The sequence below is a fragment of the Vidua chalybeata genome, chromosome 5 (genome assembly GCF_026979565.1).
Source record: "Vidua chalybeata isolate OUT-0048 chromosome 5, bVidCha1 merged haplotype, whole genome shotgun sequence".
In the NCBI taxonomy this organism is placed as follows: domain Eukaryota; kingdom Metazoa; phylum Chordata; class Aves; order Passeriformes; family Viduidae; genus Vidua; species Vidua chalybeata.
In genome coordinates, this window is record NC_071534.1 from 13044999 (window position 1) to 13117087 (window position 72089).

The 72089-nt window shown below is 37.9% G+C and overlaps 1 long non-coding RNA gene across 1 annotated transcript; it reads right to left on the reverse strand.

Moving 5' to 3' along the window:
• Positions 1-27720: 27720 nt before the first annotated feature.
• On the reverse strand, positions 27721-29569 carry LOC128788210 (uncharacterized). Its single transcript, XR_008430990.1, has 3 exons — positions 29400-29569; positions 29189-29287; positions 27721-27950 (listed from the first exon to the last, which is right to left on the reverse strand). It is a non-coding gene; the product is annotated as an uncharacterized LOC128788210 (long non-coding RNA).
• Between the last annotated feature and the right edge of the window lie 42520 nt (positions 29570-72089).

Genomic DNA, 72089 nt, shown 5'->3' on the forward strand with positions numbered 1-72089 from the left:
GGGGTCTAGGGTCTGTAGAATCTTAGGAACTCTTTCAACAGGCATCCATAAAAGGGGTAAGCAGCGTTATAGCTGGAACACATGACTTAATTCATTTTCTTTCAGAACACCTGGAATCAATATTATCAGCCAGAAACATTTTTTCCATTATCGCTAAATGGTGCTTTACGAACTCTGGGTAGTATAATGATGAATATTGTGACAGGAAAAAGGATTTTCTACATTGATGTGACACTACACAGTAATACAGACAACTCTTGTGTGAAGCTGGGATCTATTAATTATTCATTCATTTATGTCTTTTACTGAATCTATATGCACCGTAGTGATATTGCGTTAAACTTTCTCCCCAAGTGAACGCTATTTTGACAACCATTTCTAATCATTGAAAATAACTTGGACCAAAAGCCTCTGTACTAGAAACAGAAAGTTTCACAGCAAGGCTGGACTCTTCAGTCACAGAGAAAAAGAACAGAATCATTTATGAATTGCTGGATTAATGTACCAGCACATTGGTGGTTTGTTGAAGATGGTGCAAAGCTGGGCACAAATCACAGCTGCCTTCACATGAACTGTGGCTGGGTCAGCAGGTATCAGCCTCCAGTTTATGGCACTGGCCCAAAATGAAGAGGTGTTGTTGCTATATGTAGGACAGATCAGTATCCAAAGCCACGTGGTGGTTCCAAGCCTAGGAGAGGTATTTAAATGATTGAACTATTACACTAGTTGAATGAAATATGTTAAAATATTTGAAAAGAGACCAAATGTTTTATTTAATTTCCCATATCTTTCTACCACACAAATCAATTTCCTAAAAAAAAGTACGGGAAACTGGAAAGTGAGCAATTTCTTTCCCAATTCCTTTATAATGCTGTAATTTCAAATCTGTAAATGTGAGAACTTTCCAGGCTTTTAAAATACAAAGGCTTTCTGGACATCATCTCAACACAATAGTTTGTAGAAGAAAATCAAAACAAAAAACCTTATTTGAAATCAATTAACAGCAAGATCTGAAAACATTCAACATCATTTAAAAATGAATTACTAAGTCTACAGTAGAGTAATTAGTACTACAGAAACACTGCAATGGATTTAGTGCACTTGTCTGTCTCACTCAGCAGCCAATCTCCATTAAGCTCTTTGGATTCATTAGTTGTAGCAATGATAACTAATGCTGTAGAGAAACACAGGATTTGGAATGCTTTGGAAGGTATTTGATGAGAAAATACGTTTTTTTAAAAATTGTGGATGTTTACATTGAGCCCACCTATCTTTTAAAGAGCTGTAACAGCATTATTTTTTGAAATTAAAACTATTTGTTTTCTAAAGCTACAGGTTGATTTTTTAGTCCATAATGATGGCTATATTAAGCTTGTTTTTAATTAAGTTTTGAATGTGAAAACATCTTTACAGGCAAAAATCACACCAAGTCTTCAATCATATGTGTTTTTCCAGTGCTTTAATATGTCAAACATTCTTACCTGCATACTGAACATGAATCATATGAGAGGTAACATGTGCCTGTTCTGGAGTTAGCAAACATTTTAAACATACATGGATTTACTTCTAAATAGAGTTAAGTTACACTACCACACCCGAATTATTTTTAAAGCTGCCCTAGTTGTGGTTTTCAGAGGGAGAGGACCACCCCATCCATATTAGCACTGTACAGCCTCAGTGCTGCAGCCATCACAGGGCAGGGAGGACCACGTGAGTGCTCTCTGGTGCAAGCCCACTGACATCTCTGAGGGCTGCAATCTCATGTGGGTACTAGCTCCAATCACATGCCTGTCAGTTCTCAGAACCCTGATAAGAAGACTGAAGGCTCCTGGTGCTCATATCAGCCTTGTTGTGTCTTGCTGGTAGCCTAAGTTTGCCTGTTGGCCTCCATGTCAACAGTGGGCTGTTATTTTCCAGGTACAAGGTTCAGGAGTCTGTTCATTCAGCTTTCCTTCAGGGGTTGGTATGAGGTACAGAGCAGTAGTTCCTCCTTTTCTAAGCCCAGTCTGTGTCAGAAATCAGTATCACCCTGCAGGTATTTGGTGTGCCAGACCCATATGGGAATAAATGAACAGTTCAGTACTCAAGAACTCAAGTAAAGCACCTTCTGTTACTGAAATCTTGAAAACACTCCCCAGCTTGCCACTGCCCATGACATTCCAGTTACCATCACTGTGTTCTGGGAGAGTGAGGTGTCCAGCTGTACTGAAACTATTAATGGAGTTTTGCACAGTTCCTGTGATTATTGCAGCTGTAAAGGTGCTCTTCCACTTCAGGCACATGAGCCTCAGCTTCAGTGAATAGGCAATATACTGCCTCAGTGAATATATACATTATGCATACCTCACAGCTGGGATCTACCCAGTTCTCTTGTGGAAAGTGGAGCAGCCATTTCACCACTTCTTCTCCCACTGGTGATATATGCTAACATCTTGTGGGGATGGCCTGACAAGCACAGAGCCACTGTACTCATATGTCCTCCAAGCTGTCTGTGAGGGGCACTGCCCATCAGAGCAGTGGAGAACTGAATGTGGTGACCTTCACAGTCTGCATTACAGGGAAAGTCTCCCTGAAGGACCCCACGCACCCTCCCTCCCACACCTCAGGCAGCATTTTTGTGGTCATTTGTGTCCAAGACATTTACCACTTATCAGAGACACATTCTCAGTGGTGGTTTCCCAGCCCTAGCTCAGGTTCTGTACAATGGAAGCATTTTCACATGGTGCCCCATCAGCCAGCTGTGGTTCAGATATGCAGATCGAGCTAGCTGTGACTTTTCAAGTCTCCCTCTTCACTTCTGTGTCTGAAACTGTCTCTGACCATTCTACCAACCATAACCACATATTGTTGTCAACATAAGTCGGAGTTTAAATTTGCTTCCAACAAATATTTACAAAAGTCTTAAATATCTCCTGAGTCCCAAGTAGCTCCCCTATGGAGAAATTACACAATAGAGAAATCAGCCATTAAGTAAAGTATAATTACCTTCTCTTGCAGTTCCCAGAACAAAAATTTTCTGGGGAACCAGCCAAAGGACAGAAAAGGAGAATGGGCAACATGCTGTAATCTCTCAAGCCCAGACCATGGGACAGTCCCTAGACAGATTCACAGACCACTATAAAACCTTCGGGTGTATCTTCTCCCACTCCCATAGGAGGTGAAAAACTGAACCTGACTCCAGATATTGTTCCAATTCCTTCAAAGCAGTGCAACTGGTGACTCTGTATTCTGAAGCCTACATTCCCTGACAAGTATGCAAAATGAAGTTTAGAGGAGACTTTTGTCAGAAACAGGCTCATTCTGACCTTCCCATTTAGTTTCTGAATAGCCTAATAAAGAAAAAAAATCAGCAAAATGCCATAAGGTAATAGTGGAGAATAAAACTCTGACAAAATAACACGAATGACTCACAGACTGCAGTAGGAGTTTTGTATTTTTTTTCCTGGGCTGTTACATTCAGGCTCTGAATACTGCAGAACAGTCTAAAGGAGCAATGAAATAAAGTGGGTATTGAAGGTTTTGTAGTTCACTATTAAACAGCTCCTTCAAAAGTCTGCTTGCTGTTAAAAGCAGTGTTGGGGAATTGCTACATAAATGATATACTGTAGAAATAAGTCAGGGCCTAAGAAACCAGGTCAAAACTCTAGATTCCAGAAACAAAAGGATAGATCACTATGAGTAGCTAACATGCTCAAAGAAAAAAAAAAAAAAAAACCTTTATGTATTCTTGACCTACATTTAAGTAAAATGGTACTTTTAACTGCTCTTAAATCTTTTTTCAGCTTTATTCTAGAAAGGGTATTGCAATTTGTAAGAAGCTTGACTGCTGGAGCACATCTGCTACTTTAGTTTTAAAAGGGTTTGATTGTAGAATCCTAGATACGTGACAGAAATTTCTGTCTTAAATGGTAAAAATATTCTTAATCTAGAGAACCTAAATATTTGCTTCAGTCTAGAAAACCTGATAAATAGAGAAATTATTTACATTTAATATCAAGTATCTCTCTTGACTCTTTAATTACAGTACATTTTTTGCTTTTCCTTTCCTGATCAGTTGGGTACTGTTCCTTTTTTCTCTCCTGTTATCTTTTTTGGGACTTTTTCCCGCTTCAATATCTTTAGTCTAGGATTCTGGAAATAAAATGGCACATATTTACCTGTAAATTAAAAAATTCCAACTAGCAGAAATTACTTTTCTGGGTTTTTTAGGTTGAATCTGAATGAGTTATTTTCTCTGATGCTGAGATTTCTGGCTCATTCACTCTTTTTTTTTTTTTTGGATTTGCTTGATATGACTTTTCAGAGTCACTATGAATTTATCACCACTCCTGGATATTCCATATTTAATAATAAGTCTTCCATCCTTTGCTGGACAGAAAATTACTTATTCAGAATCACAAAGCAAGGTAATTATTCAGCTGTGGGGGAAACATGAGGATCCAAGGCTGCTAGCTCTCATAAGTGTACTGTGAATCTTGTGATAACAAGTAGCTCTTTAAAAGCCTCTGTACTTCAGGTCTTGTCAATGTGTGACAGCACAGATCGATGAGAGTGAACCCACCTAGGGAAACACAAGGGAAAGAGCCAGATGTCCAAATTTACTTTTGATTGCATTTATCAGTGCTGTTTGAAATGAAGTTAATTATTTTGGGGGCGGACCTGACGTGCAGCACTCAGGCACCGGGTGTGTGACAATTCTGGTGGTGCAGATTTCAGTTTCTCCTGCTGTTGAGACCTTCAGTGTCTGGGAGCCAATGGTTTTACCAGTTCTTCCACTCCTCATTAGTATGTGCATCTGTTACAGGAACTGTGGTGAAAATCAAGAAAAATTCTCAGTCTTTAATGTTTCCCATTTGAACTTAAAGCATTTTATTGCTTATTCATCATATGGGTGAGACTTTTTTAATGTTTGATGATAATTTATGAAGCTACAAAACCATTCAGCACAGCAAGCAATAACTGATGTAATTAGCACATTTGAGGCTGTGAAAACTGCAAAATAAGAAGGCATCAGTCACTAAAGCAATATATTGATTTTTCAGTATGTGTTCCAGTGCTTTTATCAATACCATGTGTTAGTGCTTTTGGACTATGTCATTCTCCATTCTGCTATTTCCTGGCTAAATGTCAATAGAAAGTACAATATCTGAACTTATTAGTGCTTTTAAACAACTATAATAACCTGCTGCTCTTGCCAGATTCTATTTGATGATCAAAAGATAAAGCGAGCATGGAGAAATGGAAAAGGTCATGGACACAGATGATATATGAAACAAATTATTTACCCTTTTCTGGGCCCTTTTTCCTTCTTCTAGAGGTGTCTTCCTATCACATACTGCCTTCTTTCCTTCCCTGAAGGGACAGGGAGATAGACTACCCACATACAGATAATTTCCTCAGCTTGTACTCAAACTTGTAAAATGTTTTCTTGGGGTTTTCCAATCTGGTCCACCAAGACATAATGAATATCTTCTGCTCTGAATATTTGAGTCATGTCCCCTATTGTCAGTCTGTGTCTAAGTTTAACCAAACCTAAAGAGGAATTGAGAAACCTAAAATAAAATTCTGCAACGCATGAAATTATTAATTTGAACATCCATCTGTGTTAAAGTTCAGGATGGTGAGTTTTTTCCAATGTCAAGACTAGAAGTGTTATCAAGGAGAAAAGCTTGATTCAAGATCTTCTGTAGTCTACAAACATACTTTGTTTTGCTTAAATGTGTCATCAGTGAAAACACATATGAATGTCCTTCATCCACAGTTTCTTTGATGCCTGTGGACTGCTGAGAAATTATCCCAGGTGAGGAACATGTAGCTCATTAGCCATAACTCTGCTCCATCTCAACGTGAAGAAAGCTGATCCAAAATTGTGATAGTACATGCTGGGATTTTTCATCAAGTGAAACTCACAACTTAGGATAAATAAAAGATGTAGGGAACAGACTGTTAAAAGTCTTTAAATCAAACTGAAGTAGAAATCTGTCTTCACAACACAGAGCTTTTAAATTGGTCTTAACTGCACTTAAGTTGATATGAGACTTTGATTTTCTTCTTGTAACTGTCCAAAAGCATGAAGAGACTTTTTTATATACCATGAAGTAGGCTTCAAAATAAATAATAGTGTTATATAAATCAGTTTTAAGTCTGTGAATTATAGGAGCATTTATTCCCTTTCCACAAAAAATGAATATAAACAAATAAAGCAAAACCTACAGATTTAATAAATTAAGATCTAGATAATAAATCTCACTTAAAATAGACCAGCAATTCTCAAAACACTTTACTTACTGACTGAGCCAAAGCGTTATTCTCAAGAGAATGACTTGCCCTTTTCATAGAATTAAAAAAGTAGTGGAAATAATATTTAGAAAAAACTTTTGCACAGCAGAGCCAGAAGATGATTTTTGCTTGGTAACTGTTTAACTAAATCCAGCTGCTGCCATCACTTGGGAACTGGGTTGCAGGAGGGTAGCAGCAGCTTCTCTTTGAACTAAGGCCAACCAACCTCGATGGGAACATCTGTGGTACTCAACAAGTGCTTTGGGGTGGCTTAAACTTTACCCTTATTATGCAAGACCTCAAATAGGAGCTGTTGGGGAGTTCTTGAAGTAGCTTCCATACAGATATTTAATCCACAAAGGTCAGGCAAGTTGCTTTCAATTACAAGGTTTCTTTTTTTTGTCTTTCAGACATGTTTTGATATATAGTTAAACTAAAATGCTGTGTTGCTTGGGTCACCTCACTGGTTTTTATACACAGGATAGGTCCTGCAGGGAAATTCTAGCCCCAGGTGAGGTCCTGCATGGTCAAGTCTTGCACAAGGTGTGCTGTTGTGCTGGGACAAAATTGTGAATCTATCAAAGATACTGTAACAGGCTCTGTGGTTCAGTATTAGGCAGGAAAGGATGAAAATACAGGGCAATAGAAAAGCTGAGGGCAATGGCCAGGTGACTTTGGCAGGAAGAAATATAATCTAGCCTGTGAGGGGAGGTGAGGGAGTTGATGAAGGACTGTAATACTTTACTAATTTACTTCAGGCTGACAAGGTAATATTGCTATTGTCTTTGTCTTTATGGAGGAAAAAATATGAATGACTTTTGACTACAAGAAAGGGGTTTGGCTCCTGAACTGCACCTCTCCAGGGTTTGTGCAGGGTGCATGTCGTGTGACTGTGTTGTCATCACAAGGATTTGTTGTAGCCCGTACCCCAGCTGTGAGTGGAAGTGAGCTACAGCCAGAGGAAAGTTTCGGTGAAAGCACTCAGTTCCTGATGGAAGACTCTAGGTGTCCATCTGGGGAAGGTGTGCTGCTGTCCCTGAACAGAGCTGTTTCATGAAGGCTGAACAGACTGAAAGAAAAGGAGCAGTTTCAGATGCATATCCCAGGTGTGTGCCTGAAGAGTTATTCTTACTTCCTAGCCCTAGGCAGAGCAGTATGTGGGTTTGATTGGATTGCCGTTCTGAGTCACCTAATTCTCCTTTTTTAATGATTGCAAGCATCTAATTCTGTATTCTCAGCTAGCAGCTGGTTGTTAAATGCAGGATAACTCAGAGACACCTCTGTCCCATGCTGCATGTGGCCAATGAAAGGAGCAGTCCTTGACTTCCAGTCCCTGTGGGAAAGGCCAATAGTTCAGCCATGCAATTCACTTCACAACCGTGTAAAGCTCACCCCTGCTGGGTTTATTGTAGACTAAAATCAGATATTAATCTTAAACTAGCTTAGCCAAATTTGACCATTTAAACAGAATAGGGTTTTTGTTGGTTTAGTATTTTACATCAATCACATATTTCTATAGTTATAAAGGCTTTTCTAAAAATCTTATCTTGACTACGATCTGTATTTTTACTATAAATTCTGCAAACCTGAAGAATAAAGATATTAAAAATATTGTGACTAGTCTATTTTTCTGATGAATTCTCTGCAATTCTGGCATTTCTCCTCGGGATTCTACCAAGAATTTTTCAAAATTGGCCCCAGTGAACTTTAGACCAGCACCATTGCATCTTCTGTGGTGGTGAGATTGAATCTTTGTTTTATTTATACTGACTGATACCAGAATGATATTTTCCATTGTTAGTTTCTCAATGCAGGAAGAAATTAATCTTACAGCCTATTTGCATCCACTAGCAATAAAGCCCCATTTTAATGAGAAAATGAATATTTGGACTTTGTATATTTTCTGACAGCTGTGCTTTTTATTCACTCTGACTGAAACAGCTTCAATGACAGCAGCCAGGATCCTCCCCTTCTGTTCAGCTTTTCCATAGAAGGCAAAATGAAATATGTCTCTAAAGATAGGACAGTACTATTTTGAGTACTTGCTTTTTCATGGGATTATGCCAATAAACAAAAGAAAAATACTCATTTGCACCTTTATCCTTTAAGAACCAAAGCACTCTTTCAGGAATATCAACTATTTCTTCCTACCTGTTTCTTCAAATTCACATTTCCTCTCTTTCCTTTTTACTTATCCTTCTTGGCTTATTTTATCATGCAATAGAACAAACGTTAGCTCTGTGTCAGATTAGGTTGTTTTCGGAAACAAAAGTGACATTTATTTGTTCTACAAGGTTTTAAAGCTAATGGCCCAACTCACAGGTAAAAAAAACCAACAGTTATTCATATCTTTCTTTGTAAGCAACATCACCCGAAGGGCATTATGCAACTCTGGCTTTGATAGGGTTTTTCTTTTTTCCCTCGGGCATAATGACTCCAGAGAGACCAAACATAATAGTGATCAATTGGGCATCTTTCTTTTCCATTCTAGTTTTACACAACAAAGGGATCCGTTGATTTTATTTGTCAGTTACTTATGCTGTAAGCAAGCATGGTTTGGAAAATATTGGCCTGTCCAGCAGGCACTTCTACTATTGGTGCTTCAGCATAAATGTGTTTTCCCCCTGTATGAGATTACAAGGCAAGGTCGTCCATGGAATTACAGCTTTGAAATAAGCAACAATACTGAGAGCTGCAACCTTTTCTAGTTAAAGCTAGTGAGAATTTTGTTGCTGGGAGCTGGCTATAACGGGATACAAATCAGGAGTTCACATGTTACTTGTTGACTTTGAGCCAAATCTAAAACGTGCACCAGTCCAGAACTGCAGTCTTGAAAAGGGTTTCCTTTTGTGTTAGCCTGAAGTGCTGGGATATTTCTTTTCCAGGTGGATGCAGCTGGATCACCTGCAAACATAAGCAACTATAATGTGGCTAGATTGGCCTAATCAATCCAGTGTGTGGGAGCTGGCAAGTCCACGTCCAACACCTCCACCCTGTAGATGATACTGGGGTGAGCTGAAGATTTGTGGGCTGGATTCCATGCCAAAAATGAAGCTCTGACTCCCTTGCCTTTAAGACAGAGCCAAAGAAGAGTGTGGTGATGATTGCTCTCTGTCTAGTAGGCATATTGCTAAATTAGCTTTTCAGCAAATGGATGTCCTAAGGCCTACACTCTTTTGTCTGCCCAGGAGATTTAAGCCCCTTTTCCAAATATTTCACATGAGTGTCCAGTCAGTGATCTGGCAAACCAAGAAAGAGGAGAGTTAGAGCATTATGCTTGAAAGGGGAGCACCTGCATCTGATACCTTCTTCCAGGATTGTAACATTAATAACATGGTTGAAGAGTATGACAGGATGGGTGAACCTTGCTTGGTTAACCAGAAGAGAGTTGGGAGGTATCTGTTCTTTGGAAACCCCTCCAGGATGGGTCTCTGGCCATCCTTGCCCCATGGTGGGTGGGCATGTTTGAGAATGCCCTTGTTACACAGGGTACAACCTCAGCAGTGGCTCCTGTGGAGCGGCTCAAGGCATCCTCCTGCTCTGAGGCTCAGGGTTTCTCCTCTGGGTCCCACTTCCACAGGGTCAGTGGTATGATTGACTCTACTGGGAGCCTTAGTATGATTCTCTGTTCTCCACAGATGCCTGAATAGTAAAAAACATGTGTCACAGTGACCAAAAATGTGATAGCAGGGCAGAAGGGTGCCTGTAGCTCCCTCACCCACCAGTGCCATCTACTCACATGTAGCTGCAGAGCCCCCTGCCCATGACAGCACTCCCATCCTGTCCTGAAAAATCCTAAAAGCCAAACCATCCTGAGTCATGCTGGCTCTTTGTCCTCTCACCCAAAACATACATGGATTTTTTTAATCCTTTTGCTTTGTTAAAATCTTCCGCCTTAGTAGCACAGGTCTCATTAGCACATATTGGTCACAATACCCTCTTTATAGCTACAACTATCTCTGGCGTAAGAAGCTTTTAATTGCCTTTATTCTCTGTGGTGAATATGTGAAGGCAGTGACACATACATAATTAGCTTGCAACTGGAAAAGAAGTTTGGGATGAATGTGCTGCTGATTTTTCCCCTTACTCCTTAAAAGGGGTCTTCTAGTTCACAGCAATCACAAGGTGCATATTATGTATCTAAAAGGGGGACAATTGTGAGTATTTTGCCAATTATTTAAAAAACCCTCTAACATACAACCTACTGTTCATTAGCTGAAAAACGAAGGTTTCTGTTTCAAGAATGGTACAGTTCATTTTAGATACTTCTGACCTAGATTTGTACTGTACTGAATTGCTTCAAGTGAGTAATGCACAATCTATTTATAGGATCATCATTAAATTAGCAGTTGCATGAGTTAAATCCCCTTCCAGTAGATTCACAAGGGAGACTTGGGCACTCTTGTCACCCAGAGGGTAGCAAGCTTGGGTTAATGTTCACAGGAGTGGTAGTCTGGACTAGTTTCCTGAAAAGAGTAACTGATTTTGAGATGCAGGTAGAATTAGCTGTAAAATGGAAATTCATCTCACCAATTTTGGACTTCTACATTTGGGTGAGATAAAGTATACCTTCAAGTGCCCCTTTTCCACCATTCATTTTTCATGCTGGCTTATTGAGCACTATAGGTTTTCAATATCTGTAATTATTTCATGTAAACCCTACCACAGGGTCCAAATATAACCTAAGAAGATCATCACTAAGTTTTGGGGTAGTGTTGCAGCATTGTGGCTCCAGTTTGATGAAGCTGGCAGTAGGTACTTTTGCCAGGGCATGTTCCAGAGATCATTTCAGCATATGAAATTTTCTACCTTCTTTTAAATCTGGGCAGCACCGCAAACACCGAGGTGATCGTCCTTCTGAAAGGTCTAGGAAGACTACCTCGCTTGGAAATGTTGGGAGCTGGGTGCTTCACTTCTCAAAAAAATTAAGACATTTAAAAGAAATACAGCTGAATGTTATTATCAGATATAAGCTAGGTGTCTTGAAATTTGCCAGTTTTGGCTTCCAAGTTAAAACCAAACAAAACCAAGGAGACAAATGACATATGTGGATTTGTCAAATCCTAGGACAGCAGCCATAAGAGTGGAATTAGCATGGAAGGTACTAGTCCTGCCTTGGTTTTGCTTCCTTTCTTTCTTCCACTCTACTTTTACCTGTTAGCTGTATGTGATGTTGTTTAAGGTGGGAGCTGTGTTTCATGTCCATGCTTTGTGGCATTTGGTGTCATGGGGTTCCAGCCTTGATTAAAGTCCTCCCACTGAATCATCACTTGTGAAACTAGTGGCCATACATAAAATACCACGTTCTGAACAAGATATTTGCTATTGTGGCTTTGCCTATTACTTCAAATCCCCTTTTCTTTTTGTTTTGCTTCTCAAGTTTTGAGTGCATTTTTCCTGCAGCTATGCAGCAATTTCAGTGCATTAACACATTTTTCATATGAAGCAACACAAAAAGCAGATTCACAATAAATCCCTTAAAGTAAAGTACTGTCTAGGTCAATATTATTTTGGAATCTTTTTCAAGGGTGCGTCTAAATCCTTAAGGGAATTAATTGGAATGTCCTATAACTCTAAGAGGACCCTAACTCTAGCAAGAAGAATAAGGTCAGCCTCAAGTATCTTGTGCTCCAGTTGTAATTTGAGTGTGCTGACTTGTACAGTGGAGTTAACAAAAAGATTTTTAAGTTTTCTTATTACTGATATTATTTTTCATGACAGTGTTAGAGTTGCCCTTTAAAGTAATCATGCTGCTAAACTGAGTAAGAGCAGACAGAAAGGTTTTTAGCATAACATACATATATGCTTAGAGGCATCCACTTCTTTGCCAAAATTAAATCCCTAGATACCTCTATAAGGATGCACAAAAAAAGTAGTAATAATATTAGTGTTAATAATAATTATTATACAATAGCTACATTTTTCAATCATAAAATCCATTTAATCAACATAGAATAATTTGGAGAAATATATACATTCAAGGACTTGTTCCTTTGAGAGCAAGGAAATTTTGAATTGAAACAAGGAAACAAATGCCCAGATGGATACCAAAGAACTCCCAACTTCTACTTCAGCTTCTTCATTATTGGTGAATATGTATTCAAAGGTGTCAGATAGTTCTTCCAGCACTGTCTTCTCTGAATGGCCACACTTTATTTAACATGTCCAGGAATAACTGACTTGGGTGAGAACCTTCTTCCTTGACCTATGAAGTCTTCAAGGTCTAAGATGGGATATCTGTGACCTCATCTAAAGGCAACCTGTGTATCTAATGCAGTTTACATTCAGCAGATGTCCAAGAGATAAAAAACGGGAAAATGTGATGCAATTTTTCACAGTAAAAATGCAATAACTAATATAAAATCACAACCCAGTGCATTCTGAAAATTCAGTTACTGGAATTCAGGTGTGATATGTCTTTATATTGCTGGGAATTCTACCCTTCTGTCCAACAGTAGTCTCAGAATTGGGTGCAGAGGCAAGTCCAGAGTCACATCCTTGCCCCTGAGTCCAGTAATGTTATTGCATGACAAGTATTTAAAAAAAACAGAGAAAGGGACCAAGTCAATACACCAAAGCAGCATCCATGGGTCAGGTGAGGCACTGGAATGGGTTGCCCAGAGAAGTTATGGATGCCACATCTCTGGAGGTGTTCAAGGCCAGGTGGGATGAGACTCTGAGCAACCTGGTCTAGAGAAAATTGTCTCTGCCCAGAGCAGGAGGGTTGAAAGTAGTTGATTTATAGGCTCCCTTCTAACACAGGCCATTTCATGATTCTATGATTTGGTGATAATGGACTCTCTGAAATCAAAACACTGTTTCTGTGAGTAGACTGGTAGGATGATTGTTTGATCTATGTATATACAAAGGGACTAACAAATTAAGCATACTTGGTCACCAAAATATTCTGCAGGGTTATCTTCTGCAAAAGGCCTTCCTTATTTTTTCTTGTTTTGTAATGAGTTCATACCAAGATATAAATAATACATAGAAAAAACATCCACGGGTACATTTATGATTCAGGAGTATGTTAAATGCAATGTGTTGTATTTATGAGAAGGGATGGTTTTTGTAGAGTGTATGTTAAAAAAGACATTTTTTAAAACACTGTGTCACAAGCAAAAAAAATGAGAACATACATGATAACTGTAGGTGAATAATTACATCTGTAGAATAAACTTACAAAAGCCAGAAAAGCCACAGATAAGACACACTTCTCACTACTGAATTTACTGACTTGTTGGTTTCTATTTCATACTTAATACTATCTAAATATTGTTTCAGCCTGTGAATTTAATTTTCTTTTAATTTGAGCAGATCATATATTCATTTGTTGACACACTATCTCCATCAATCAATGCATTATGCCTGGCAGCTTCATCTCATCCTTAAAGATAACCTTGGATTATGTCATAACTCAATTCTGTATTGCCCCGACAGAGATAATGAATTCACACATGTAAAAGGATCATTACCAATGGCTGTGGGATGCTATTTTGAACATACGATTTCCATCTGCCACAGAATGATTCCATTTGCAAAAACTGATGTCCTGGAGGAGGGTTTCTCAGCTAGGGTAAGAACATTGTAGGCACAGTGTAACAGAGTGTGTTGTCTGACAGGAGAGGGAAAGGTGATCATGTTGCTTCTGCTGTCCCCAGAAAGTCAAAGCTCAGGGTATGGGCTTGCATCTCTTCCCACTGAGGCTGGAGAAAGGAGCAAGGACAGGGTAAACAAGTCCTTCCTTCTTGTAGTAAGAGGTTGTAGCTCAGCAGGTCTGACAGGAGTAGCACATCCACATGTAGGGATGGTACAGTGCAAGCACAAAGTAAATCCACTTCTGAAAAGTTCAGCCTCAAGTGTGATAAATTCTGTTAGATGCTGAAGCAGGCACTGCTGTGAGGTGACCTCTTTTAAACAGCTTAAAGGCTCACAGAAAAGGATTGAGCTCATATTTAATTGCTGCGAATAAAACTATCCATTTAATCAGCTGTAAACAACAGTAATTAGATGTATCACAATGAAAAATTATGCACATCAAGCAGTTTTCCTTGTGTGGAATGGAATTTGACTAGAGAGAGTGCAGATGGATGCCTAAGTACTCTGCAGGGCACCAGAGTGGACCGGGATGGACCAGGAACTGACACAGAGCAGTGAGATCACTGCACACCTTAGTAACAAGGAAAAGCAGATCTTGCATATTACATCAGTTTTCATATACTCACAGGATCAAATTATGTACAAGGTAAAGGGAATTGCATGATAACTGAGCAGCTAAGGGTTAGGAGTATTTACAACCCTTGCCAAAATTTGTGAGACTTACATCTCTTCCTGTTCCCTGCTCAGTCATGAGAGGCAAGATACAGCTGTGAGTTTGCAAGAGCAGGAGAGTATCCCTTCGAGTAGCCTTGCAGCTATTGAGGAAGATGCCATGTTTCTGTTTAATGCAAATTACTGATCACAGTGTGTTTCCATGTACATTTTTCAAGAAATGTGTTTACTTTAATTTTCCCAAAGTCCATCGTTGCTGTCATGTTTGGTGTATCGTTTGTCACTGCTCCATGTGCATTGTGTCACAGTGTGATCCTGTCAACTGTCATTAAGGATAAGCTACTATGGCAACTTGTGTCTTAATGCAGTTTGACAAGATGAAATATGCAAAAAAGTAAACACAATTCTTGCCAATGCCCACAGGTCCCAACAACTTCAGGTGTACCTCCCATAATTAATCACTAGCTAATTATAGTTTCCTGAAATAGGGCATAGGATGGGTACTGTGCATCTGTGTGAACTATTTCAGGCTGACATACAGACTTACAGAGACATTGCCTGTAAACCATATACCAGTTTTATACCAGTTCTTCTTAGACTATTCTGATTACTTCTCTGATTCCTGCAGTTAGCCAAAAATACAAATTCACTGGAAGAGGTTTTTCTTTTTGAAACATAAATCAATCTCAATTCTTTGAAACTGCATTGTTCTATAGGGTGTTCATAAATCTTGGAAATATAACTTATTTTTCTAAAGATCTATATTTTATGAAACACAGTTTAAATTTTCACCTAAGACCACTTTGTTTTCTATAAAAAGAGAATGGATAACCAATTGAATGAATGGACTCTCATTAAGCATAAAATTAGCCAACAAGAACCATTCTGAATCAATTAATCATAATGTAAAAGGACTCCAATTTTCTGGCATTTTCAAAATCAAAATTTGCATCCTATTTCATCATAAGAAATGAGATTAATTTTGTTTACAGCTGATGAAATACATAATTTTAGTCACCGTAATTAAATACTGGCTCCACCTTTTTTATTCTGAGAGCTTCTAGATTGAATACTACGATTGTCAAAGGAAGACTGTCTCACAACAGTTACCCTCCTCCCTACACACTTCCCATGAACATGTGCAAAAAGGATCAGAAATCCAATTTATATGACATAGCAGGATGCTATGAGACATATCTGTTGTTTAAAATAAGATTAAGCAACAGGTGCTTTGCAGGGAAATAACATAATCCCTTCTATTTTTCAGACTTCATGTGTGACTGTTATGAATCAATTTTTTATTTAAATATATTATTTTGTTAATCAGTGTGTTTTGGATTTGGCCCCAAGTTGTTTGATTTAATATTATCTAAACAATCCACATTCTTGACACCTGAATCTGTCAGCTAACATGACAGACTATTATTCAAGGACAGACAGGTAAATTTCCCATGGAACATTACTTACAGCTTTGGAGGGGGCTGCCTTGACACCAACAAAAGCATTTTACTCACATCAATCACCCAGGAAGGAATGTTAGCTATTAGAAAGGTAGAAAGGTGGTTCCTATTTGCTGTTCCATGGACACAGGAAACAAATGTTTCCAAAGACCATTTTGAAGACAATTTTCTTCATATTGTTTCAGATTCTAATTAAATTAAAATTTTGAAATGTCAAATAGGGAGTGAAAGGGTTAAAAAATAAAACAAAGTTAGAGATTAATTCCAAATTATATTAAAAAAAAAAACCACATTAAAAAGAAAAAAGACAAAAAAAAAAAAAAAACACCAAAAAACCAACAGTTCTAGTTTTGACCAGCCTAACTTCTGGCACTCACTGCATTAAATAGAACATAGTGAACAACATAACCCATGCTCTCATTGCTGAGGCAGCTTAAGGAAGCACCAAAGGCAGCTCTGAACCCTCTGACCAAAGCATGATTCTAATTCACTCAGCATTTAAACCTGTGTCACTTTGGAGATTTGGGTTATGAGGCAGGTTTAATGAAAAGCATGCCTGGCTTGCCAAGTAAGTGATCTCTCTGTGCTAGTACAGTGATCTCTTCTATTAAACAGATCCCTGTCCCTATTTGGAAGTACAGCATTGTTCTAGAGAAATGTAAAGTAACAACATACCAGCTCCATTATTCTGTATTTTACACTTCAGGGAATGTGACAGAAAGGTTATTTACTTATCTAGAACAAGTTTCTCTTCTAGCATGGTTCATACAATAATTTGAATTCCATATTTAAATCAAAATAATTTTCTGTCTCTTGCTAACTTCTGTTGACCTCTTCTGTTATGATGTAAACTGTTTATTTATTCCAAATTCTAGTATTCCATTTTCCTTGCACTGCTACTGTGTATGCTCAAGGTCAATATTTAGCACCTTTCAACAAGGGATCTCTTACATTAGAGCCTGTTTCACTGATTATATGTAATTTACAAAACACGAAGGTCATTCAGGCTGCATCAGAGTGGACCTTCACTACATATGAACACTTATTTCTCTGCCTCAAGAAGATAAAAACTAATATATTTTAAGCTTGAGGTGATGCCTTAAGTTTTACCTTTCAAAATTTTCAGATTCTGTGCTGCCTAGGGGTGTAGCTCTGAGTTTTATATTGTGTTGGTAGGTTCTCTTCACAGGGTAGGTAGACAAAACAATCCTTTTCCAGCTTGAGACCAAGGACAACCGTTACAAGCTTCAGGCCAAAAAGTATAAACAACAGGGAACTGAAGAAGAGGCAAACAAGGAGGATGGGAGTTCATTCCATCTATATCTGAAGCTATAATTGGACAATTAACTCCAATATGCAAATGAACCAAAACTTATAAAAGTTTTATCATACTTATAAAAGTATGAGACCTCATGACCGATCATCCATTTTTGTGACCATTTTGGGTCCATCTTGGGTGTAGCCCTGGCCAGGCTCTTGCCCAAGGTGCATCCTTTTAAGGCCTTTTAATAAATACCTACTTTTTTCTTTAGCTCTGTGTAGTCTCTGTTCCAGGTCATCCTCTCAGGCATCTATTCAAGTATGAAAGAAATGCAGATGTGTACTGTAGGTTAAAATTAAGTCAGGCACTTATAATGCTCTTCCATCAGCACAAAGTTCTTGATTTAGAAGACCTTGAGGTAGCTGGCTAATTACTTGCTGAATCAGCATCAGAATGCTTATGGAGGAACGTTTACTAATTTGGTGGAGCAACAGTTCAGGGGAAATATGTCACTAGCTTTGATATATAAAACTCTTGACAAAATTAATATAGAAATTCCTGTAACAGTGGGAGGCACCATGTTTCATGGTGGGATGTGGCCCACAGGTTATCAGCAGGCCTTTAAAAACATTCACACACTGCTCCTCCACCTTCAGTATTTCCAAAGCAGGACTGTTTGTGGCATGAAAATACAGGGAGTTTATCTGGGGTAGGCAAGTGTGGATTTAAAAGGTATAGAACAATCAGCTGCTGTTCATCACCCGCTTGCTACAGCTCTCAAGCTGTCTCCAGACTATCAGGTTTGGTGGAAGCTAGGGGAAGGTTTGGGGGAGCCAGGAGAATAAAAAGCCTCCTCATCTTCATTGCAGTAGAATCCCAAGACCTATTGTGTCAGGGGTGTTCTGGGCAGTCTGAGACTTAAGGGTGGTTGGCTGCAGCTGATGTCCCCCACAGCCAGGTGGGTGCCAGAAGAGCCTTGCCTAAGGCGTCCAGATTGCACTTTGAAAGGAGGAGCTTGGCATTTCCTGGGGCACCAGCCAGTGCTTTGCCCAAGCCGATGGGTTTTGGTCCCCATGGGACCCAGCAGAAAGGGTGAGGGAGAGGAAAAGGTTCTCATCCCCTGCAGCCTGGGCTTTCTCACTTGACTATGAGCTCTCTTCCTGCATGGGGAAGTCCATCAGGCTGATGGACCACGACAGGTTACCCAAGAGCCGGCTTTCAAGGAAAGGTAAAATTAAAGTTTATAAATGAACACAGGTATATGGTTTCATATCTCTGTGTACAGCACTTCTCAGCAGGTAAGTGACTCAATAAATCAGAAAGAAGAGCTAGGAAGATGTCAGAAAGAAAGACTTGGTACACACACATCTCATAGCTCCCTTCATCAGTGATGAGGTCACAGTGCTGCTCAACATCACCTCAATCAGAAGAAGGAGCAAAGGAAGGCAGAGGAGACTACATCATCTGCAGCTCTCACCCTGGTTTGGTCGATAGGAGTGTTGCAGAGTCCAAGGAATATTTCTTCTCTAGGAAGATTTGCCAGGTCATGTCCATTGCTCAGCTAATAGCTCAGGATCCAGTGGGGTCTTATACTGATTAGCAGAAGACTTAATTTCACCCTGATTAAGAAAGAGATGAAGAAGGATGCTGAATAATCCTACGGGCATTTATCAACTCTTAGGCAGACATTCCTTTTAATCTACTGTGGTGAACAACCCATGCATGCAGTTCTGGCTCCGTTGACATTTTTTTCTGAAGGGCTTTTTTCCATAAATCTCCCAGACTCTTGTTTTTAATAGTGGCATTGTTCCAAGTGCAGGCATAAAATAACCTTGTTGCTGTTATTCATTAGAATCTATATTTATTTACTTTTACCATCCAACCAGCTCTGTTTTCTTTTGTAAATTTTGTATAAAAATATCCTGTAAACACATTCTTAGTAAGGACTAACTTGATTTTTAGGAATGCAAGTCAAAAATGTTAAACATTAAAAAAATAGTTTTGCTAGTATAAAATAACTCTGCATGTTTTAATCCAATGAATAATATGCAAATATAATTAAAATATGTAGTATCTTTCTCTTGTTGGGGATGACTCAGAAATTAAAAGACCCAGGTGTCCTGGTGGACAACAAGCTGTCCATGAGCCAGCAGCGCCCTTATAGCCAAGAAAGCCAATGATAATAAGGGGTGCATTAGGAAGACCATTCCAGCAGGTTGAGAGGGGTGATCCTGCTCTCTACTCAGCCCTGCTGAGGCACATGTGGAGTGCAGTGTCCAGTTCTGGAGTCCTCAGGATAAGAGAAAGACATGGAGCTCCTGGAGAGGATCCAGCAGAGGGTCCAAATGGACTGGAGCTTCTCTTCTACAAGGTAAGACTGAAGGAGCTGGGCCTGTTCAGCCTCGGGAAGATATGACTGAGAGGGGACCTTGTCAATGTCTGTGTGTCTGAAGGGAGGGTGCCCACAGGATGTTTCCAGGCTCTGCTCAGTGGTACCAAGCAATAGGACAAGAGGCAATGGGCAGGAACCGATGCACAGGAAGTTCCACCTGAACACTAGGAAGAACTTCTTTACTGTGCAGGTGACTGAGCCAGAACAGGCTGCCCAGAGAGGTTATGGAGTCTCTCTCCCTCACTGGAGCTATTTAAGAACTGTTTGAACACAATCTTTTGCCATATTCTCTAGATGACACTGCTTGAGGGAGGTTGGGTCAGATGACCACTTGTGGTCCCTTCCAACCTTATCTTTTCTGAGATTCTGTGATTTGCCATTTGTGAATGACTGTTCAAAAGGTTAATTCATATCAAATGTCAGTTGATTCCAACAAGTTGAATTTTAATAAAGGATGGTATCCACGTGTTTTTATACATTTCTCATTCCTTAGTAGAGCCACTTGCCATGACAAAATTGCTGAAATAGGTCTGAGCTAATTCACAAGAGACAACTGCTTACAAGGATTATAAGGATATGTGCTAATTTAAAGGAACACTCTATTAGACATAGAGCTATTTCTTTAAAAAGTGAGAGAACCCACAACATAGAAGAAAGTTGTGGACAGATGCAATTGATAGAAGCTACCACCCGAAAGTGGTCTTTCTCATACAAAAATATAAACATTTATATTCATCTGGAGACTTTAAAGGTGTCTATCAAAGTTTTTCTTGAAGTGGGCTGATGTAAAACAAGATTTCATATGTTGTATATGAGTATAATCAGAACAGCACTATATTTTTTCCAAGTAAAATATACAAAATATAAAGAGAACAAAACCCCACAAAACTGCATATTAACTTTTGACAGAATTTCACTGAAGTGCCTTTGACTTTTAATGCTTATCATCATGCTGATTCATAAATAGCAGTAGTTAGACTAAAAGTATCACCTTTGTACCTGTACTAGAGGCAGGTACATTTACTACATGTCTTAAAAATTACAGTAGAAGTACTTCCAACCTAGTCCATGAGAGGTAATGAAAAGTTCCAGGGCATTTGGAAAAACATTCCTAAGTTCTTCCAGGTACAGTAATTTCTATAATATTCCTTTTTTGCTATCAGAAGAAACATAGTACTAAGGAACACATACAAGTAATAAATACACATCCAATTTATAACACCAGAAAGAGCAATATTCACTGGCTCCATGCAGGACATCTCAAACAAACATTTGAACTGTTTGGTAGAGTGGTTTGTTTTTGTTGGGAATTTTTCTTCCTCTTCGGCTTTTCCCCATAACAATGGACCTTTCTCTTCATTGCCTTCTTACTGAACTCCCTCCTAATTTTGTCACATGAGAATAGCTTGGTCAAATTCAAGATGCCAGGTCCTCTGGAGAGCTGCTCCTGGAAGGGGAGTAAAACTCATCTCTTGTCTTGAAGTCAGGCAGAAAAATACTTCTCTGAGTGTCTCTCAGACCCACTTGTTTTTAAACTAGTGTGACTTCATAGTGAATTCTATTCAATTCTATTCTATTCTATTCTATTCTATTCTATTCTATTCTATTCTATTCTATGAAGTCATAGTGAATTCTATTCTATTCTATTGCAATTCTCTCTCAGTGTTTTACAGGTAGAGAAAGAATGTGAATAAGATTCTTCTGGGAAGCTTCTTCTCAGCTAGGGAGAACAGGTTTGATAGCAGCATAGAACATTAGTGCATCACTCATGTTGTGCATCCCATGGCCAGGACAAGCCCAAGTACATGTAGGGGCTTGAGAGAGACTGTCAGCTGAAAAGATTCAGAGCCTCCCGTAGCACAATTTCCCAAGCGCTCCCAAGTTCAGTAGAGCTCTTTATTGTTTGCTCCTCCTAAGCTGGCAAAGCACACTTGCCAAGACAAGCTGCTGCTGGTTGGAGCACTGACACCAGGAAGGGTTGGAGCAGTGCCATGCTTGTGCAAGGCTCTGGGCCATGCCAGCAGCAGCAGGGACCAGGGTGGCCAGTAGAGTATCCCCAGCTGGTGGCTGCAGCCCACAGCAGGCTCTGCTTCCTGTGCTGTGGGCCTGTTTGGCCATCGTTTTCTTCCCTCTTTTTTAATACAGAGGATGACATTTTGGCTGATTGTTTTTAACATTGGTTTCAATGTGGCAAGAATTTCATCCAAACCCTTCATGCCTCACTGAGGACAACAACACAAAGAACACTGTTTTGGAAGGAGAAAGGCATCAAGTTTGCCAGCAGATTTGTTTATTGTGTTTGGGGCTTCATGATGTAGTGTTCCACCCACTCCTTTTTTAAATGTTACTTTGGCTTTTGAAAGTCTTGTAACCTAAAATATAATGATTAAAAGTTTGTATGCAATTTCCAAAGCTGATTTTCATTACCTAGGGAGTATTAATTCTGGTTTAATTTGTTTTTCATCTTCATTGTGCAACAAAACACAGTTTTGTTTTTAAAAGGAGGATCAAACTGATACGGGAATATGAATACAAGTGTTGGCAGGCATTTCATGAGAGCTGCAGCCCATGAACTTGGACTTCAAACGAAAAATGTGCAGAGCTCACATGAACTTGAATTTGCCCTTTATTTGTGACACCCATAAACATTTATGATGCTTTGTTTTTAATCCCAGTAAGCCTGTGTTGTTACTTTGGGTCTTTTAATAGGGTCTATTTATATTGTGAAATCACGACAACTGTGTTGTCTTCCTGTAAAGCCAAAGGTCAAGGGTCTGCTACAGCAAATACTAACACATAAGAAAATCTTCACTCATATGAATAATCAAATTGATTTTAACAGGAATGTGTTTTTAGGGTCAGGCTCCCAATATTTTGACATTCTTCTTGAAATGTTCTGTGGATAAGAGTCATTGCCTTTCATATGGTGATAAAATTCTCTAAACACACAAACAACTCCCCTCCAAAAGATAGGAATATGTTTGGTTTATCAAGTTTTAACAGTTACAGTTTTACTTGCTAGTTTTCTTTTCCTGAATAAAAGTAGTGTTGGAGGAGAGCTTCAAAGAGAGAATTAGTGATAATGATTCCTATAAGTTAATGTATTTAACATTCCTCTCCCTTCCCAAGCGAATCTGTGTGTAACCACAAGTTTGGAGATCTCAGTGTATTTTTTTGCCTTAATTTCCTGGAAAAAAAATGATGGAACTAATTACCATCACAACAGTGATGTACTGCATTTAATAATTTATGTTGTGTACAGATCATTGCTATGATGAAATAGAAAAATGTGCATAGGAGAAGACTTTTTAATCATAATAACAATAAAAATGAATGCTTTATGCAATAAGTATTATTCTATTTTTAAGACTATACCTAGCCACAGTGCCTCTTTTACAGCCTCTGTAATGCATGTGCTGTAAAAGTAAATAAAAGAGACACACAAAAATCAAAATCCCTGTAGTTATCCAGGATAAACAGCTTGCCTTATAAAGAGAATATTTTAGTTGTCTGTTGGGATTCTAGAGTGATCCTTGGAAAGTTTTTATGAATAAGCAAATAATTTTTTCTGTTGTTTGCACAGATTCCAACTGTGTTAGAATGTAATTCCTGCAAAAATTTGTCTCAGAAAATTAGATCAGGAACAAATCGGTTTTCTGTTTTTTATTGGATTATGTTCAAAGGTTTTCCATGTTGCATGTTCAACCTTGTTATCAAAACACATATGCTATACCAGTCACTTCTACTGTTAAATGAGGGAGAAGCTTTACAAATGTTTATTCTTCCCATAAAGGTGGAAAAATTTTGGAAAAGCTTGAGTGTAGATGAAAATCTATGAACATCAATATCTTTTAAATTTTTAAACATAAATGAGCTATTTTCTTCATATCACCTTAAGTAATAATTCCACAAAACTAGCAATGATCTGCAGTCTATGTGTTATAACCTCCCTGATAGTAAAAGGAACAATTTTTCCATTAACATGGAGTTATGTGCATGGTCTGTCCAATGATATGCAATGTCATTTAAGACATTCCATCATTCCCTGCTTGAGCACTCTGCTCTAATCTCATGAGGTACCCAGGGAAGAAACAATGATAGCCAAGGCATTAAAATGTAATCAAGATATGCAAATTCATATCTGAATGTGATTTGCTTGGAAAGAGAAATTAATCTAGGCATGGTCAAATAAACAGTGTGTAATATGGATAATTAATCACCAAATTAGCAGCTGTAGTCCCATGAGAAGATTATGCAAATTAAAAAGGCCCCCATCTACAGTCACAATTAGAGTACTTAATACCAAACTCTAAACAAAACAAAGCCCCTGGGAGCACCACAAAACAGGCAAATCAAACTTAGTGGGTCATCTTCCAAATTTCACAGAGATTTTCTAAATGCTTTATTTTCCCTGGTTTACAGAAATTGATTCATTTTCCCACTGACATACCAGGCTCATTGAATAACCTGCATCCTTGAAGCACCACTAGTGCACCACAAGACTAAACTTCCATTCATACAGTCCAAATCAGCAGCTAAAAGAGGGGGGGACTTGAGGGTAAATCCTCATCCTAGGGGTCCAGTCCATGTAAAACAGGAATGGGTACTGCAGAGGTATGTTAGGTGTCTTCTCAGCATGTAAAAGTTTTCTCTAGCAACTTCAGTTGCTGCTTTGCACTTGTGTTTCAATAACAGGTCAGTCAAATCTTTTTTTATCTCTCTCAGCATAGTATTTTTCCCATATTTGTAATATGTTCTGAAAAGATTTGTTCTACCTCCTCTGAAAACCTAAGCCACACATTTGCTTTTCACTAGTTAATCCAAGACAGTGACACCAAGGATGCTTCATACACACTAGGCTGAGGTATGGGACTACCTGGCCCATGACAGCACATGGTCTCCCCTGAGGCTGTACATTGCACTAAAACCATGGCCCAACCTAGAAAACATAAAACATTGTCCAACTAGGAAGCCTGAGCAAACAGAGCTACTCAGCACTTCAAGTACAGCTTCCTAAAGACACCTGAGTAGCTCAGATAAATTCATATTAACACTGACTCAATCCAAAGGGAAATATATTGACTTTTCTGAATACAAGCTTTAGAATTTTTTAATGAAAAATTGTGATATATTCACTCTTGTCTTCATTTATGGTGAAAGCAATTGTTCAAATAAGAAACTTGGCAAGGGTCCTGACTTCCATCTCCTGATGAACTCCATGCAACTAGTTCCAAGGGAACAGCCTGTTTTGGGAAGGAATTTTGTACAATGCAGGCAAGAAATTATTCTGTGTGTCCTGAGCCAAGAAAAGCAGACCTTCTCACTTCAAGTCACTGGGTTCCTCTCAACATAAGCATTTATGGGTGGAAGATAACTTTGAAAACCCAGTGTTGGGATTATCTGCCTTAAGGCAACCTTGTCCAAATCTGTCACTGAGAGTGAGTAGAAGTCAGCTTTGTAAGAAAGAGGACTTTGCTTCTCTTCTGAAATGTCTTTCTCAGTCTTCTAATACTCTGGAGCATGACTGGCTTCTAGATGCTCTCTGTTCAGAATAAATTTCACTCCTGCTTTTGATAAGATTTTCAATAACTTATTTAAAGAACAAAATAATGCTCATGTTTTAAGGCTCTTAAAGCTGCAGAGCAACAATTGCTTTTCATGCAGAATAGCCTATCCTTCACCCAGGTAATTTGCTGCCACACTGCACAACAATAGTTTCATGTTGTCTTATCAATGCAATGAAGTTTTCTTCTTGCAAACTACAGCATCAACTTTCTCATTAATGTAGAATTTCATCTTTGAACCTGACCAAATGCGAATCAGGAATGTCAAAGGGGACATTCAGTCACAGTAGAAGAACGGGATCACAGAAATTAACTGTAAATTTTGGTCTTCACTGATGTTTAGCCCCAACCAAGAGGTCATTTCTCACCAGTCTACGTGACATGAATTGAGCCCACACCAAGGTATTTGTAAAGTGCAACACCAAAGTATACTCAAGGTTTCCCTATGTGTGTCAAGCAAAGTATTCTGGAAAATGAGGGGTGTGCTGCTTGTGTCCTGTATGCAGTGGAGAAATTGCAGAAAATAAGAATGTAGGGAAAATGAAGCGTTGGAACTGCAGCTGGCAAATTTCTTGTGCTTTCATAAGCTTAAAGCTGTGATGTGTTTTTAGATGCTGAACAAGTTGTAAGACAAACAGAGAAGAAAATAAGCTGTCAGCTTCATCCCTGGAAGTTCACTGGGCTGAACTGTGCCTGGGGATTAAAATACAGATGGCTGATGACTATGGGCTTGAGGACTATTAAAAAAGGTCTTAAAAGGTCACAATCAACTGTGAATCAGACCATAGGGGTATGGCAAGGTTTAGCAGCCCCATTTGTGAGCAGCTACACTGAAATGGCAAAAGCTATTTGCTCAGTAGGGTTATCAACCTTTGTAGGTAAGGTACAATGCAAATTCATTTCCCCTGAGAAGGAAAATTCAGGCACTGCTGAAGCTGCAGGCTTATGAGGCAATGGAAACCACTCTCAACTAAATTGTAATGCTATTCCTAGCCTGTACCAGTCCCACTGAGTTTCCTTACACCTCGATGATCTTTTATGAACACAGTTGTATACTGTCCAAGGATGGCTTTTGAAACCAGTAATTTCAGAGAGGGAGTGCCAGGGAGTCCTGACAGAAGCACTCCCTCAACCATCCATCTAATATGACAGTGCTGGGACAGTTAATCAAACAATGTCCTTTCCTCAGTATTCCCGCAACTAATCCATTCCTGTCACATGCTAACGATTACACTCTTAATTTTAAAGGTACAACCTAACTACATGACGGGCCAAATCCTGTCCTATGTTTTGATTGGTTTAAATTTGGAGAAACCCTTGTAAGTGAGCCTATCCTGCCATTGAGAAAGGGAACCACTACTGTGTTGGTTATACAAAAATCAGGAACTGATAAAACTGAATTACTACCTTTAATATAACTCTTATTCATAGTTCAGTGAAATGTAACTCCAAATGAAATAAGAAACCTGCAATAAAGAGCCAAGGGAACAAGCAAAGTAGATTAACGTGTAAGACAATAATATTGACAGCATTTTCTTAAATTATTACGAGGAAGATAATGCCATCCAGCACATCTGAGCAGTGTTTTGAGGGAAAATTACTCTCTCCAAGGAGATATTTTAATTAAGATAGAATTGTTAGATTGCAATGAAATTCTTGGATTGACAGTCTTTGTTATAGTATTGTTTTTCTACTAACAATGTATACAAGTTTTAAAAAGTCAACCAGTATTTATTTATGTGAAGAATCCACTACCTTGTCAGAAGTGCAGAGGTAAGAGTTAACTCTTTGGTTTATATTTTGTGTATCATGGACATCAGCAGGAATGGCAACACACCAAGAGGAACACCTTTTTAAGCAGTGTGATTATTGAACTTTGTTACTGATACACACCAACCATTTTCATTCTTCCAGTGCTCACATTTTACAGTAATGAAGCATCAATGCTTATGGGAAAGGATTGGACCTGATGTCGTATCTAGAAACTAATTTAATGGGAAATTGGATAGTGACAAAGTGATGATGATTTATTTTTAGTAGCAGATGCCTCATTAGTTATGATTTATTTAGATGACCTTCCCAGTCCTATTGTATTTTCTCCTCCGGTATTTACCTCCTCTCTGCACCCCACCCCCTCCAAAATCTTGCACACACCAAAAAGAAGGGAAGTAAATACTGCTGATCAGATTCTTGATCCTGTGGGTTATACTTCTGTTGGTTAGATTTCCATGGTCCTTCTCATATGGAGGGTCCTTCTCATGCATGGAACAAGCATAAAAGAAACCCCGGATCATTATTGCAAATCACTATGTATCCCTCATAGAATGTTATTATCAAGTAACCTGTTCTTTTTGATTTTTTTTTCACTTGACTTGGATTTTCAGATCAGTTGGTATTTTTTTTTAACCTTAAATGCATTGAATAATCTCTCTGGCCCTCACAGAAATTAAGAATGTCATGCTTGAGTCATTATTTAAAATGCATAGGTTTTAATTGTATTGGATTTCTTCTTCTGAAGAAATCAGTTAATGATTGGGTGTTAAACTGAGCATCTAAACAAGCAGCCCAGACTAATACCTGGCCTCAATTAAGCAAGACGAAGAACAACAAAAGCTAGCATCTTTTCTTCATGAGCAGGGCTAGCAGGCTCACAGGTATGCAGGGGCAGAAAGGCCCAGCTTCACCCATGTGCTGGCTCTCTCCACAGCAATGAATTCCAACCCCTGAAAATAAGAGAAGTACCAGCTTGCACTGTCAAACCTCACGGGGTTCTTCACAATCCATTTTTCAAAATAAGTCCAGCTTCCTTTGAGTCTTTCACTATTTTTCCCCATCTACTGCTCTACCCTACTAAGGGAATTAAAGCAAATTGAAGTCAGCAGTGCCCTGGCAGCCAGGAGGGCCACCCTGGGGTGTCCTGGGGGACATCAGGCACAGCATCACCAGCCAGGCAAGGCCGCCTCTGCTCTGCACTGTGACGTCCTCACTTCAAGTGCTGGGGACAGTTTTGGGTGCCACAATATAAAACAGATATTAAATTGTTAAAGAGTGTCCAAAGGAGGGCAACAAAGATGGTGAAGGGCCTTGAAGGGAAGCCATATGAGAAGGGGCCGAGGTCACTTGGTCTGTTCAGCCTGGAGGAGTCTGAGGGGAGACCTCACTGCAGTCTGCAGCTTCCTTACAAGGGGAAGAGGTGGAACAGACTGCTTTGTTCTCTGTGGTGATCAATGATAGGACCTCAGTTAATGGCCTGAAGTTGTGTGAGGGGAAGTTTAGGTTGGATATTAGGAAAAGGTTCTTTTTACCCAGAGGGTGGTTGGACACTGAACAGGCTCCCCAGGGCAGTGGTCACAGCCTCAAGCCTGACAGAGCTCAAGAAGCATTTGGACAGTGCTTTCAGGCACATGGTGTGACTCTTGGGGATGGTTCTGCACAGGGCCAGGAGCTGGATTTTGATTATCCTTGTCAGTCCCTTACAACTTGGCATATTCTGTGATTCTGTGATTAAAAAATTAAATAGACATGATGCTTTCTCAAGTAAATTCTTGCAGATTAAATTTATGCAGCTGGAGCAGGAAGCCAGGGCCAATTTTGTCCACTCTTGCCCTTACACAAAAGCTTGCAGAGCTGTGCTCTCTGTCACACTCATAGTTTCAGTAGATATGATCTCTCTTCCCCATATCCTAGTGCTCTAAGAAGGAGAAAATTTTAGGATAACAGAGAACCAAACTCAGATTTTCCTCTACCATGGTAAATGTTTGAGTAATTACAAGGATCAGCACACTCCAGCCCTATTAGCAAATGGCGAGTACATTTTAAATGGGGCCTGATGGCCTTAGAAGGAGGTCTCAGAGCAACCTTAGTCAGATTCCAGATCAGGACTTTGTCTTTGGATTTTGACTTAGGTAAAGTATAAAATGCTGGCTACTCTCCAACTTTTTGACTGAGTGTCAAAACTTACATGTCTTTCATTGAAATGTTTTCCTTTGAAAGTTTAGTTTTCAGTGTTTGGCTTTGCAGACAGCTTGTCAGATCTTGCCAAAGCACCCTTTCCAAGAATCTGGAAAAAAAGCCACAGCTGTATAAAACTGATTACTTGATGATATTTATGTCCTCAAAGCCCTACAGAGAAGGAATTTTTTAATTTACGATGTCTGAGAACACAGACTTACCTCTTTTAAGAGTATTTGTGTCTATATTTATTTGCCAAAACCTGAGCTTCAGATCCTTTCTTTTCTTCCTGTGGAACCATTGATGATAGCATCTCTTACTTTCCCTGAGGTACTGGTTCAACAGGTTTCACTGTTTATATCAGCAGTCCTTTTTCTCTAATCCCCCCAGGTTGCCGACTTCACAGCTCAGGACTCACCTTTGTCACAGAAGAAACACCCATCAACAGCAAAGTGCGAGTGCATCTCCCAAGCAGGAACAGCATTTAAAGCAGAGCTGCATGGATTTTCTGCAGGAACAGCAGTCTTTCCCAACCCTGTCCCCCCACCAAGGTCTCTTGCTGCAAGAAAATTGCCACAGCCCTCACAGAAGAGAAGGACTTTGCAGAAATAGTTCCTGTCTTTCATGAATAAAGCTAGCTGGGTTATTCTAGGTGCTGCAAAAGAGGTCCACTGGTTTCTCCATATGGATCACTCTGTCCTTTATTTCTCAGCTACTGCTTATTAAATCTTGGTGCACAACAGTAGTTCCAGAGCTCCAATCCTTGCAGTTTTTCCATTGCAATAGAAACATAGAAATGTTTAATATAATTTTGGTGTTTTGAGATCCAAGGCATTGAAAGTATAATGCATGTAGGAAAATTACTATTCTAATGTGCATTTTCTCCAAGGACTTTATGTTAAAACAAAACATGAACTACCCTCCGGTAATTTAATAAGAAATAGATGTAAATTTTCAAAATGTTGAAAATAATCATACAATTCTTTATCACAATAGAAAATGAGAAAGCATAATATATTTATGAAACACAGGAAATGTTTGATTGTACTGGTTCCAGCTTCAAAAAATCCATCAGTATAATATAAAACCAGCCATGCCAGGTTTGAAAGCCAAATTGGTTTTCTGAGCATGCTGAACATTAGCTATTAACACCATTTTTTTTCCTACATAGAGCCACTTTTCTTGCAAATGGCAAAACCATTAGTTAGCTGCCAAACTATATTTTCCACTTAATTTCAATGTTGAAGAATTTAGACACAGCAAAATTTGGGTTATCAGTAAATGCGAGGAAAACAAAAACTCAAGGCTCTCATGTAATTTTTTATTTCTGTGAACTCCATAAACTTTTCTAATTTGAATAATTATAAGCTTCACAGGGCTGGCAAGGTTCACACAGGTAAATCTGCTGCATCTGTGATCACTTGAAGCCTTAAAGGCACAGAACTGAACATCAACTTTCTATCCGTTCTCCCTTTCTGTAAATCACTGAGTTGTGCAGTTTTGTGCAAAGATAATATTGAAGAAAATAGTTGTGATCAAAAATAGAGATACCACAATGAGTTAAAATTTCACACCCAGAAGATTCAGTAAGAGCTCTATTTGGCAATTTCCTCCTACTTGATATTTATATTAAAAGCCAGGGCAATTTTTGAACATGTCTTTATTAATTCATCTGCCTCTCACAGCATGGCTGTGTGGATATAATTGTCTATCTTACAAAGTAATCAAGCAGTCTTTTCAGCTGTATATATTAGAAAGCTCAAATTATTATATCAAAATATGACATCTGTCCATCATCTAAAGATCCTTGAAGATAACATAGGACTCAGCAGCCAAAAAGCAGACTTCAGGATGAGTTTTTGAGGGTCAGGAGACAAAAACAGCGTCAGACTTCCTGGAGCTCAAACTGATTTTATGATTATTTTAATCTTTTGCCTAAAAGCAGTAGCTAAAAAACATGATCTCATTTTATGTCTTTTTGAGATGAATACTAGACAAAATATATCGGTAGGAACCTGAGGAATTTGTGCTATACACAAGAAATGTCACATTGAGTGGAAGAATGCATCTGCAAAGCCCAGGGCAGAAATTATGATGTTTGAGTGCATGTTTTCTCAAAATAAGTTAACAAGCTATTGGAACAGCTTTAAAACTTCATGGAAACAGTGGGAGGACTCCCAGTGATTTCAGAAGGCTGTGGCTTTCACTTCTGTATGTGCATATGCATGTTTCATTCCAAAAAAGCAAATCCACAGAGATCAGCAGTTGCCTCAGAAGACCCTGCTGAATTTGTGCTGTTTAGCAGAATGGGCCCAGCAACAATTTTGACACACTCTGAATCCTCAGAAAGGGATCTCAGTTCCAGCCCCAGCTACACACTACGCTGAACAATGGGTGATGGCACGGGACTGCCTCCTTGGCTCTTTCTAAAGGAATTGAAATGGTTGTGACAGGGCTTCCCAGACCCAGGATAGCCAGAAATGTTGAATTATGAATATTAACAGATCCGCTGAAGTTCTGTAATGTTTGTCCAAATGTCTTTTGCCAATTCTTATGCATTTTGTTAGATCCTGCAGAAAAACCAATTGGGTCTAGGAGGCTTGTAGGGAAAATAAAAAATTTACCTACAAATCCTTTTTCTGAAACTGTTCATGTGAAGTTATTTCTTGGAAGAAAGGTTTGACGCTGAGCAAGCTGTGGGAAGAAATCCACTATTTCTGAGATTTCTATAGAATCTGGAGGAAGCCAGAAGTACCTACAGAGAGGATCTGTTCCCTTAGGGAGGGTACATAACACAAAGCAAGCAAAACAGATATATTTCAGGATGGACAGTTCATTCTCCTTAGGTGCTAGCATATTATCAGCCAACATTCTTCCAGTTTGGAGAAATACTTGAAGATGGGGTAGTTGTTTTAATTTTAGACCTTATCCAAAGCCTTACAGGTGCTTTCCAGATCTGAATGGATAATTGTAATGTAAGCCTTATATCCACTTTAATATATCTAGATCCAAGAATAGGGCAGGATTTTATTTCTAGGTCCAGATGTTAATTTCTTTGTGTCTAAATCATGTGGGTTCGTCTCAGGTAGCAATAATTTTGTCAGGAAATATGATACCTCAGATCAACCAGTCCGGAGGTGGATTTTCTGTATGGTTTAATTAAAATGAGTCTGTCAAGAACACCAAATGTATTTTCAGCACGCTAGGAAGGATTAACTGTTCTTTAATAGAAAACACAAATGTACTAGGCAGCAATGACAGAATAAAAAAGAAGGAATGACAATCAATTGTCTCTCTGCCCAACATCAGCTTTCTGTCAAGCCAACAAGTTTTCAGTAGCTTCCTGCACTGCAATAGCCACTACTTTTCTCATTCAGATTCCTAAAGAAATCTTATTTTTACTTTGCTGGGAGGCTTGGCAAGGTGTGTCTTCTGTGGTCTGTCTCACACTGTACTACAAACAATTCCTCCAACCTTGGCACACTCAGGTGCAGATTGCTCTGCTTTCTGGCAGCTATTTGTGAAGTAGGACAAAGGACAAAGTAAATGGGAGGTCATCTCTTGCCACTGTACATTGTCTACTACAGTACATACTGAACAAACCAATATGAGGGATACCCTGAAGACAAATTTATTGAAATGCTTTTTCGCTTTTTTTCTTGAGTGCAAAACAATGAGGTGTCTGAAAATTAAGAGGAAAATGTTTGATTTATTATTTCTACTATTTCTCTTTATTATGTATATTGTGAGACTTGAATACCAGGAATGGGAAGTATCATTGACCATTATTATTATTATTGATCCATTATTATTCTCTTCTTTATCATGTGCTGGAAGTACACAATACTTGTTTTGGCAGGCATTTTGTCTCACTGGGTAGTGGCACCCATATTCATGGCCAGGATTGTAACTTCCCACTGTTCTTGTCAATGTATGAACATTCAAGCAACAAATGTCCCTTCCCAATGCATGTTCATCTGGTAGTAAGATAAAGCAATACAGCATTTGCTGATTAGAGTCATAAGAAGGATTACTGGAGGTCATCTGGTCCAGTCCCTCACCTGGAGAAGGGCCTTGCCATTAGATTATATCTCTCAGGGTCTTGTCCTTTTAACTTAAAACTGTTGGATCACCGTAAGATTTTCCATTTTGCTTTATTTCCCCATCAGATTGAAGAGATTGTAGAAAAAGTCTCTGGAAACTTATTTAGAGATGTGTTTAAAAGCATGAATGGGATGGTCTTGCACTCATTAGAGGATATAAGTGTGTTTCCATATTCCTTTCCTCAAAATTTGGTCAATAGACTTCACTCACTATCACCTTCACTGTCATCAACATCTGGGACAAGAGTAGGTATAGACATGGAACAAGGAAAATCAGTTTACAATTATTACAGTTTTGTCTTCAAAATCCTCTTCTGTTCTTGCACTCTTTCTGATTTGACAAATGGCCAGTTTTAAGTGGAAATGTAGTAATTGGAAATTTTCTTTCAGACAGGCTTACCAACAATTTATTCCATCTTTCTATGGATGGCATTTTCACTTAAGGTTTTTTCCGATGATAACTTTCCTGCTGAAGTCCCCTGTGTTTACATCAGCTGTTCCCATTCAAGATTGGCAAGGATCTGATTCACTGTTCCTTATGATTTAAGACAACTGTTTCTTTTTTATCTTTTTGCTATGCTGGAGTTAGTAGGAATACATGAGGGGTGTGTCTTGCAACAATCACCACAAACATGCATCATAAACATACATCCCCAGACTGACCTTTGCACCTTGATTTTTTTTCTTTTTTCTTTTTTAACTTTCTATAGAATCAGAGATCTCCAAAATCCAGATCGTGTTATATAAGTATTAAGAACAGAATGGACATAAAACTGATGTAGTTTAGCACTTTCCAATTTCAAAGCACTGATAAATTCTAAAATGTCTGCTTTTGGCACATCAAACATCAGGAATGCTGGGAAAGAGTTGTACCACTTGAGTGGTAGCAGATGGTGATGTTAAGTTTGCAGATCATACTGAGCTAGCAGTGAGCCTGGTGCCAGAAACATAGGGAAAGCAATACAGATCCAGCAGAGACAGTTCTGTTATCAGCTCGGCAGGTGAGTCAATGTATGACTGAGAGCAACCCAAAGGATGATTTCATTTATTCACGTCCCAGATTTTCTGAAACAAGCAAAAAAAAAAAAAAAAAACCACCAAAAAAACCAACAAAAAACCAAACAAACAAACAAACAAACAAAAAAAATAGGAATGAGCACAATCTATAGTAACCCATTGAAGCCAATTGCATTATTTGCATGGTAAATTTTTAACTATCAGCATATACATTCTCTTGCTCAAAACTATGTGTTTCCATTTTTGGAAGTGGCAGCTAATTGTGATATGTTGGATGCTTTTGAGCATGAATCTCTAGTTAGACTATGATCCAAACAGTTGAGTACAAATTTCCATCTCTTCCTCATATATGCGAGGGCATTTGTCTTTAGCCTTTGATTAATTCAACTTTCCATCTACACATCCAGTCACAGACCTAGACTTATCAGCTTCCTTTAAGAATATCAAATAAAGCAGCCTCCGAGTTGTAACAGTTTTCAGGAACATGCAAGACATTCCATTACAATCAACAGGACTTCCATTGGAACAGTTCAAAGGCAGGGGTTTATCCCAGGCAAAGATTTTCTTGCCAGAGACTTTAATAAGGCTAATTTATAGATATTTCTATTGTTCTACAGTGATTTTACTAGTAACTAAACAGCTATATCAAGGGCTTGTCTTTTTACTAAGATGAAATTTTGAATTGGGGTTCCAGAAATACTGTTCTGTGTGAGCTTTCTATGTGAACTAGAGATTAAAGAATTCTCAAAATCCAGTTTTAAGAACATGTATCTTTTAGAATGATTTTTGCAATTCACAGAAATGTAGCCTCTAGAAAATATATTGTATGTCTGTAATTATGGAAACACCCATAGGACTTTTTACTTTGGTATTCTCAAGCCTGAGCATGTGACAGGTGTATACCACAAAAAGATACAAATGAAACAAAAGCCACACTGAAGGATATAGACTGCTCAATGGCATCTTCTAGAACTATCATTTGCTCACATTTATGGGCATTTCCAGGGATAGCACCAGGGATTAAGACAGGAGAGTTCCAAGGCAGAAAGACATTTTTGGTAGGATAATTTTTGGTAGTGTAATTTACTCAGTGAGAAGGGTTAGGAAAAGGTATTAGTAACTTGAACATGTTAGCAGCTCAGAGTACCCAGAAGAACATGAAGATTCTTCAAAACACCTCAGGTTCAAACCAGAAACTAAGGGAAAATCAATGTATTTTTTCCTGTGTTACTCAGAAATACCTTAGTTTTAAAGGTCACAGTCCACCAAAACTCATATAACCATTCTGCTCACTTAACTGGAAGTTGTAAGCTAGCAAAGTAACTGAGGAGAAAGTGTTGGAAAAAGATATGCAGGCATTTGAGCCCTGCCTGCATCTTCAGAGCACAAGTATTTGGTCTTTCAGCCCTGCATTTCAGTGCTCATATTTGTGTATGTCCTTATGGAAATCAGCCTCTGCATCAACATAAGTCAGGCACACACAGACTTAACAGACACTGCTGCAATTCTATCAGAGGTGTTCCAGTTTCATGCTGTCTATGATACAAAGCAGCATCTCTTCATTGCAGGTATAGGAAGCAAAATACAAACTGTGTTCAGGTAACCTCCTTGAATTTATTGATGCAAAAAGTTTTCCTGAAGTGCAACCATTATTGATGGCATACATACAGAAAGGTGTTTCTAAATAACTTCTTTCTTGATAGTATCTTGATTTTTTTGCACAGTGAAAAACAGGAATATTGCAGAAATCCCAGGTAAATACACTGTACAACTGCTGAACAAGGTATTGGATCACAAAAATATCCCAGAAGAAAAACCAAAAACCTTACCAATTGATTTTTAGATTTGCTCTTGCATCAGAACTATTTCTTGATTAGAACCCTAGAAAATATTATAATAACTTTCATTTGAAACTGCTTCAGACTTTTAAACACATTCACTGCAGAAAGAGATTAGTGTGCAGAACATAGGTGTGAGGTTAAAAGGTATGATAATTTATTATTTTATTTATTATTATAGAGATAATACCACTGTGGTTTGAAACTGAGAGATACTTTTGTATCAATTTCCTTTTATGCTGAAAACTCTGAATTCAGTCAATTGCTGCATGCAATTTCTGTGCCCCTCCTTACTGTGTGCAAATCATAGTGTCTATTTCCAGGACTATTTTAATATTGTCCTAGGTAGTAAAGCAATTTCGTTGTGGAAAGCAACCCATTTAACTAATAGAGTCAGGAAGCATAGAGTCAGGATTCAACTCTCAAACCTTTAAAAACGTAAGTACACAAACAATCAGAGCTCTGCTCTTACAGTGATGATGTAACCTGTAAAAAAATTGGCACAGTTTCTTGTAGAAAAGTTATCAGTGACCACAAACATAAGAAATTTTGCTCTAACTCCTGCAGATATTCTGTAAATATTAACCATTTTAAGCCACATGAAAGGAAAAAAATATATTTCATAACAATATAATACAAAAGCAAATGTCTTCATCTCATTAATATAAGCTGGATCAACAGTGCAGACAAAATTGGAATTGACTGAACATTTGGATTATCATGATATTGGTACTGCAAAGCATTTCTTTAGCAGAACCACAGGCTTCAGTTTAAGGTAGTAAAATTAAAGGAAAATTGTTACCAATACCTCCATAAAAAGTCAGGCAATACAAACTTCATCTTTTTGGCAAGTGAATGGAAAGAGAAGCATGCTAAACATATTAGAGGGTATAATAACCTGTAAGAGCAGAAACAGGAAAAATTTTGTGTCTACTTTCCTGAAAAAAAAAAATACTGGTTAGTTTAAATAGCTTTATATGTTCTGCAACCCTATAACAAAGAACCTTATATATATTTCTTTTTTCCTGGAGATTATATTTAAAATAGTTTATTTTCTGCCAACTTTATGTCTCATAAGCTATTTATACTCATTGTATTTACTTTTTTTTTTCCACTGCCATTGAATTTCATCCATTCGAATTCTTAAAAATAATACCTGGTTGTTGAAATGCTGTTCTGGTAATCTTCTAAAGTTAATTACATCAGGATATTCGGTGAAAAATATAAATGTCCTAAAAATTATTTCTTTCGTAATTTTGGCTTGTATGAGGGTTCTTTTTGAGATTTGGAATGAAACAGAACATTCCATAAAACATTTGTATTTAAACCTGCATATGGCTCTCAGTTTGACGCTCTGGCAAGCACAGATTTCTCTTCTACAAACTCCCCAATGGTTATTAGTTTACTTGTTTATATTAAAGTTATCACTATTGGTCATATGCTTCAACATAGGATTTTGATTTAATTACTAAACCCTCTATTTTTCTTACTATATTACTTACATTGGTGGTCATAGGTAAGCTTTATTATAATTGTTTACTGAAACGCTTCGTTACAAAGACTGAGAGTGACATTAAATACCTCACCCTTCCCTGGATCATAAGTTGTTTGTACTCTTCCCACTTCCAGTGTTGGGCCTACATTTTCTGTTATAATTTATTAAAGTCTGCAATTAAGATGAATGAATTAAATTAAAATGAACACATTTTGCACATATATTTAAAAGAAGTACTTGCCTTAGACAAATATACATACAATATTAACTTCAGTATTTTCAAATGCTTCCTGAAAATCCTGGGCTTAGAGTTTGAAAAACAGAAGTCTAAGTCAGAAAATCCTGGGCTTAGAGTTTGAAAAACAGAAGTCTAAGTCAGATTCAATTAGCAATGAAAATATTAGAAAAACTAATAAAAGAATGACTGTGCTGTCAGAGAATCTTCTTGTTACATGTTATTGCCAAGTCTAAAATTCACAACTTGGAATTAAATTCAATATTCAGTCTCAAGTACAAATTAATTCCCTAGTAAAATATTAATCCCTGGTAAGTAGGGTGCTACAAAGAGAAGAGAAGAGAAATCTGGGAAAAATAAAGCCAATAACAACTGACATAATAGCCATATGTAGGTCAGGAACTGGAAATGCAGAGATTTTATACTGCATTTGGTCTGTTCTAATAACCCCTCCTCAGATATGAAATTCATCTAAATTCTTTTTACAAAATAATGAATTTTGCTTAAAATAGAAGGATGTATATGTGGGAGAGGCCTTCTAAAGATAGAACTAGTAATATTTCAGCACATTTATTTATCAGAAATGTTATTTGTGTCTTTTGAGGGTGTTAGTTGTTAAAAATATTCATTAATTAAAGAAGGCTCTTTTTCTGCAAACCATCTGGCTGCTCTTTTCCAGTCTGCCAATGAAGTCATGCTACAGAAATGGTGATATGACAGTTATTTCTTTGCCAACAGATGATACCCTCAAAATTAGATATTATGGCTTCACTGAGAAGTTCAGTCAGTAAGAAAGAGATATATTCCAGTATTTGGGGTGTTTTCCCCACATTTTTCTACTTATTTCTTTAAAAGCAAGCAAAGTATTAAATTTTTTCCATATATATCCACAAACGTTTTTGCATTTTATGTACAAAGAAATCCCTCTAAAATTATGACCACTTAAATGAAACTTCGAAAGGAAAGTAATCTGATCTGCAAAGAATTGTTGCATCCACATCTCATTCATGTGTAGTTACATGGGTTTTACACTATCTGTTACCCTGATCTGCTATTAATGCAAACTTTTTGCTTTACTGTCACAAGGATACTTTATAAACAAGAAAATTAGGAGGTGATGCCAAAACCTTATCTGATTTATGTGTCCAAACTTGGGGTAGAACCATTGGCTTTAACTCTATTTCAGCAGTGAAACAGTAACAGATCTGGGGTCTGCTCTGCTGCCTGTACAAACCATGTCACAAAGTAAAGAAAAATTATAAAGCTGATAGCTTTAGAAGTCCAGGCAAGGCAGCCTGCATGGAGGAGCTTCCATTCAAGGGTAGCTTTTAGTACTCAAAATGTGTTTGGTAAAGAGGAGCATCCAGAAGCCAGCTTGCAAACCATGAGGAGAGATGTCTGTTGAGCAGCTGTCTTTGCTCCTTTCCATATACTGCGCAAAAATTAGGTCCCCTGAGACGTTTCAAGATAATATTTTCTTTATTTTAAAGAGTTTACTGTGAAGTCTGTTACACACTCTGTTTCATCTGACAGCACAAAGACAAATTTTAATGATGCCTCTAAGACTTGTTTTGTTGAACTTCATGACCATGGCATACATCAGATGAAGGTGTAGATCTGCCTCCTCTTCTTGTTCACAGGTCATTTCTACTGATGGTAGGAAATAGGCAGCAAAGAATAGTTCAGGGTTTGAAATATTGATGATGCTTAACTCCTTAAATTATAAAGTAGGCACACTTATATCTCAGTGCTTTTTATTGTGATTATTTTTGTGTTTGTCTTTTAATTGTAGAAGTTTTTTTCACCCAAGTGCTTTTTTGATTGGCATAAGAAGCATCATCTTTCCTGAGCAGGCTAACTGTTTTTTTACTGCTGAGTAACTCATATAAAATTTAATTAAGCCTTTGACCTGATGTCCCAGTTGCTTCTTGGCACAGAAGGAGTCTAGGCCACTTTGTTTCCTAGGAAGCCAAAAAGAAAGTCCCTGTTACCATTCCAAAGAATTTAAATTTCCTTGATTTTTTACTGCAAAATACCTTGCTATGGCAGCCATATTATTTTCTGTTTGTTATGTCTTGGGAGGTTATAATTAGTGCACAGAGACGGGCATTTGAACTTCTAAGACTTATTTAACATCCAAAGAAATGCTGCATGGTTTTCCTGGTTATATGGATACTTGCTATGTTTGTCTTTACAATATGCCTTTTCCCACTGAAACATTTCTGGTATTTTACTGAATGAGTCAATGATAAAGTTGAGTCAGTAGACATCATTAAGAATTCATATTCTAATCATCCAAATGGTTCAAAACCTGGGTAATTTATTTTCTGAGGTCAGATTATTCTGTGCTGTGTCTCTGTGAACCTCTGAGAAGGTTACTCTGATGTCTCTTATGCTTTAGGTGAATGCTAAAGCAACTCAGCAGATTAATAACAAAAGTAGATTGCAGGGTTTTTTTCTGTGAGCTTGCTGGATCAAAACCACAGCTGTAGCAGGCAGTGCTGCTAAATTCCTTCTGTACCTTCAGTTGACATTAGCTGAATTCAGCTTTCTAGTGTCAAAATAACAGAAGTAATTTTTCCTTAGTATCATCAATGGGATAATTTATACTTTTTATATGATCAGAATAAAATTAAAGTAATTAGAATAGACTCTATTTTGGATTTCTTTTTGATCACAGTGAGCTGGTTAGAGACCAATACTCACCATAAAAAAAAAGAAAAAAAACAGCCCAAATTTTTCCCCAAGTCTGGTCATGCCATGCAGATTTAAATAATTGAATCTTCTTGTACAGCTGCATGTCCCTTATTTAGATTAATATCCATTATAAATCTATATGCACATAGAGGAAAAAGCTCTACCACATGGAGAAGTAAAGCAATTGCCAGTGAAATGAATTTTAAAACCATTGCCTTTTAATGAGTTTCAATTGTGACAACAATCAGAATACTTAACAACAGTAAATACTATTCATGTGGACTTTGATCTCCTCCAGAAAATCACATTCTTTTGATTAAAGGAGGTAAGAGAAGTCTTTATGTCTGGCTTTGTTGAAATAATTAGCCAAACCTTTATTAGCTCAAATGGGCCAGGATCTCATGTTTTAATGTCAGGAAAAAAATAACAAGTTCTCTTGAAGAACTGATCCATTAACTTTACAGTTTTAGGAGTATACCTTTCCTATTGCAATTTTATCACAATAGCATCAGTTAAAAGTTGGTGTTGTGAGAAGGGACTATCATTATTTGCTCTGTTTAACTCTGTGCATAATAGGCCAACTCTTTTCTTGAACAGGTTAGGTGATGACATGTATGATGCCTATTTACTTGTAGGAAGTGTTTAATCTCTTTTAGACTGATGTATAACAAGACTTCTGTCTTTCTATACCCACCAGAAAAAAAAGCAGCTGCTCACTAACCTTCAAGTTGTGGATGGCCCATCCCTGAAAGTGCTCAAGGCCAGGTTGAATGGCGTTTTGAGCAACCTGGTCTGGTGGGAGGTACCCTGCCCATGACAGAGGGTTTGGAACAAGATGACCTCTAAGGATCATTCTAACCAAACCATTCTCTGATTGATTAATTTATTGATTGATTGTTCTGTTCCATGATTAATGACTTCAGGTGGTTCTACAATGAAATTGACTGTACATCTGAGAGTGGAGACTTTACCTCAATGCTTTGAATTTGCAGTGGTACTTGAAAAAGAGTTGGTAGGAAGGGAATCCTGATGTAGATATTTTTCTTGTGAGCTGATTTATCTTTCATGTTACTGTACTCATGGTCTTAGGCAACTGCCAGATGTTTTTGTACATCAGTGAGAAGACCATAATGAATGGGACAAGTTCTGGCATCCAAATTTATGGTTTGTGTTCTCAGACGTTTTCTTTCCTCTGTGAAATTGTCTCTCTGTTCCCTCTACTGCTGTAAACTCTGTTGGCTCCTAAAATAACTTTAAAATAACCAGTATTATTGTAGTTTTCATCTACTGCTATAAATACATCATTCTGGGAAATATATTCATGTGATTTACCAATGCCATGAAATCTAGGATCTTATGAAATCTCAGCTTACTTTTCCTTGTATGGTTTAAAATACTCTCGGCATATTCTTTTAAGGATAATTTAATTTGAGGGAAAAAAGATCTCACAAGTGTATTCTTTAGCCAGTATCTATATTAGCTTTTCTTTGCTAATTACATGTAAAATCTGCAGATGCTGTGATTTTTAATCTTGCAATATTCTTAGTAACTATGTATTTCTTCCCCTCCACCCTGAGCACCCAACTGATGTTATATATTCTAAAGCTACATTGTCCCCTATTTATATTTTGTGTTTGTGGAGATAAGTGGGGATGGGATGTTTTGTCTTGGTGCTGAGCCTTGCAGCCCCAAACCATTACTCAAGGTTTGTCTGCTTCTGCTGGTGTCTAACCTCAAATTGAAGCTGGAATGTGAAGTAAGATTTAAAAGCTTCATCATCTTCTTCTATCCCCCAAACACACAAACATCTTCAGTGCAGTTATTAAAAAAAACCCCACAGTCCTTCATCTGCTGTTAAAGAATCATTTTCTGCCCATGTCAACAATAAGAGAAGTGTAGAAAGAAGAGTGAAAGGCTATTTCTCAAAATTGGCTTATAGATTTGTACAACAGTTTCATTAAATTATTCTTAATATTTCACATTATGTATGATGCATATTTATGAAAACATTTCCAAGCTTCTCTTTCTTCAGAAAAGCATATATTGAGTAAACATTGGTTTCATTTTTTAAAAGTTATTATTATAGAAGCATGCTGAAGAAGAATCCGGCAGCTGTTACCTTTTATGAAAAATGTATAGCAATAGTTGGTGATATATTCTTTCACAAAATGCTTACATTTTTAGACACTTGTAATTTTGTCATTAAAGTGAATAAACCAGATATTTAGAGGGTTGAGGGTTTTTTTTTATTATTTCTTTCTGTTTATTTTTTCCCTTTCAATTGCCTTAATATCTTCCAAGTTCTGGGATGCCAGGAAAATAGATTTTGAATTTTGGTAAGAAATGGAACAATATTAAACAACAGTAAACATATTATGTTGTTCAATTTAAACAGTGCCTAAAAATGCCTTCCAAATCACTGATGCTCTGTGGGTCTGTTTTCCTTAAATTAATTTCAGCTTTCTGAAGGTAGTTAATTTAAATTGCATGTCATATAGCTAGTGACTCCTTCATCTAATCCACATCACCATTTCCAGAGCAACCTGGTGATGCATGTTGTGGATGAATTCACATTTCAGGGCCACATTTCATATCCTATTCAGTTCATTTTATTATTCCTACCCTTTTTACAACAAATGAATCATTAATGTTTCGATGCTACTAAATCTAAATAAAAGAGACTGTTAATTTAATTTCAACCTCTGTGAGTAATCTTGGTTTTAAGCACTACTTCAGAGCCAGTGACTGAGCACATTTCATCTTCCATACAAATTGAAGCCAGAGAAATAAGATACCTAGCATTTGTAAAGTCAGTTATATGCAGTAAGTGTGGTATATAAAAGTATAATAACTATTGCCCTCTCATTTCCCTAGTTCCATATTTGTATAAATATTGAGACAGATGGGAGGATGGAAAGCCAGAGCAATGGAAAAGTCAGAAGCAATGACTGAAAGAAGAAAAGAAACAGCACAGACACTGTCTGCTCTCAGAGAGATGAAGAAAGTTAAGAATTCATACTCTCTTAGGCAATGTAGTTCCAGAGGTGAAGGGTTGCAAAACTCTCAGATCTGTTTTGAATCCTCCTCCAGTCTCAGGAGGCTTATACAGAAACACAATCCCAGTGTTTCACATTTATTTAGTTAAGCATCTCTTCTTGTCATAGGTGAACTTGAGATGAAATCCTGGCCTGAGTGAAGTCAGTGAAATATTTCCTGGCAGCTGCATGGAACAGAGTGACACTGTATATGCAGCACACTCCCTTGGTTGCTTTCCTCCCTGTATCTTCAGCACTATCAAAATGTAAATATTTTCCTCTCTTTAATGACTGTAACTTCCTGGTAGAAGTTGTATAACAGTGTTTGCACAAAACCTTTCCATAACAAAATGTAACACACAGTTTTTGAGACCAAGGTCCCAAAGGTATCTATCAGCAGCTGTGAAGATATATTGTTACTTTAGAAAGACCTTATTTGAATGACAAGAGAAAACCTTTTATGGTGGTCCATCTAACTGATTGAGCTACTATGTTTAAATTTGCACAAAAGCAGTTTAAATTTGTCAAGAATTTGGATCAGAACTGTCCTGAAGGCTAAGGCCTCCATGTATGACTGGTAAAAAAGGGGAAGAGGACATGCTAATGATAGTTGGAAGGGCATAGTGGACTATTAGAGGTGTAAGATACCACATTTCCCTAAATCTCATCTTCTGCTGGTATTGGGAATAGAAGTTGTTTGTTTAAATACATTCTGTATCTAACTGTCCACTAATAACTGGAGCCTGCTCAAACCAAAAAGCCTTTTCCCTCAAATGAGAACCTATTTGCACTGAATAAAACACTACTAGTTAGAGGCTGAGGTTAAAAGCAGCAAGTCTGAATCACTTGACCTGTCTCCATCTTCATGATATCTGGATCAGGGTTTTCCAAGCTGCCAAATAATACTTTGAGGGTTTTGGCTGGCTTTTTGGTTTTTTTCCTTTTAATGGTTATATTTCACTTTAAACATGGGACTAATGTTCAGATTAAAGTTCTTGTCCACTCCAGTGGTTCATTATGCATATGCTGGTCCTCGTGTGACATCTAAAGTCTAACACTTACATTCTAGTAGAAATTAGGCTATGATTCTTATATCAGTCAAAACATTAGTAAATAATTAAAGTTTTCTGTTCCCAGGGAGGATCACAGAATAATGGTAGGCCGCTCATGGCCTGTCACTATCTGATATGCTGAGGATTAGGGAAAACTCAAAATTCAGGTTTTTTTCAGATAAGGCAGTCTACTTTGTGGAACAGTGGCTTCTTTATTTCTGTGAAAAAAATGAATTGAATGCATTGCTTTAATCATAGACAGATGAAGGGCTAGTGTACAAAGCCCTCAAAAATTCATCAGAATGAGGGCAAAATGTGATATTTCTTATCCAGTCAGCTGAACAGCAGCCAGAGAGAGTTTAAAATCAACAGATGGCAACTGCTTCACTCCTGTATCATCTTCTGCCTTATTTTATTTTGTCTTTCTGTTTTGGTTAGCTAGCCTGTAGGAACATAATCTCTTTAAATATAGAAAAGGAAACCCTGCAATAATCTGCTGTAACCCCATGAAATTATGCCTTTTTTCCCTTAATATAACACTGAAAAATGTGACATGTAACTGCTGTCCTGCCAAAAGGCAAATCTAGAGACAGAAAGGGGCATAAAGCAGAAATTTTCAACAAAGAAAAAAGCAAATAGCATAAAATCAAGAGACATTGAAGCTCTCTATTTTATCTACCTGAACTGTGGCAAGATCATCTATATCTAAGGTAAATACGAAAAAAAAATTGATTATTTTGTTCTCAAAGACTGACCTACAGGATCTAGGAAGCCTGGCAGAATTCTCTCCTATTGTAAATTTGGATTTTCAAAAATCTTAACTTTTCTACATATTGTCATTTTCTTAATTTTGTTGTGTTGAAATCAGCACTAAAGGTCATATTAACCACTGTGAGACAGAGTTAAGCAAACCCTTACTGCTCCTAGAAATCCCTTTTACAACCCTTAGACTTGACCCTGGAACTATAATGGATAGAAACCAATCACAGAACAATGCACTGGAAAAGAGGACACTTTGAGGACTGGGAGCCCCAACTGAGGTCTCCCTTTCCACCACCAAAAAAAAAAAAACAAAAACAAAAACAACAACAAAAAAAAAAAAAAACAAAAACAAAAAAACAAACAAAACAAAACAAACAAAAAACAAACAAACAAAAAAACCACCAAAAACAAAAAAAAAAAAAAAAAAAAAAATACACCCAACCAAAAAAAAACCCAAAAAAAACTTTGCATCTCTAGCAGTAACGTCTTCCCTGTAAGGAAAATACCCAAGTGTAATATCTGGCAGAAGGCTGAGTTCAGCTGAGATCTGATTCATTGCAAACTGATTATGAGCTTCAGGATTTTACCTGTTGATCCTGATTAGCCCGTTTAGGTAATACACAGAGCTGCACTGCTGGGAAGTTGGATTGCCAAGCAGAAAGGCAAATATTCTTCTCTCTGATGCAGTTAATTTCACTTGCATGTTTCCATGGATGCCTTTACTTTGACCAATATTATACTTAAATCCTGGATGAAACAATATGCCCCAAAAGAGCCAATATTTCATATGAAATCTATTGCACCTGATGCCTTTGCACATCCTTACATTAGAATCTCTCCAACTTGGTTTCCTTGCCAAAGGATTTTCAACTTGTTTGTTTTCTGTTGAAGCTTGTTAAGAGCAGCACTTGGCCTACTTGCCTGCCAATATCTTTTGTCCCTGGCCTGGTATCCCAAAAAAAAAAAAAAAAAAAAAAAACCAAAAAAAACTTGCATTTATGGCAAAAGAAGGAAAAAGACACACTTCTTTCTCTGTCCTTCTGTTGAATGGTATGTTCCTCATACATAGAATTTATGGCAGAAAATGAAGATGTCCTCTAAGAGAGGATTGTCAGCTATTGGCAGTACAGGTCTCTTCTTATAAAGAACAAAAAAAAAAAAAAAAAAACAACTGGTCACTAACAGGATTTTGTGTTCTAACTTTCTAACTTCCTTTCTAACTTCCACTGAATTTTTCTGTCACCCCAAGTTTCCCTGGTAGGCATTTCACTTCTTTCTCTTTAATTTTTTTTGCTTAGTTATTCTTCCAGCATAATTTTTTTCTTAGGGGGAATTAGTTCCTACGATCCCATTACAAATTCAAATCAGTTGTTTCATGCTAGTTTGCCTTATTTTATGCTAAATTGCATATCTTAATGGTGATTATGCAGTCAGCCATTTTAAATTGAACTGTGTGCCTTGCTCACTCCCTCGTTTACCAGGCTTCACAAACCCTGAGATTTGTGGCAGGAAGCCTGGATCAGCTATCTGTACAGTTGTGTATGCCTCGGTTCAGGCCTTGGAAGGGTATATTTTCACACCAGAATTCACTGATTGCCAAAATATGTTGGCTTTTAGCCTGGTCCTGTCCTGCTCAGGCCATTGGCAACTCAGAAAGTCATGAAATGGGAAATGGAAAACAAACAGATTGTTATTTTAATACAATGCCAAGAAAGAACCCAAAACAGCAGTATGGTGTTCTAAAAATGGTAGAAGGAATCTAGAAAAGAAAGCGTATGACTTCCAGTGAAAGCACTGGTTGGAGAAACCGTGGGGAAGGGGTGCAACCAACAGGCCAATATGTTATGAAAGTTAGAAGGAACTGTGCCAGGGGCAGCTTAATACTCTATGCTAAGAAGACTTAAATCAAATGACTACCCGGGATGCTTTGATGGAGTCTGTATGCGTTCATCTGTGTGGAACACAAAATCTGCACAGATTGAAATCCAGGGCCTCAGCAGGGAGAACGCTGTGCTGGGTCTATATCATTGACAGCCCAATGGAGACAGCAGCACTGACTGCAATGTGCAGAGACAGATCAGGTCAAGGCGGCAGCAAGGGCAGAAAAGACAACTTTATTGGATTACTTCAACTATCCACATCCTAACTGGGCAAATGTCACAGGGCAGCATGAAGCAGAGTTGAAATGTTTAGGTTCTCTCTGTAGCTGTGGATTAAGTGCTCAAGAGGAAGTAGTATCCTTAGCTTGATGTGAAACTATATCCAGGGTCATGTTCAAAAGTCTGCTTTCAAAAGTGCTGTTCTGTAACCATGGGCATGAGGTTCACAGGTCACTATCCCAGCGGGCTTCTCTACAGATCCCTGACAGCCACACTTAGCTGCAAAGACAACTATGTCAGGATGAGGGAGTTTGTTTAAAAAAAAAAGGAAAGCTAAAAGAGTGTATCTTACTGGGCAGCACTAGAAGGACATGTCCCTGTTCAAGGAAAAAACAGAGAAGTACTTGAAAGGGAGATATAGGGCTGCTTCCACAGAGGGAACAGCTATGCACCTTTCACAGCTGGCTTAGAGGAGAAGTGATAGAGTCAACCAAAGCATATGTGGCACTGAGAGAATGGAGGCAGGTTCACTTCATGATCACTCCCAATCAAGAAAAACTGATGGTCAAATGGGTCTAAAAAAAAACAGGTTGAAAGCAAACAAATTGGTGTGGTTCTTCACACAACAGAGAGCCATTCAGTCAACTTCCTTACCAAAGGGTTTTGTGGGTGCAAGAATTTCAACACAGTTCAACAGGAGACAAGTTTTGGAAGGGAGAGATTTTTTTGAGGGTTACCAAGCAGACAAATCATAGTAGACCCAGGAAACCTTAGCTGAAAGTGTCTGGAGATGAGAAAACTGTTCAGAAGAAATATAATAAAAATTTGCTCTATCCTTAGTCTTCTCTAGAAGATTATCTGTTTAAGGTTACTGCTTTATGCCCCCAAGGTACTTTTATTGTGCCAGGGGAAACATAAGAGTTCAGGAAGGCTCAAGGAAGAACCATCAAGTTGCAGGGAGAGCCTATCCTGTCCTATTTCAGCAGGGATGGTTATTATCAGAGATAGAATAGTGAGCTCGATGAAGAGTTCACAAGGTCTACATTGCCTCAGACTAGCAAAGCAATTTATTTTCCAAGTCCAAAGTGAAACTGGAGACAAACAAGTTTAACCCTGCAGGTATGAGAGAACAACTATACTGAGTCACCTGTCCCTGTGGCTGCTGCCTGAAATCTGGTCACAGCTGGCAGAGGCACTTTGGGGTGCCTGGGAGCACTGGTCAGCTCTTCACTTCTCAAACTCATGTTCTTGACAACTGTGTGCTAAAAAGGGCAGAGAAATGGGCAAAGCAATAAGAGTGATGAAATTCATATACTTTTATAGGAAAAAAAACCCGCCTGTCTTTTTGATGAGTCCCCAGTTTCCATGGGATAGAAAAGTAGGAGGAAAATGCTGACCAGCTGAATGTAAGTCACTGGGCAGTCTTTCAGAAAGCAGAATTTCTGCAGCTTTAACTAAGTGCCAATCTCTGAATTCAGGGCAATAACATCAAAGACATTGATAGTCCTTCAAGAATAGATTTTCAGCTAGAGTACGAAAATATGAAGACTCCTTCATGCTGTGTTTCAAGCCAAATCAGATTTTTAAACCAAAATTATGTGTAGATTACCTTAGATCTGCCTTGAATCGACATACATATCAGCATACATTACCTGAGATAAATTTGTGCCTTTGAATAGAATAGAACTTGATAATGTGAATAGTCACAGTCTTTCTCTTTTCTTGTATAATTTTTGACTAACAATATATATACAGTCAGCATTAATTTGCATGCAACCTAAGAATCTTAGCACATTTTTTGAAAGGATGAAATCAACAATGGTCTGTAGAAATTACTTTTTTGGCAACAGGCCGAGGGCATCAGTGTCCATGCTGCACTGTTTTATATTCATCTTTAGAGTTCTAAAGAAGTTTATCATTTTCTAGTAAGCCTAATAAGGGAGGCCAAAATCCTTTTCTTCTTTTAAATTGAAACCTGTTGTGTTTTTCTGCAATGGATTATTTTACTGGTTTCAAATAGCAGACCACACACTAATTTTCTTTCTCCAAAAAACCCTATCTCACATTGCATAGTCCAGTGAAAAAAAACACTGAAAATGAGTATCTGCTGCGTGTATATGTTACTTAACTGTTTTGTAAGAAAGCAGCCTGCATAAAAACTTGACCTGTTGAATGATTTCAAGTGTAGAGTGGACAAGTTGTATCTGATATTTATGTACTTCTAAGAGCTTGCTTCTTTATTAAGTGAGTCATCATTAAAAGTTATAGAAGAATTCAGCAATGAGGTGCAGCATGTTCTGTTGGTAATTATATAATGAGTATAATTATCAAACTCAGTAAATGCACACATGTACATTCCCCTGTATGAGAAGATGAACATCAGTGTTTGGCCATACTTCCTAACATAATCTGTAGGGTTTATTATTTTATTTTAATTTTTAGTCAATATTATTTTTAAGTAAAAAGACCAGTTACTGCAAATAATGCATGTCAATAATTGAACCGCTCAAGGACAATACTTCATAATTACTGTATGCCTGAGCTGAAGAGAAGACAAAGAAACAAAGCTCTAAATCTGTTTTATAGTACTTTAATCAGATGAAAGGATAACACCATGACCAAAAGCTCCTCTGTAGTCTTTAAATTCCTAGCCTTCTTGAAAGCCCTGGTAAAACTCACTATAAACTCAGTTATGTTCCTGCCAAAATTGTGTGCCAGCAAATATGAGATTCAGTTGGAAATGGTCAAAGTTACATCAATTTGGCTTAATTTGTTATAAAGTGCAATGAATTCACAAAATAAAAGATGCCATCTTTTCCATCCATTTCAAAGAAAAAGCACATTTAGTTTTTTACATACTTACATATATCTCACTAGGATAAAATTAAATCCTGTGGAAATAAAGGGAAGAAATTTCACTAGCTTCAAAGAATTTGGATTAAGTTTGTGGTTTGACATCATCAATGTAAATGTCAAAAAAATTTCTGGCCATGAATAAAATGATGAAACAAAATGGATGTAGATTGAAAAGACAAATTTGTAAGGTCCAGATACTCTCCCTGTTACTCAACCTAATTAGAACTTTATTGTTGCAAAGACACATTCATTTCTTCAAGACTACTCAAGCTGTTTACAGTACTCCCCAGCAACAAAGGCAGCAAAATCTCCAAATAAAATTAGCCCAGAGAAAAGAATGTGCATTTTTACTTTTATCAAATTACATTTCTGTAAACATTGACATGAACAGTATATTGTTTTCAGCAATGCTGGCAGAAGAATAGAATGGGAGGAATAATCTTTTAGATGGACTGCCCTGTGACAATTTTACATAGGCAAATTTTGCACGACATGAATGAATGTGTAAACATAAACCCATCAATTTTTATTTAATAGCAGTTCTTTCAAGGATGGAAGAGTACATTCAAAGCTCATTTACAAGATTTTTCTTTCATTCAACACAAAAATTAAAATACATATTTGTTAGTGAGAAAAATGCTGTCCTTTAGGGATATACATTTTTAGTGAATTGAATTTCAAAACTAAGCAATTTTTTTAAATTCTAGATTTAACATTTTATTTCCATTTAATCTAAGCATATTTACCAATTTAAAAAATCCAAAAACTAAGGAAGTATTTTCTGGCTGAAGCAAGTTGTGAAACCAAATCCACCTCAATCTGACTAAAATAACAACAAAAAGAAAAATGCAGCCAAGGATTTTTACTGCTTGCATATTTCGCACAACTGACCTGAAAGCACTTTATGCTAGAACCCTGGAGGACTAGATAGGATTTAAGAGACTTAGTGCTGCTTTCAAAATTTGGCTCGCCAACACCAGCCCCTGCCACTGAGGCTTGCCTACAAACGTGTGGTTCTGCAAGGATGTGTAGAGAGTCTGGAGGGGATTTTAGGGAGCCATAAGCTGGCTCAGTCAGAGCTTGTCCATTGGCTCAGGCCAATGCTGTGCTGTGAACAGGCACCACAGGACTGGGAGCATTGCCAAGGCACAGCCCTGCCCTCAGCAGGGTTTGGAAGTACAGGCACAGGGAGCACAGCCACAGTTCACAGTGGCTGGCACACACTGCTCCTGGCCGTGTATGCCGGCCTGGAGACATCACACAGAATGGGGTAGAGTGGACTAGGTGACATTTCTGGGGCAGTCATGTAGGATCTATACCAGAACATACAGAAAGTATTCCTTGGGACTAGAGAAAAATTAATGTGTATGTGAGCAAGGCATAGCAAAAGAGCTCTCTGTATCCCACCACATAAGTAGGTGCAAGTGCTAATGGGTTTTATGTACAATAGCTGATGTGAAGTAAGATGTCCCAGCCTATTACCGGTCCATCTACCTATAGACTACCCTTTCCAATATATTCCAATATATTATGTATGTTGTAAGTTTTCCATTCTTATTCCAGCCAGTACTTCATCCACTCAATCTCCTTTGAGCAGTTCCCACAAATAAATGCCAGAAATAAATGCCAGTGACTGCTGAGGAAAAGTCTAATAATATCTCTTAAATGGAGCTAGGTGTTTCTGCAGAGTGTGTTGCAGAAACCTGCATCACAGTAAAAAAATTAATGTGTGCTTACTTTGTTTCCTTTAAGGGGGTGACCAACCTTGCCTGTGGCCATTGGCACTGGCTTCTTGCAGATGCAGCAGCTCTGTCCATGGAGTATATGCTGGGATATCTTCCACCCCAAGCATATTCTGCTTCTGGCCACCTCAGGCTCATTGTGCTTCTCAGATTTTCTCTTAATATCTTCTGCAAATTCTTGCTACTGCATATTTCTGTAAGTTTGTAGTTTAGGCAATAAAGACTATTATAGAATTTTCTTATCTCTAGAGCTTTCGGTCTTCTCTGGTTCTGTGGTGTAGCCTCTCAATTGCTGTTCTTTCTTCTAATTTAAAATGAATCTATAAAGAGTCTTTTTTTCCAAGATTCAGATCTCAAGTTACAAACCAAGATCTGAAATTACAGATTTCTATAATAGGCTACAGATGTTTCAGAAATACTTTTTTTTTTTTTTTCACACACACCTGATACTATGCAAAACAACATTTTTAAAGGGGTGTTTGATTTTCATGAACTCATTATCATAGGCAGAAAATTTTCCTGGCCAAACATCTTTTTCAGGAAAAAAAAATAAAAACCTTTAGTTTTTCATTCCTTTAATTTCTCTCACCATCCTCATTTCTTCCCAGTTTTTACTCGTCCTGCTTCTACACCTGCTTGCATTTACTGATCTTTCTTAACAACAGCCAGCTGATTGTATACCTTGCTCTCAGGCAGGATTTAGGAGATGTTTAAGATACTCAACATGACTCTACTGTATTAAAAAGGAATTGAGCAGAAAAATAATAAAAACTCTTGTCCCACTTATCTGGTTACCCCAGAACCAATGATCTTTCCCAACAGCTGCTGGTCTGAATCACTCTTCTCATCTTGCATGAGGCCTATGCTGGCAAATTTCTTTTCTGAATATTTCCACATGAGTTTTCTGCAGATCTGGTGCTTTCCTTGCAATGGCAGTGCTGAGCAGCCCTAAGGACTGCTATGACCATGTGTACCTTCACCCAAAGGATGCAGTGCAGTGACCAGTTTCAGAGCACGTCCAGTGGAACGAATCCTGTGCTAAGCCACAGCACTTCTTGGATTATGTTAAGAAAAAAAAGATTAAAATAAAAGAAAAGCTACCCTAACCTGTATTTACCAAATTAGGATTCCTTTTCTGTGTCATGCAACATCTGTCTTTTTTTGTAGAACAGTGACAATTATATGGATTTTCTTTTGACTCATGCTGGCTAGACTATGGTGATTTGAAACAAAAGTCATGTTTGTGTATTTTTTTTCACTCAGAGACTAGACTGATGCTATGTCTGAGAGAAAAGTTTAAACTACTTTTGGTTTGCTATTTTTGGTATTGTTTTACCATCTCACAACTTTAGTGGTTTATTATTCTTAAGACTTTTGTCCCCACAACAACATAGGAGTTCATCTCTGATGGATTGTTTTACGAGAAATTTTCTGCATAAAAGATACATGTAAAAGGCATATTTTATGTATTCATCTTAATATATCTTTCATAATTCAAAAAGTTAGAAGTTTTGTTTTGATTTTAGTTTATATAGGCATGCCTCCTTTTTTTTAGTGATGTAAATAAATAAAATGGAAAAAGTAGCAATTTGCTTATTCAAGTGTTAAAAATGCCTGTAACCAAAAGTTTAAGACATGACATAATTTTGTGACTTTCATGATAATTCAAAACACTTAGTAGGACAAAAAAGCCTAAATACTTGCTGAAATTTTTAATAGATATTATATAATATATTAATTTGTGTATGCTTTGTTTATTTATATTTATATATATATATATATATATACATATGTATATGCTGAAACATCCTGTGTATGTACATATGTAAATGTGTGTATGTAAACTCTCATGCTGGGTAAGCACATTTTGGGAAATTTTGAAATTGTTTTAAAAACACAAACTACAATTCATATACATAAACCACCACACAAGATTCATGTTTTATGTGATTCTAGCAGATTCTGAGCTGCGTGGTTTTTTTCTTAGATGGAATCTTCTAGTATTTTCTTGTCTTCAAAATGCAGGCTCCTATTCTTACACACATTTGAATTCAACCCAACTCTGGGAAAAAAAAAAGACAGAAATAAAAGTATTTTTGCTTAATTTTAAATAAGATTTTTGCAGCCATTTTTAGACTACACATGCATAACCACATATTTCAAGGGGGTTTTTAATTTGTGGTTTGTTTTTTTTTTTTAATAGCAGTATAAATGCCCAGAAAAACATATATAACCATAAATATACAGGAAAGAAATATGTTTCTCCATTACAAGCAGTTGTACTTTCCTCATAAGGAATAGTTTGGAAATATTACTCAGCTACATTTAAAATGTATTGATTGAATTATGTATTGTCAACACATTCTGAAGAATATATGCAAGTTACCAAATGCTTGTTTAGTTACTGGAAAACCTCATTAGCAGAGGAATAAAATAGCTCATGAGTGAATCTCATTATTTGTCTGTCTCCTTCTGCCATGCCAATAACATTTAGATTTCCAAATGACATATTCTGATGTGAGGCACACAGCAGGTGTGTGTGTGATGGGACTACTTCTGTTGGATGTTGATTACTCTCTCTGTCATGTGAAAAGCTTCCCATTCCCACAGCTTTATGCAATATATCAATGGTAATGGATTCATAATCATTATCAAGCTTGATAGAGGCTTGACTACAGTGACAGATGTCTTCTCAATTTTCCTGTTGCATATGTTCTTTTCCCTCTGGAACGATGCTTACATAAAATTTCAGTATTAATGTATCCCTTTCATGTTGTTTTGTATCAGTCATTGACTGCAGTGATCAATCTTTTAATTCAGATGAATAGGTAATTACAACCAAATGCCAAACACATCAGCAGAAATTCAGCAACTGTCGAGCAAACCATAGTGACCAGAATTATTTGTCTGTGCTAAAGATAGCACCGGGATGATATGCATGTTTATGCACCTGAGTAGTGTTTCCACTGGCAACAATAATATTTATGTGGTCTACTTTGTCTGAGCAAAAGACAATAAGTGAATCAATTCTTCTTCCTGCTTATCATGAGATTAATGCAAACAAGCGTGCAGTAGTGCTGACCCACTGCTGTCCTGCATTTACCACAGTAAATATAAAACAACAACCATGGTATATGTAAAACAACAGAAGGGCTTGGTGGTCCTCTAAGTCTTTCAGGGAAAAAGAAAAGAAAGACTTTTCCATGGTTTTTTTTTGACAAGAAAAAAGTTTTTCTTTCCTGAAGCATTTCTTTTCAGATATTCTCCACGTTAGTCATTTGATGATGGATTTCCAGAAGACTGCTGTGATGAAAAGATAGATGTATTCTGCTTAAAGAAGCTTCATTAAATCTCTGTGCTTGACATTTTGTCCCTTTCTTTACTTTGGATTCTGGCCTTTGTGGTGTAGATAGATTCTAGAGAGCTTCCTCAGGAGTCCAGGTCACCCATCTCAGCTTACAGTGCCCATTCACACGGACACCAACTTAGCAACCTGTGCTCTGTATATCTCGCATACAAATCCCCAAATTTCCCCCAAATTATTCACCACTTGTTTAGTTGTAATCTAAGACTCTATTTACTGTAGCAAACAGTTCACCTCTGCTGGGAACCTATTGTGACTTATGTGGAGTCTTGGTTTTTCTGCTATTCCTGCTCTCTTGGAGTGTGCTACAGAAAACCTCTCCAGCTTAAGGCAAAAGGGAGCTTTTTGTTAACATCGGAGTATTTGAGACTAACAGAAAAGTAATGTCAGAGGGAAGCCAGTGGGTTCAGCTTTTATGATAGAGACTGTTGTGTTTATCAACAACTTAGGAATTATTTGCAAATAGCTATCTTTTCAGTGTGAACTCATGTGTTTCTGCCATTTTCATACAATAATGGAATCACAGGGTAGTAGGTTCCCGAGAGGGATCTGCTGTACTCTGCTATTAGAAGACATAATCAACTATGCATAGTCTGACATATAGTGATCTAGCAAGTTAAAAATTTCTACTGTTAGCATAACCAGGGCATCCTTGGTCATCACTTCCATTATCACATAAACTTTCCATATAAGGTTTTCTAACATCTAACTAGTATTTCTTATAGCAAATTAAACCTATCCTTTCCTATTTTTTACCAGTCCTGTACATAGATAAATGATTATTCTTGACTTCTTGGTAAAAAATATTCATATGCTTAGTCTGGTCTTTCCCCCCATTCCCTGACTTGCTCCAGTCTTCTCTCCTCTAAGCTGCAAAGTAATTATTATCTGTGAAGTAATAGAAGCAATGAATGTAATTAAATCTGATTTCTAAGGTTTTCTATAGAATACTCATTTCCTCTTATGCCCTTGAATATTTCCTTATATAACTGATCCCAGATATGCACACGCGGATAGGTTTGCACCTTCCTTACACTAGTTTCTGCAAAACTGAGTTCCTGGCTTGCTCTGGAGCATGCATTTAAAACAACTGACTTCAAATATTTGTTTAACTGATTGTTCCAGGATCTTGCCTGGGAAATGAAATCAAGCTGATTAGTCTTTAATTTCTTTACTCCTTTTGAAAGTTATATGGTATATTTGTCCTTACTAATCTTTCAGCACCTCATCATTCACCAATATTTTGGACAGTAGCTTTGTGGTTTCTTCAGACAGTGCTTCAAATATCTTACATGAAATTGATCTGGTCCAACTGATTTGAAAACTCCTAAATTAGAAGTGGATTTTCTTTTACCTTAATCTCCCTTTCATTTCCCAGTATCTGTCTACTTTAGGCATCACTTCACTATATTTTTGCAAGGGAAATTTAGACAATAGTGTATAAAAGTCTCTGTTTCTTCTCTCTAGATCATATGTACAAACCAGGATACATGCCAGGAGAAGTCCCAAACCAGTCAGGGAGTTGTCTAGTGAATACAAAGAGCTCCAGGGCTAGGCAGTCCTGCTAAAGAGGCACATGTGCTTCACAAGCTGAGGATTACTTGGATCCTAAGTGCCTGGACTCAAGTTCAGGCAAGATTTAAGCAGATTTAATCCCTATCCTGGCTTTCTTCAGAAATACAAATTTCATTTAAAAAAATGAAAAAAGAAGAAATTGAAAATTTTACCAATGATCTAAACATTGGCATCTCCTTTTTAGAAATTGTAGCAATTTCAGGGTCTGATTAGATAAAGCTAAAGTGAAAAATTATGGCAACTCTGCACATTGAATGAATTCAGTCTTTTTACTGCTGATAAGAGTTAATAGCATTAATTAAAATATGCTGATATTTCCATATAAGTTCAAAACTGGAGAGGCTTAAACACTCAGGGAGGCTGGGCTTAGAAGTGATCATGGCCCTGAGGATTTTCAGGAAAGCAGGTGAGGCTTGCTGTCAACAAATGCTGTCTCATAGGCAATGCAGGGACTTAAACAATGTACAAAAGGAGAAGATATAAAAATGACAATTAAGCAGTGAAATATTTTTTTTCAATTTTACAGCTTTCCTAAGGTTGTTCTTTCAGACCATGGGGAGCTGTGAAAAGAGAGGGCTCAGCACTTTTTATTTTCCATTGATTTGGAGGAGATTAGACTGTCAAAGTATTGGGGGCAAAGTAAATTTCCTCCTGGATCTGGACTTGGCTTCAAACAGGGAAAAGGAGATTTGGACATGGGTTTCACAGAGACCCAACCAATGCTCATAAAAGCTGCTGGAGAACAGAAGAAGGAGCAGGGGCCAAGGTGAGGCATAGGTCTGCCAAAGAGGTGTCTGACCTTGGAAGCTGGACCTTATCCTGGTGCTCCCTGAGTGGTCAGAGACTTCCTGGAGCCACATGAAACACAAGACAGGTCTGCTGTCACTTTAACCTGCTCACCTCTCTCTTGAGTTACCTTCAGCAAAGTTTGGGAATAAAACTACTAAATATCCATGGGAACTTTTCAGATCTTACCTATGAAAAGACTTGATTTACCAAGTATAATAAAAAAGGTATGTCTATAAGCTCAAGTCAAGATCAAAATCTCTCTGTAGTAGCTACTGTTAAAAGCACAATGGGTCAAATTCAATGTAGAAGCAGTCCTAAAAGCTGGCCTGATGTGGAAATCTTTTACATAGTGAGCTGGGATTTGTAAAATGCAGTTGGGCCAAAACTAGCAGGTCAGGAAGCAGCAAAACAAGAGACTCTTAGGTTGAACATGCATGACAGAGATGATAGACAGCCCAGACTGGACTCCTGGACTATCAGAGATGGATCTGTCATTTAAGGGTGTGGCAAACTATTTTCAAGGTTAATTCAAATTTAGCAAACTACACAGGGGCTGTAACAACAACCCATCCCAAAAGGGACTGTGCCTCAGTATACCACTGCCATGCCTCCTCAAAATGGCAAAGTGGTTCTCTACAAGAGGAAGGTTGGTGACATCCCCTCCAGCAGTGACAAACTGACCATTCAAGAACAGACGATTTTGTTCTCCACCCATGGGAACAGCTGATTTCTGGAAAGAAGGTTTGCATATGCACCACCTATCTGAATCTGTGCATATGTATACAAACACAAGGTGCAGGTTGTGACAACATTTTCACTTATTTAATGAAATGGCAAGCTATATACTTAATTAAAAATATACTAAAAAAAAAAAAGTTAATTTCAATTACTTATTCCTCTCATTCATAGAAGGATCTTGTCATTTATAAATACAATCAGACTTTAGTTCCTGCTTGACTGTAAGAGGGTGTGTGCTATTAATTTTAGATTTTATTTTATCTCTCTGTGTTTCACAATCAGTTATTCATGCTTCATTAAGCAACCACTGGCATATTCAAAAGAAGTCTGGTAAGATAGATCAGACTTTAATGTTTGAATTAATAAACTATTTTGTTTTGTTATTTAATCTGAAATAAGACTGAAAAAAAATATGGAGCATAATTGTCAAGTCATCACAGGCTTTCCAGTTTTGCCTGATGTCAGTCTTAAAAAATGATAAGTGAACTTTTCCACAATGCATCTAAATTAAACTGTAGTAGAATACTTGTTTAGAATAAGGAAAAATCTAGAATGATCTAATGGTTAAGATACTGCCATACATGTGGGAAATATGTTAGTGCAGACTTCCCTGAAGTCCCTTCTCTGTTAATTGAGAATGTACCCCTGGGGACAGGTTGCTTCTTTGTTTCTGATTAGCAGGCTCAACAGTTGTCCATAGTTAACAAACAAATACCAAATGACCCTTTAAAAAGCAAAGAAAGAACTAAGATGCTTATGCCATAATTCCATTAAACAGTTTCAACAAGCTCATGACTGATGTTTTTATACCATTTTAAGATATATTCTAAGATATAGTAGATTTGTTAGGATAAGCCATTCAGTTATTATTAAAAAAAAAGAAAAAAAAAAGAAAAAAAGAAAGAAAAGGGTTTGGTGTTTATTATGCTCTGTTTTACTGTGCTTGAAAATTGAGGTTCTAGCTTTAGATTGAAATTTGGCATACTGCATCTAGTGCCTAGGGGTGTAGTTCCATACTGCAATATCTCTGCTGGCAAAGCTGGTTTGAGAGGTTCCCATCCTGCGGGTTAGGTTCCCACCACCACCCTCCTGAGTTTTCCTCCCGCTCAGTCTTGTTGATTAAGTTGTTTGTGAAGCCATGTCACAAAATAGTATGAGGGATCAAGCAGCTGCACAGCCCTGCAGAGAACTGTTCATGCCCAGCTGAAGGGATGAGTGAGTTAAGGAAGGTAAGGGATTAAGAGAATGTGTCTTAGGGAATTTGAAACCTTCTTTAAGCAGGACTGACCCTAGTGAGAGTGGCAGGGAACACAGCACAAGTGAGAATCACATGTTGAAGAGGATGAGGGGGAGGAAATTAATGTACGATTTCACGGTAAGGAATGAAAAATTTTAGTTTGTTTTTCTCTCAGAGAGTTATTTTGGAGAGTTCAGTTCCCTGATGTGATTCTCAGCAAAGCAAGGGGGTAATGGCTTGGGTGAGCAAACAGCACAGAGGGATGTGCAGGGAGGAATCCCATAAGCAAATAGTACTGCTGATTGTTTGGGATGTGCAGACCGCAGAAGGCTCCCCGTGGGAAGCAGTCGGTGAGGCCGATTGCCCGGGGCAAACCAGCAGGAACAGCAGCATCACTCCAAAGCCCAGCTCCAGGACACAGGGCAGAGAAAGCCCAGGGCTGATCCTCCACTCTTCTGCACTCTGTGCGTCACCAAGGGCAGCGGCGTAGGGGATTGTCTCCTGCACTCACTCATCCAAATCCTGCCTGTGTCGTGCTTTAGTGCGGGGGAGAGGGCTGGGTCTAGCTAGTACCAATCTTTTGAGAGATTGCCTCGCTGACACAAGCTGCAAAAGTGGTTTTCTAACACAATAGGTGGGTGTTCGTATTCTAATGGTGCTTAATCACAGTTTACATGACAGTTTATTGCATGGAACTATTATGTCAGAGCCATAATTTAAAACTGCCATATGCTTAGAATTATTAAATTAACATTTCATTAAGGCAAGGGATAAGGTGTGAGAGGGTTATTTCCTTATTCATTTCTCATTTAAAAATTTAATTAGGTAAAAAAAAAATCTGAAACACTAATAAAAAAGCAAACACAAAAAACTCCCCCAAGCAACCCTAGAAACATCCATTACAAACTACCCTTAATTTTTACACCTTTTTCCTCAAACACCTCACCATGGCAAAAAGAATCAAGCTCTTTGCCCTCATCTATCCATACCTCCACCCCTCAGAAGAAACAAATCTACCAAAAATTCAGTGTCAAATTCACCATGGTTTTACTGAAAACTTTCAGCAGAGAGGTGATATATTCTTACCTATAGGATGAGCAGTGCTCAGGATGGCACACTGATCACTTCTTCAGGATACGTCTCACATAACAGAATCTCGCAGGCAGCTGGAAATACCAGCCTTGTACTAATTTTCAGAGTATGCTAATGATCTTGGGAAGCTCTGAAACAAGATGATCCTTATGTCCCATAACTCAACAAGCCAGTTCTGTTCAGCAAACTACTTAAGCACGCACTTACCTTTATACATATTTAATATATACATATATAAAATATACATATTTAACATATGCATATATATTATAAGTCTACATAACACATGCAGACAGATATACAGATATACAGATATGTAGATATATAGATATAAAAGGATTTTTGACTTTTCAAGTCATGGGGTTTTCTATTCTACTTTCACTGAACCAAAACCTGAGAGATGATGGAGAAGAAGCTGAACCAGAAGAACCTGAGTGTTGAATTTCCCAGGGTCAAATCTTGCAACCAAAAGTCTTTAAGTAATTTTGGCACCAATTTATATGGATTATCCCCCTAAAGCACCAAATTTCACTGACTGCTCAAAGATTGGAGTTCTTGGGCTTCTTTCTAAAACCCTCTGACTTGCATTGCAGTTTAATGTTGTCTTGTATTAATACATTCAACAACATCTTTAAGCCATTTAAATCCAGATTAGGTTTTTCCTGATCGTTAATTATATCCTTTCAAAACAAATTTCCATCTGTTCTTTAAAGTTTCCATCATCTTATCTTGGGAAAGAGACATAAAAAAATGCAGTCTATTTCCTTGATTACTAAATAAAATACAACTCCACTTTACAAAATCTACCCTTTTCCCAGGTTTAGAGGAGCCTCATTTCTTCCATTCATGACAAATAGAAAAGCAAGGCATTTGTGATATTTATGAGACTCCCATTTTCACAAAAGATGAACAAGGTCTTTCCTCACACTGCTAGACTTAGACACATAGCCCTTTTTTTTTTGAATGGAACTGAATCCAAAATGAAACGCTGTCTAAATGGGGTCAGCAGAATCTGACAACATTTTTCTTAGTTATTTCCATACATGTTTCTATCTTGCCTTTTGAAAATATATCTCTAAAAAAATAGGTTTAACTTGTAAGAAAAATAGAAATATGGAAGCTAATAATTTTATCACACTATGGATACCAAACTACTTCTTTTCTTTTATGACTCCTAAACACCCCCTACAAATTTGTAAAGCTCTGACAGGCTACTTACTTATTTATGTAAGTTAAAGCAGTGAGATTTAGGTCTTCCTGTGACAAGAGGGAGATAATATTGCCTTCTACCTTCCATGAAAAATACCTCAAAAGATATATTTGTTCTTCAGCATTTTCCATTTAACCTTTTTTAAATTAAATTGAAAGCATAGAACCACAAAATCACATAAAGGGTGTGGGTTGGAAGGGATTTTAGAGGCCATGTAGGTCCACCTCCTCCTGCAATAAGCAGGGACATCTTCAAGTAGGTCAGGTTGCTCATAGTCCCATCCAAACTGACAATGAATGTTTCCAGGGATGAGGCATCTACCACCTCTCTCCCCAGTGTTCACCTCCCTCACTGTAAAATATTTTACTCCTTTAATCTACTCTGAATTTACCCTCTTTCAGTTTAAAGCCATCCCCCCTTGTGCTGTCACTACATGTCCTTGTAAATGTCCCTCTCCAGTTCCCTTATAGGTCCCTGGTATGTACTAGAAAGTCTTACGCGCTCTCGCTGGTGCCTTTTTTTTTCCAGGCTGAACAGCCCCAACTGTCTCAGCCTGTCTTCACAGAAGACTTGTTCCATTCTCTGAACATCTTTGTGGCCATCCTCTGGACATGCTCCAATAGGTCTTGCTTGTACTTAGGACCCCAGAGCTTGATGCAGCACTCCAGGTGGGGGTGGCAGCACAGTGGAGCTGAGAGGCAGAATCACCTCCCTTGACCTGCTGCCCACTCTGTTTTTATTACAAAATAATTTCCTATATTATGTGGTTCTAAAAAAACCTGTAAGAGCTGAAGAGGGAGTAATCAATGTGGAAGTGCTTAAGGGTAAAGGGCAAATCTACATGCAGAAATGCTCAGGGGCAAATTTACGTGCTGCATCATAGTTCAGTTCACTCTCACATCAGATTATATGAGCTTTAGGTGAACATTATACTGACTTCATGTGTTGGCTTTCAGTATTGGAATGACCATAGTGAGGAAAATATGCAGGATCTCTGCACATGTTGTCTGTTTTAGACTGACACAGTATGGATTAACAGAGGACATAGTACTAGTACTGAGCAACATCAGTTTCTTCACTTATTTCAGTGAGGTCTTAATTTAGCTGCCCACTGATAATAATCAAGGATTAATATTTCCAGCTGTTGTAACCTAGAGGGCATGGCATCGATCTGCACAGTGGGTGAAGTCTTATTTTGCTGCCAAGTAGGGAATGTCTTGGAAAGGTGCCCATCTATTGTTCCCCTTACAGGAGACAAGCATGGAAAGTGTAGGGCCCGAGGACAGAGAGATTCGGGGTCTGCAGTGTACTGTCACTGATGTCTTATTTATTATGTCTGTAAGAATTCATATTTCCATGCTAAGAGTGAAAATAGTAGTTCTCATATTTTCTAAACTTTTAATACAAAATTTGAAAGGCCAAGAAATTCCAGAAAAAGAACTATCAAATCTTAAAGAACCTGAAAATAATTAGTATTTTCCAACTATCTACCATGCTTGTCAGGCACATTATTCTATCTGAAGTACAGATTAAAGCATTTAAATAATAGCTTTTCCAAGTCCAAAGATACATGTAGACTACGTTAAGTATTTGGCAGAAATCCACACAAATCTCATGTGGATATACTATGACCAATCATGAAATTGCATTTCCTGCCAGAAAAGTCAATCCATGCTGCAAGTTATTTATTTACTGGTGAATAGATTTTTCTTTTATTCCATCCTGAGATATAGGAAATCACTGTAAACAAAACCTCCATACCTCTGTTTGGCCAGTGTTCAAATCAAAGTTAGATCTGGAAGCACAGCAGATGCAATTCCACTAAAGCTCACCCTGTTACAAGGCTCTAAATCAGCAGGTATAGTGGCTGGCTCACGAGTTAGGGAGGTAGAGGTCAATAAATTTACAGCTCAGGGTGAAATAGAAAGTATTTTGTAATAGTCTTTGAAAACTTACAGAATGTGGTACATAATTAAAAGCAGAAAATACACATGGATAGATCTTCACCAGACGTAAACAAGCATTTTCGAGAGAAGCTGTACTGCATTCCCAAGGTTTCTGGCTTTCGTTTTATTTTTAAGTAGAGCTGTCAAGTGAATCCTTCCTCAAACATTCTCAAGTACTCGAAAAACTCAACTCACTGATTTTGTGATGGCCATCTTCATGAAAATTGCTTTTACTTCAAAATTTAGAAAATCTTGATGATGAGTACAGCACACACTATGGCTGTAGTGCCGTACAGTGCCAGTATGCCATTATTGTGTAATAAAGAAGGGGGTATGGATACTTAATGTAAATCATCTTGTGAATGCAAGGAATAGTGAGGTGATAAAGGTTCCTAATGGCAAAGTTATTCAGAATAATCAGATCTACAGTGAGCTGTGAAGAGCTGCAGAAAGCTTTCACATTACTGGAGAGACAGGGTGATAAAATTGCAAATGAAATTCAATGTTGATAAAAGCCAAGTGCTGAGGAAAAAATAACTCTACATTTTCTAGTGGTACTCTACCTCTACTTCACTGATACCAGCTGTCATTTTTTAGATGATTATCTAATTGCTACATATTTAACTAAATTCTGAGCAATTGGTCTGTGCTTGTCTTTAGCTTTTAAAGCTGAGGTTTTTCTTTCACATCTAAATATCCAAGGAGTCCAAGAGCTTGGGGATTTTTTCAAACTATACCAGTTGTCTAATGAAAGATATTAGTTCTGCTTACAGATCTCATCCCACTTAACTGCATGTGCATAATGAACTCCTCTCATTGTATCCCTTGAAGACATCCTTGTTTTGTCTAGACCCAATCAAGAGACACTAATGAAATTCGTATATTAACGGTATGTACATGTTTGCATAAAATATGACTGTGAATATGCATATTTTTGTAAAATAGCAGGTCTGATGTACTGGAAATATTCGCACACAGATTTATGAAGTGGGTTCCCAGCTGAAAAGAGCATTTTACTCTCCCTGAGTTAAGAATGTAGGTGTTATGCTGCATGGAGGAGATATTCTAGAGAGGCAGGGTAGGTTAATAGTGCAACAAAACATAGAACTGTCTCTTGAATAAAGCACAGCGGGTGCACAGTGGGTGCTTACACAGGACACAAACTCACAATATATTGTTTCAGAAGGACACAAGAATAAGAATACACAGTCCATGCCAGCTGCACAAGCCACTTGAAGGGGTAGTAATAAAGGAAGTGTCTATGCAGAAAGTTTACTGTGTGCCAAAAATGCTCTCCAGTCTCCAGTGATAATAGTGGGAAATATAATCAAACCAAAATAGTCCGTGAGAAGGTTATGACAGCTCTAAATTTTATTTTATTGCATTAATGAATGTGATGTTAACGTCATTGTGAATAGTTCTCTGAAAGTGCCAGTTCAGTGCTCAGCAGCAGACAGAAAGGCAAATAAAATATGATGAACTATTGAGAAAGGAGCAACGAACGGGACAGAAAGCATTGTCAAGCCGCTGTATAAATATCTGAGGTTCCCACAGCTTGAAAACTACCCACAGTTCTGCTTATGTCATATTTGATGGCACTATTTAAGTGCATGGAAGGTTGTCCAGCACGATGAGGTCTATGGAATGGAGACCATTTGAGAAGAAAGGAGAACTTACTGTAGAAATGTTTGAGGGAGGTAAGGGTGCGCTGTAGACAAAGCCATGGAGGACAAGATTAAACATGGAAGTCTGGATGCAGTCCCCAACATAAGAAATCCCTAAACCATGAATTGCTGGGAGCAATCACCTTGGTTCACTTCTCTCCCAAGCAGATGCTGCAGATGAGTTTTGGAAATGAGCTCCAGGGCCCAGACTGTACTTTGACACACAACTGCACATCATGCCCAACGTGCTGCAGCTGAGTTTTTCCCATGCCAGTACACTCAGATGCAGAGAAGAGCAGCAGGTTTGCTCTCATTTACTTAAATTTGAAAAATTTGAACTTAAAGTGCTACAGAGTATTTCTGGATCTATTCCCAGGGTGCTCCAAGAAAGAGAGGTCTAAGCCAGAGAGCTGTTGGTCCAAGATCGTGTGCCTTTAGTGCAGCGCTCTGGTTAGGCAAGTCATCGCTGTGGGTGGGTTTTGGACAAGTTTTGTTCTTTCCGGCTTTTCCAACTGGAAAAGACCTTCTCATGTCCCTTGGACAAAGTTTTGGTGCCTTGGTGGGAGATCTTACCACATTCCTGAAGATTAATTACTGTATGAATGAAAGAAAACAAGGAGATGAGCCCTAGAAACAGACCTATCCAGCTGCAATAACCACTGCCCTAGGAGTGGCCCAAGAATGAAGGGCACTTCTATTATTCCTAGGAAAACAGCCTTGCTAGCTAACCAGAAGAAATACCACAGTAGATAATTTGAAGTATTGTATGTTCCTGAGAATAAACTATGTTTCTTCTTCACCTTATCTCCAACAAAGTGCTAGTAGTCTCTACATTGCTATTAAAGTATGCTCTTTGTTGTTCCCAAAAGACTGTGATGATTGGGAGAAGGATTTATATCTGCACTTCCTCCTGCTGTGTGGTCCAAAATAGTCCTATTATGCATCATTAAAGATAGGTCCTGGTGCGGAGGAATAGTAGATTATCACCTGACCAAAAAAAATGAAAGAAGTTAAGTACACATTGTCTCAGAAATATTGACACTGAATTTTATGGTTGGGTAATAGAGATGACAAGTAAGAGTAATAATTTTCACAAACATCTGAGCTCTCTGATTTACACTGTCCTGCTTGAGGTGTTTGAAATGGAACACAAAAAAAAAAAAAAAAAGAAAAAAAAAGAAAAATAAACACAGCAAAAAAGCCTCTAAATGTTGGAGGTTTATTGGTTGAACACCATAAAGAGTTCATTTATAAAATTCCTGGCACTCAGAAAACAGTCAAACTGTAGTCTAAAAAAGTCAAACTATAGTCTGTAAAAATACTTTACATTTTACACATTGCTTGTTACATTTTTCCCAGGATGTTTGTTTTTTAATCTTTGCTCTCGTGAAGGGAAAGGAAGGTAAGCCACTTTTATGATATAGGTATGCTACAAGCATAGATACAGGACTAACTTGCTCCCACTCACATTGCTACTGCAATCTGGCCTAAACTAGGTTCAGACTGTGAATCCAAGCAGAGACTTAGTTTTGCTTTGTCTGCACCAGAACATTGAGACTGTAACTTATTTTACTTTCCTAAGTTTACTGCTCTTTTTTCTTTCTCTTCTAAGATAGGATTACAGTGAACAAATGCCCAGTCCTTTAAATTAGAAAACAGAACAGTTTAAAGAGTATAAAACGTTCAGTCTATGCTAAGGTATTTAGAAGGGTCACATTTGCCTGTGCTTAGTCTCTCACACCCACATTCACATATCTTCAAGGACTCAAGAAGAAAATAAAATATTTTAAATTGCGTTACCAGACAGCAGGAACAATCTCATGTCTTTCAGACAGAGGTAAGCTCCATGGCAGGACTGTGACTGAATGGGAGAGTGCTGCCCTTTGTTCAAGCAAGACTGAAGCCTGCCTTGGCATGCAACCAGCCACGTCAGGGCTGCATCCAATTTTGCTCTTCTCCTGTTAGGCCAGTCACCTGGGTGGGCAATTCCTGCCACCAGCAGGGGCAGCTCTGGGTGAGGGGGATGTCAGGCACCAGAGCAGCCTGGCACATGTCCTGCTGCTCTGCCACCAACAGTGCAGCTCCAGAGGTGAACAAGTGGCCTCTGTGCCAGTCTGCCCTGGACCCCCTGCCAGAGATCAAGGTGGGGTGGACACATTGCAGCTCTGGACTGCCAGCTGTGCACTGCCCATGTGCAGAAAATGGTGTGTGTTTCACACGAGCTGCTCCAGCCCAATCCTCTGGGAATGCATCAGCTCAAGAGGGCATGGTTTACCAACGTTTTCATTTTGACACAGGCCTTATGAAAAGTTCTTGCAGAGCTCCATGTGAACTAAGCCATCCTGTGTTCTGCCCATGACTCTTCCAAAACCAGTTTCCTTTCAGATTTTGAAATAGCTTCTTCTTTTGCATCTTTACCTTCATAGTTGTAGCCATAAGAACACAATAATCTCCTTCTGCAGATTAAAAAAGAATTGCTGACTTTCATAATTGTGTACTGCAACTGCCCCTCCCCAAATATGCTTCGAGACACATTGTGAGTTTTGAAAACTTCTATTCAAATGTCTGTAAAGGAGGAATGTTTAGAAAGGAAAACTCCCCAAAACAAATTGCTTTGGGGGAGGCTAAATAAAATACCTATGAAAGTTCATGAGAAAAACTATTGTGGAGTTCAACAGGCTCTGAGTCATGGAGTACAGGCCACTGGTACATGAATGAATAAATGAGGAGGTGATGAAATCCATCAACTACATCTTTCTAGAGCAGGCTGAGGTTTGCTTTCAGATGTGTCAGCCAGCTCAAATACCAGGGAAGAGCCCTTAGATTCTGCTCACACCCTGCATTTCTGGAGACACCACCCTCAGTTGTTATTAAATATACAGTCCCATGGAAAAAGGTTTTAACTGCAAGAGCCTGATTAAGAGTCAGATTGTAACATTTAGCTTCAGGCTTAAAATTGTGAGTGTGGCTTTCTCTGAACTGCTCCAGTCAGACCATGCCTGAGGTGGCAAAGTCCCTTCCCCACAGTTTCAAACCCTGTAGTGTCAATGAACTGGTTTCTTCCTGCCATTTGGCTGTGCTTTTTCCTATCCAGAATTCCAAAGAAAGCAGAATTAAATGCATATTTTTTCTTTTTCTTTTCTTTTTTTTTTTTTTTTTTTGGTCATTAATACCTAAAGCAAGGATGTGAGAAATAAGCATGTTATTGATCAGTTTTTCCTGTCACAGAGGTCTTTCCCCAGGTGTGTGCTGTAATGATTCTACTCCTGTGTTAAATGGGACTGTAAACAGGAGGAAGGGGTTTACCATTATCTACTTCCTTCATCTTGAGCTGAAACCACAGAAGCTGACAGGAGAAATCTTTAAAGCTGTCATTAGGAGAATAATGATAGTTATTAAATCTGATGATTGTCCAGTCACACAAACCACTCCTGGAGACTGTACCTGCAAATGACTGAGCCTTGCAGGGAAAGCAGGGGGGAGGGGGGGGGGGGCAGGGAGATGAGCAATTTGGAAAGAGACTATCATCTTTTAATTAGACTAATTAGAAAACTTCTAAAAAGGAGAGAGAAGTTGTCAGACTGCTCTTTTTACAGAGCAGGTGGGGTGATATGGAAAAAAATTATCATATTGGATCAAGAAATGAAAAACAACACAGACTTCCAGAAAATAACATTTGTGCTAGAGAGAGAGAATGTTTATTTCCTTACAGACTTAATCACATGCAATAAAAGACTGTTGAAAAACTAGGGGTAGAGAAAAGACTAAGGGTTTAGCATTTTTCTTCAAAGTTATGTACAGGATCCTTGATAAAGCCTGCAGCCTGCTTCAGCTGTAAGGTTGCAACCCTGGAACTGGAATATTAATCATAAAAGAGCTTTGGGAAAGAGTGCTCTGAAGTTGAGCACTTTGTGAAGAGTGTTAGATCAGTTTCTGAGAGCCACTAGCATTTATTAAAAGGCCTAAAAGAACCCCTGAAACAAACAAAAGCAACTAAGGACGCTCAGAACAAAAGAAAAGCCAGAGAAATGGAGAGAGCAGCAGTCTACTCAAGTTGAATAATGGTTTGAAGGTGCATGGGTCCCATGTGCTGGGGACCTCAACTCAGAGTTTTCCAGCTGGAGATTTCTATCTTTTGGTTTGAAATGAAATATTTGTTTTTCTGTTCTTGTGCCTGATTTATTGTTGATGTAGATATACAGATACTGCTTGATCTCCTCAGCATAGCACATGAATATTCCCATTCAGAGCAATAAATCTATTTGCTTTATTTGACAGGGTTTGTGAACCCAATACAGCAGCACTTGGTGAGTACCATGAAAGTCTCTCCCCTGTTTTAAATGGACAGTGGTTTGGGTCTGCTGGAGCTAAGTATTTGTGCTTACCTGGCTGTTATGAGAAAAAAAGCAGCATCCTTTTATGAGAAGGAAGTACAATTACACCATACAAAGAAACCATGCCCCTCAGGCTTTCAGCATTCTTCCCAATGAACGAAGCCTTATAATTACCACCTCTACCTGTGAGAGCTTGCTAATATTGCATGGGTAAGACTCAGAACTTAATATCTCTCTTTCAAAAAAGCAATAATAACAACAAACAAACCCCTGTAAGCAGCTTGTGGCTTAGAGATGATGCTGTGTTTCTGATGTTATTATCTTACATGCAAATATTTTTATCTCCTTTGCCATAATTTTTTTCTTGGTTTGCTCTGCTGTTAACATAAACATGTAGCTGATCTAGCACAAATAGCTCAGCTATCCCTATAGATATGCGTCTCATCACAGCTTCTTAAGTAAAAGGATCAGAAAAGGATGAAAAAGAAAGGATTTTCTCCTTCCAAGGAGCATTGCTGCACCTGGAAAGACTGAATGGAGGACTGGTGCTCAACATGACACTCTTTTGCCCAGTTGCTTTAGGCTCACAATATTTTCCTTCACTGTCTGATACAGTAGTAATTATAAACTCCTTTCAAAAGAGCTGCTCTTGTGAATAAAGTATCATTTCCTCTAACAGGCAAGGTATAGAGTAAGGTTTATTATTGTGTCTTTATTAGAAGCATATGGATGTTATGATTCTGGTATTCCCTTTATGGGTTCAAGAGTATTGTACAACTGTGACCTTTGCTCATTCTGTCCCCGGCTTGTCCTACATTCATCCAAGAAAGGCAATTAACACAACTGTGCAGCATTTGCCATTTAGTTCCAGCAGGACTAATTCAGTAAACAACATGAATTTATCAGAGGAGAGAATCAACAACTGTTAAGTTTTTCTGTAGCAACTATAAAAATTGCTTTTGGCATCTCTGGGTTGTAATGAGAAAACACTAAGAGGACTCTAATGACCCTGCATTTAAAGTTTCATTTAAATAGTATAGAGGATGAGGTCTAGATTCAAATAATTACAAAAGCAGGCTGAAGTATACCTGCTGATAGGGGAGGACTTTCTGTACTCTAGGGCAGGAATTTTTTGAAAAATTTATGTGCAGCAATGATTGCCATAGGCAAAATTTAGTAATACATTAAACATTAAATTACTAGAAACCCTAGCTGTCACTTTTTCACCTAACTAGTGCTTGACTTTGTAACCTTTAGTTTTTCGGAATTTCTTTCTCTACTACTGATCTGGAAAGCCATTTGTTCTGGAAAATAGAATTTCAAAAGCATTAGAAATTATCAAGTTCTTTTTCAGAAGAATATTTTTCATACTGTGGGACTTGAATCGAATGCAATTGTTTTTCACTGATCTTCTCACACTGCTGTTTAAAATATAAAAATGTCAGAAAACAGATTGTATCTTCCTCCTAGGTAAGTGTCCTGTCAGAGATTATTTTCCTCTCTTGGGTAGGTTTTATTCTCTTTACAAGGTTACTAATACAAACTCAATTTTCTACTTCAGTATTAGTCTTTCAAAATATTGGCTAAACCACAGAGTCAATAGCCAATCATATACTGTGTCGTGAAATACCTTCATAGATAGTGTGAGTTTATAAAAAAATATGTGAAAATTATGAAAAGTAAGAGGCTTCCATACCTGAGGTTCTTTTCTTTCCATTGATGGCAATGTATTTAGGAAATATAAATGTCATGAGCAATGATTTAAGAGAGTTTGTTTGCTTTTGGAGAGAATGTAGGATTGCTTTTTCTCCTTCTCTTACAAATTCTTTCAGCAAGTTGGTAGCCTAAAAGGATTCTTTACAATTATATTGTTAATTTTTATTTTTTATATTATTCATTACTTTAATTAAAATATTTAAATGTTCCTAAGTAGTCCTGTCCACATTTGATATGCCTTTGGCTCATGTAGTTCTTGCTTTGGTGGTGATACATCATGAAACTTACTTTTCATTTGCTGCTTGAGAATTAGCA